At 39.7% G+C, this 50,977-nt stretch overlaps 2 protein-coding genes across 3 annotated transcripts; one reads left to right on the plus strand and one right to left on the minus strand.

Annotated features, from left to right (window-relative positions):
* Positions 1 to 1,600: 1,600 nt before the first annotated feature.
* On the minus strand, positions 1,601 to 25,239 carry NIPAL1 (NIPA like domain containing 1). 2 transcript variants are annotated; one of them, XR_010156318.1, is made up of 7 exons: positions 24,801 to 25,239; positions 16,363 to 16,629; positions 11,513 to 11,569; positions 8,601 to 8,691; positions 6,645 to 6,805; positions 4,341 to 6,121; positions 1,601 to 2,982 (listed from the first exon to the last, which is right to left on the minus strand). XR_010156318.1 is itself a non-coding variant. In XM_016951785.4 (6 exons), exons 1-6 carry the CDS (start codon positions 24,844 to 24,846, stop codon positions 5,511 to 5,513), a joined length of 1,233 nt encoding a protein of 410 aa, XP_016807274.1. In that variant the 5' UTR covers positions 24,847 to 24,937; the 3' UTR covers positions 1,601 to 5,510. The 2 variants fall into 2 exon arrangements, 1 of the variants encoding a protein (XP_016807274.1); XM_016951785.4 differs by having other exon boundaries at positions 1,601 to 6,121; positions 24,801 to 24,937.
* A 10,053-nt stretch (positions 25,240 to 35,292) lies between these two features.
* Positions 35,293 to 37,978, plus strand: LOC104006122 (nuclear distribution protein nudE-like 1). The gene has a single exon (XM_054683162.2). It carries the CDS (start codon positions 35,791 to 35,793, stop codon positions 36,826 to 36,828), a length of 1,038 nt encoding a protein of 345 aa, XP_054539137.1. The 5' UTR covers positions 35,293 to 35,790; the 3' UTR covers positions 36,829 to 37,978.
* The last annotated feature ends 12,999 nt before the right edge of the window (positions 37,979 to 50,977 follow it).

The following is a 50,977-nucleotide window of genomic DNA, read 5'->3' on the forward strand; positions in this document are numbered from 1 at the left end:
AATTAACTCAGGGAGGAGCCATATGTCATTACCCAGGACCCATTCTAGAGGTAATGTAGAGGTTTTCTCTCTCTCTCTCTTTTTTTTGGTTTGTTTTGTTTTTTGGAGAATGGAGTTTCACTCTTGTTGCCCAGGCTGGAGTACAATGGCACAATTTCGGCTCACCGCAACCACCGCTTCCCGGGTTCAAGCAATTCTCCTGCCTCAGCATCCCAAGTAGCTGGGATTACAGGCACGTGCCACCACACCCGGCTAATTTTTGTATTTTTAGTAGAGACAGGGTTTTGTCATCTTGGCCATGATGAAACCTCCAGGCTGGACGAAACTCACCTGAGCTCCTGACCTCAGGTGATCCGCCCACCTCATCCTCCCAAAGTGCTGGGATTATAGGTGTGAGCCTCTGGGCCCAGCCTCTTTTGCTTGATTTTTTAAAGACAGGATCTTGCCCAGGCTGGAGTGCAGTGGCATGATTATAGCTCACTGCAGCCTACAATTCCTGGACTCGAGGGAATCTCCTACTTCTGTTTCCTAAGTAGTTGGAACTACAGGGACATGCTACCACACTTGGCTAATGTTTTTAAAAATTTTTGTAGAGACGAGGTCTAGTTTTATGGCCCAGCCTCGCTCAAACTCCTGGCCTCTAGCTATCCTCCCACCTTGGCCTCCCAAAGTGCTGGGATTATAGGCTTGAGGCACTGCACCCAGCCCCTAGATAATTTTTCGAATTTTTATGAATTTAAAACAATTGAGGGTGTTGTTCTCAAACAGGAATTCAAACCAAAACAGAAAATTTATAACATGATGTGGCTAATCCATGAAGCAAAGCTGTAGTTCCACAGAGCTAGAAGAAAACTCACTGAGGGTTTATAAAGCATGGTACCAAATATATTTATACTAGTTATTGTTCTGAGGGGAGATTTTATTATTGACAGCTTTGAGCTTTTGTTCAATTTGAAGGATAAGAGTTTCTTCTGTTCAGGTGCTTTTGTTTAAGCTGTTACATGGGAGATGGTCTTGCAGAGAGCCTTCTAAAAACAAATTTCAATTTCAAGGGAAACGAAATAGCAACATTAACATCAGTGCAGTTTTTTTTTTTCTTTTTGAAACACTGAAACATTTTTTATTTTGTGAGATGAGTCAGAGTCTCCCTCTGTTGCCCAGGCTGGAGTGCAGTGGCATGATCTCAGCTCACTGCAACCTCTGCCTCCCAGGTTCAAGCAATTCTCCTGCCTCAGCCTCCCAAGTAGCTGGGATTACAGGCGCGTGCCACCATACCCAGCTAATTTTTTATATTTTTGGTAGAGACAGGGTTTCACCTTGTTGGCCAGGCTGGTCTCGAACTCCTGACCTCAAGTGATCTGCCCGCCTCGACCTCCCAAAGTGCTGAGATTACAGGCATGAGCCATCGGCCCAGCCTGAAACTTTCCTTTTAATCTCAAAACAAAATGGGAATAGTTTTGCCATTACATATGCTTAACATTTATAAACTAAAAACTGAACTCAAAAGCATAATTAAATAACATTTTATTGCAAATGAAAAATATACAAACATTTAAGATTTATAAACTTTCTAAAATCAACAGTAAAAACACTTGCAAAATATAAGGCTTCATGAACAGTTTATTCAAAATATTTGAGAACATTTTATATATTCATATATTTTTCCACAAAGCTTTGTTGGCGGGGCTAAATAGCATTTAGTTCAGTTTTTCTGGTTTTATTAAGAAAAATATTTTTATTGGAATAATTTTGTATTGGTGTTGAGATAGTATGATGAATTCACTTTCACTTGCATTATTTAAAATGAGATAATGTGACAAATTGAGAAAAGATGAATGTATAAAAATAGGCACTCAATGGTCCTTTTAAGTCTCTAGTGACAAGACTGTAAGAATTCAAATGTTGATTCAAAGAAAAGTACATTTTACTAAGTGCCTATTATCAGGCATAATGCCAGATGCTTTCCATGTATTTAATACTTTAAAATATGTGTTAATTTCATGTGCTAAATCCAAAGGGTCTTATGAAAATTGTGCAACCTGAACTTATAATAAATAACCATTGACCTAAGAATAAAATTGTAAGACAAAAGTATAATGAAACTTATCTTTACAGAAGTAGGAAAATCTTTCCATTTGTCCTGTGTGAGCACAACTTTGTAATCCTTAATAACACACATGCAGATATTCACATGATAAATCTTAAGATATGTACATGATGACAAAGTATTAAAATATATACATAAACTACCAGTTAAGACTAATAGTCTGAATATAGGGGTCCAGCATTTTATTCTTCCTTAGAAAATATCTTCCTATTTGGGAATTTTTTTTTTTTTTTTTGAGACGGAGTCTTGCTGTTACCCAGGCTGGAGTGCGGTGGCACAATCTTGGCTCACTGCAACCTGCCCCTCCTTGCTTCAAGCAATTCCCTGCCTCAGCCTCCGGGGTAGTTGGGATTATAGGCACCCGCAACCATGCCTGGCTAATTTTTGTATTTTTAGTAGAGACGGGGTTTCACCATGTTGGCCAGGCTGGTCTTGAACTCCTGTCCTTGTGATCTACCCGCCTCAGCCTCCCAAAGTGCTGGGATTACAGGTGTGAGCCACTGTACCCAGTCAAAAATTTTTTAGTGTTAGATTTGCAACAACATTTTTTTTTTAATGCATGTGCATCAGTAACTTTTACGTAGACAGTTTTCAAATATTTCATTGTTTCTCAGCATACTTCAACTCATTAAATCTTTCCCAGTCTTCCTCCTGGGCATGCATACATGTCAACATCAGTTCAATTTCCTGTCCAGGGTACACAATGAGCCTTGTGTTTGGGAACCTTTGACCTGGTCATAATGTACCAAGGGCAAACACCTTGTAAAAGGTGACACAAAGAAATGTCTGAAACTTAAATTCACCAGAACACAGAATCACCAGAGTCCCAGGTTGGATGTCAAGAAAAGTGCCATTAATTTCCTCACCAAGGTGTCCTAGAGAGATCAATAAAGTTCTTAATATTAAAAGAAAAAATATTAAAATTTCTGCAATTTTCAAATGCCACTTTATTAGAAGATACTTTTTTGGGTCAGGGTCTCACTCTTGTCACCCAGGCTGGAATGCAGTGGCACAATCGTAACTTACTGCAGCCTTGAACTCCTAAGCTCAAATGATCCTCCTGACTCAGCCTCTTGATGTTTTTTACATTTTTTAGAGACATGGGGTCTAGTTTATTGCCCAGGCTGGTCTCAAACTCCTGGGGACTAGAAATCCTCCCACCTGAGCCCCCCAAAGTGTTGGAATTACAGGTGTGAGCCATTGCCCAGACAGAAGACACTTTTACTACAAACTTGTGTTCATAGCTTATATATCTGATATACAAGTAAAGTGAAACAGCAATCAACAGAGTAAACACATTTTTGACCTGAGGTATCAACCCATGGACCTTCCATGGATTATCGATTTTCAAAAACGTAGAATGCATTAGAATTGCACTCAACACTAAACTATGCTGAAAAGACTATAATGTATAATGGAACATTAGGGCCTTGCAGCCATCTCAGGTAGGTTGTCATTGTGAACATCAGTCATTGTTTAGTAGAACTGTGGAAATGCTGAAGTTAGTTTAATCGAATTCTGAATAATAAAGTTTACCATTATTACCTCGGGTAGTCTTGAAGTAGCTTAGAAACAAAAACCAAACCTAATAACATTTAAGGTTAGAGCAGAAAAACATTCAGTCTACCTGAATTTTTTTTTTTTAATGACAACTTTTTGGTTAGGATTTTTGTTTTGAGAAAAATAAGATTAGTATAAAAATAAGATAGCCAATTTATTTTCCATAAAATCAATAAGTGACAGTAAATCTGTCCATCACATTAAAGACCACCAAAAATGTTATTCCTGCCATGCATTTGAAATGAGAGGGGAAAATTTTATAAACATTTTAATGTGCAAAAAAGGTATTTTCCTGCAGTAGCCCCTGAGATCTTAGTATTTTGTTTGCCAGGAAGTTAACTTTCTATCCTATTAGAATATATCTATTTTTAAAGGTTAGTAACTAATTATAATTTCCTTAATAAGGGTGAAAGTGCAAAATTTCAAGAGAGCCATTATGATAATTTGTTCAGATTTTTCACAAAGATTTTTCTAGTTGCTTCCAAACAGTCTGTGGAAAACTCATTCTTTAGGGATAAAACATTTGAGAGCAATTGAAATGTAGGATATAATCCTGAAATAATGTAGCAATCTTTTACAAAAATCTCTATATCAACAAGAAAAATAACCTTTAGGATAATAGTAAAAGAAAAGGAAAAAAAATGAACATAAGTGACTCCAAAGCTGAATTCACCTGGACTTCTTCAGAAACTCCATTTTGTCCTATGTCTTCCAGACCTGAGTTAATTAATGGAACCTGTGAAAACAATCACGTGTCTGTGTTTTTGTGAGAAGAAAACTTTTTCCTTTATCTGAAGTATTTTTCTCTTCCTCCGTTCTCCCTCTTTAACTGGTAGTAAATTCCTATGATAATGTCAATAAGTTACAATTCATAAACTCTTCATGGGTGGGTGTGTCTTGTGTATTCTAGCCCACTAACAAATAAAGCAGGCTTTTTTTTAAAATTTCTTTTTTCTTAAAATAACTAATTAGCTATCTAGTTTAAGAAGGAGGTGCAGAAGGAAGAACAAAGCACCCGTGATTTCACTTCTGTTTTAAAAAAAGTTTTTTAAAGCAAAAGCCCCTGGCCCTTTCTCTTCTTCTTTTTTGAGACAGGGCCTTGCTTTGTCACCCAGGCTGGAGCACAATGGCGCACTCTGGGCTCACGGCAGCCCCAACCTCGCAGAGTCAAGCAATCCTCCCACCTTAGGCTCCCAGGTGGCTGGAACTACAGGCGTGTGCCACCACGCCTGGCTAATTTTTGTATTTTTTGTAGAGACAGGGTCTCGCCTTGTGGCCCAGGGTGGTCTCGAACTCCTGAGCTCAAGTGATCTGTCTGCCTTGGCCTCCCAAACTGCTAGGATTACAGGTGTGAACCACCGTGCCTGGCCTCTCTTCTCAGTTTTAATATGAGAAATTACAGGATTATACCTTTCTGAAATCTTGTTGAGTTTGAAATTATGACTCAACGGAGAATATGACTGATACTGTGTCTATCAGAACACTGCTAACTGTATATTGGTGAATGACTGTAAGTCTAAAAATAGCCACCAAAGAAATGAAGAGCCACCTGGCAGAGACAAAGATATTGTGACCAGAAGAAGGAGATTATTCTGAGACACACATAGCTCTTTGACTTCTTTGATCCTTAGAGAGTATTTCAAAGTTTGTAGAAATTCTGGAGGATAATCAATTTGATTTTCAAATTCGATGGCCAAAAAAATGGCATTTTTACTTGGCCTCACGTCTAAATTAGTTAGAACTGCAAAAATGCTAACTTTCCTAGCAGTTCTTCCAAGAAGCAAGCATTCATTTTCCTCTTCGTGTGTCTCATATTGGTTAAAACTCAGTGTTTCTAGAGACTTCAGTCATCAGTTCTACTAAACAAGGTAACATCATCATTGTATCCCGGGGCTGAACACTCCAAGTTCTCTAGTAAAACATAATTGTTTTCATTGACATTCAGAGAGACGGCTTCTTTCTTAGCAGTGGATGTAAGCTCACTCCAAGTAATGTCAGTATTTTTAAAAGCATGTAGAAGGAAGATGCCAATGATAATAGTGAAGAATCCACTCAGGGTCCCAATGATATCTCCAGCTGTCATGCCATACCACTCTTGGAATAAGATGGCAGAGCAAGTCACTACCATGGATGTGAAGAATACATAATAAATGGGTGTCACAAGAGAGGTATTAAAGGTGTCCAGTGCCTTGTTGAGATAGTTAATCTGTGTAGTTACTGAAAGCACAAGTACAGCCAGCAAAACAAAGACCAGCGGATGTTTGTAAACTGGCTTCCATTCTATCAGCTCCTTAATGGCAATTCCCAGGCCTTTCACAGAAGAAACTGAAAACGCTCCAATCAAGGAACAGATTGAAATATAAACCAATATATTGGTCTGTCCTTTCTTGGGAGCCACAATCAAAATCAGCACCAAGGAGATCACAGTTATGATCACAGCAAAGGAAATAAACCCTGTTAGGAGGAGAAAAGAATTTGACTTTAGAAAATGCTCACAGGATTATACCTTTCTGAAATCTAACTGTTAGTCATGAGTTTAAGAGCATAGGTATTTTAGAAATAGAAGTGAGATCAAATTAAAAACAACATTCTATTGCATAGTTCTCAATATTTTACAAAGGATTTTCACAAACAAATCATTTAAATCTCACCAATACCACTATGAGCTAGGGCAAATATTATCAGATTAACTTTTTATTTTCAGAGGAAGAAAGTGGCAAAGATTTGATTTTGAATATATGTCTTTTGCCTCTACCATCCCCACCTCTCTCTTTCATTGTGTAACAGGGGAAGCATGAACACAAAAATAAGTTCTGCCATCTTTTCAGGAGAAATAATAATCAAACCTCACTGTGTCTCACAACCCACAATGCGGCCCACGATGTAGAAAGCTTATTACAATATTATTACAGATACTATTTGGTGAGGAGAGAAAGTGGAGCAGAATTTGAGTGGTTCTTTAGGTTGAATCACAGACCTGGGTCTCTCAATTTCATTTCCATTTCATGCAAAGATGTGACTTCCTCTTCTTGTGGGGCATGGATAACCATCACAGTTGACCCCAATATACTTAATATGCAGCCTATTTTCCCATGAATGTTCAAGTGCTCGTTTAAAAAGTAGGAAGATAATATTGCACTGTTGGGAGAGAAAAAATTAAAAATCACTATAGTTCAATTACCTTTTGATCCCATGGCAGCTCAGAAGTCACACTGTGGTACATGCCACCATGTATCCCAATGAGCTGACTGGAATATGCTATATGACACTGAAACCCTAGATTGGTTTGAAACTCAGAACTGATGGGCAATCAAATATGCTTCATTGTTTTTATATCTAAAGAGCTATAATATTCTATATCCCATAATCTTCCAGTGATCTTACAAGAGGTTCTACTCAAGTCATTTTCAATTTACCCATCTTTTCCTGTAAAGCCAAACAAAATAGAAAATCTTTTATATCTTACTGGCATGATACATTTAGAATATGTATGCCCATGGATGTTTCCAAGAAAGATACATTCCTAAAGAAAAATTACTCTGCTCAGGGCTAATAATCAGCTAGTTCACACCACTACAATCAAACGGACCAGGGGTATCCAATCTTTTGGCTTCCCTAGGCCACACTGGAAGAATTGTCTTGGGCAACACATAATATACAGTAACAGTAATGATAGCTAATGAGCTAAAGAAAAAAAATCACAAAAAAACTCATAATATTTTAAGACAGTTTACAAATTTATGTTGGGCCACATTCCAAGCCGTCCTGGGCCACATGCAGCCCATGGGCCATGGGTTGGAGAAGCTTGATACAGACTTTCAAAATATCAAAATACTTCCTTACCACCTGTTACTGCTCTGATACTTAGACCTATCCGGTACTGCTAATGCTTCAGTTGCTGTGGTTTCTGCAAGCCAGCCTCCTTCCTCTAATGCTCTGGCATCCCCATGAAGGCAATTAAGTACCCGTCTGTCCTCAAGATTATGATAAATTACCAGGTACTTTCCTAGAGTTGCCCTCATGTGGCCACTTTTAGGACTGCAGCCTTAGTGAAGATACTACTATTACTACTACTACTACTAGCTATTCATTGCATAGACAAGTGTTTGAAGTGCTTTATGTGTATTAACTCACTTAATTTTCATAACAATCCTATAAAGAAGCTAAAAAGAATTTAGTAGGCTCAATCATAAGTTTTATACTAGAGGTTGGTAATGAATAGAAAACAAAAAGACAAGAAAAGAACAGACAAAAATGTATATGCTTATCAAACACATTCATTTGGGATCATAATAAACTCAGAAAAATTAGATCCACATTCCATGAAATAGGAAAATTATTCCTGTTTCCACTATCAAAACTACAGGGTCTCCAAACAGAAGTATCCAGCAAACAATGCAAGAATTGTAGTGAGAGTTAAAATTTAACCAAAACACCATGCTTGCAAAAGTCCTCTGATAACTATGGTCATTAACCACTATGATGAGAAAAAGAATTGACAGGACTCTGGCAATTTGTTCTGATGAGAGATTTAAAAAATCTTCTATGCTTCATTGCAGTGTTACAAATGTAAAACACATTTATGTTAGTAGGAAATCCAACTCACTGTGTCTTAGGTTTTTAAAATAATAATGTGACAGTCTGTTTCCTATTTCTACTGTTATTTTATAGTCTTCTCAAGTTATTTTTGTGATTTCAGGCAAGAAAAAGTATTGTTCTCACTTTATGAATGAGTAAACTGAGCCTGAGTGACTTGACCAAAGCTTCCCAGGAGCCTCAGAAATAATTTGGGTTCATCTAGACTTTTAGAGCCCAGGTTGGTCTAGATTTGTGTGTTTGCTTTTAGATATCCACAGCCATATGTTTATTATGGTTTAAGTTTATCTTGGTCTTAAAATACCTACAGAAGCCAAGTTCCCTGTTGCTCACATACCTTATGAGAACACTCAAAGCACCCAGAGGGGTGACCAAGGTGGCAGGTGCAAAAGCATAAGCAGCAAAATTTGCAGCCTCTCCTGCTCCCACTAGAAAGCAAGCAGAGATATTGATATAAAAAATGGGCTTACTTGTCAGAAGAGAAAAACAAATGACTCATGCAAAGCAGTGGACTTTTAACCCAAATACATGGGAAGATCTAGCTAAAAAGAATGATGTAACATGTTTTATAGCAGGTAGGAGATAATTAATATTAAGAGATGCAGACAAACTGTAATACCAGGTGATACAAACTCAAAAGATGCAAAAAATGGTGATAGATGAGTACTCATTTTAAATGGCTTTCAATAGAAATTTTTAGCTACTTCAATATTGAAGACATATTTGGTGACTCTAATGAAATCTAGTAGAGGTAGCTTTGTAGTAAGCAGAGAATTATTTCACTTGCTCAAGAATACCTACAGCTTTGTAGGTTACCCACAGAAACCAAAACCAGCTTGGAAAATTAGAATGGTTAAATCTGGTGTGGAGGTAGGGAATAGCCAGAAATACCTGCCATAGGCCCATGAAGTTAGATATCCCTCTATTGTAAGTGATCTACAAGCAAGTAACAGTATCTCAGTAGCTTAACGAGATCCAGGCAGCTGTTTTAAAGTCATGATATGCTCCTGAATGTAATCTTTTTCTTATCTGAGGAACTCTAGACTTGCATGATATAGTGTGCTATAAATAACTTCTAGCGTGAGAGAAATCCCTTCAAGAGCTGGGCTCTGGTACTGGGGCCAAGTTATTCTCACAGAACACAGTGGGAAACTTGCCCACAGAATGTAGTATTTCATGCTGGCAACTACACCAGGCAAATGCTTATTGTAGAGAGAGAAAGGAACACCAGCATGATTTTTTTCTTTTTCCCTTTATCTGGCTGCTATGCTACATCCCCCCAAATCTATAGGAGTATTCACCATTAGGAAAACATCATTAAACAAATCTAAACTTACAGAACAGAATAATTAAGACATTGCTCTCATCGAAAGAATCACGGCAAGGCCGGGCATGGTGACTCATGCCTGTAATCCCAGCACTTTGGGAGGCAGAGGGGAGAAGATCACTTGAGGTCAGGCGTTCGAGATCAGCCTGGCCAACATGGTGAAACCCCATCTCTACTAAAAATACAAAAACTAACCGGGTGTGGTGGCAAGCGTTTTTAATCCCAGCTACTCTGGAGGCTGAGGCAGGAGAATCGTTTGAATCTGGGAGGCGGAGGTTGCAGTGAACCAAGATCATGCCACTGCACTCCAGCCTGGACGACAAGAGCGAGACTCTGTCTAAAAAAAACCGTGGCAGTTTTCTTGGAATATTAAGGTTTCCTTGGATACTTTATATTATTTATATTTTTATCTTTATAGATAGCTTTCCAGGAAAACATCAACTTCATGATTAAAGTACTGTATATATATCACTTACTTAATCTCTAATGTATGCTTTTCTCTCTTCAATACTGACATAAACTTTTTTACATGGTGAAAACAAAATTGCAAATGTAGTCACATAATACTCTCCTCATATTTTCATTATAAAGTATGGGTAGAGGGTGGGGAGATGCAAGTAAGACAGAAAAAGAGAAAGATCCAAATACCTATCTGGAATCTTCCCAGACAGCCCTTGTCAATTTTTATTCAAATAAAGAAAATGGATGTAAAAGCACCCTAAAAACTGAAAGGGTGGCCGGGCGTGGTGGCTCACGCCTGTAATCACAGCACTTCTGAAGGCCGAGGTGGGTGACCTGAGGTCAGGAGTTCGAGACCAGCCTGGCCAACATGGTGAGAACTTGTCTCTACTAAAAATACAAAAATTAGCTGGGTGTGGTGGTGTGTGCCTGTAATCCCAGGTACTCGGGAGGCTGAGGCAGGAGAATCGCTTGAACCTGGGATGCAGAGGCTGCAGTGGGCCGAGATCCTGCCAGTGCACTCCAGCCTGGGCCACAGAGCAGGACTCCATCTCAAAAAAAACGAAACAAAAAACAAAAAAACCCCCAAAAAATCCACAATAAACAAAAACTGAAGGGGCTATACATATTTAAATTCTCTTTATTAATCATCCTTTTAGATTCCACCATTTATTAAAGAAAAGGTACCCAGTTCCTTCTCATAACAGGATCTTACAAATACTGAAATGTGTTGCTTGGTTTGGGGAAATTCAGGGAAGCTTTAAGACTCCTGGCTACAGAGGGAATTTATGATGCCCTTTTTGAGGGGAGCCTCCGCTTTGGGATTTAAGAAATTTCACTTAGTGGGGAGACTGAAGTCAGCAAAAATGGCTGAGGGAGATGAACACTGCCTTCTATTTGGACATCACATTAGCATTTAGAAAGTGCTTTCAGATCCTTAAAGTCTAGTTTAATCCTCACAGCAGGTCTGGGAGGAAGGAGAGTGCTGACACCCCTCATTTCTTCTCCATTTGTTCAGTACCAAGCAGCCACAGAAGCCTTTCACTTACCCGTGTTGTCCTGGCAAGGAAACTGTACTCTTTCTTGAGAAAATATGCAGCTACAATAGTCACAGGTTCAAATTAGGAGGTGGGAAAATATGAAAGAAAAGTACTTTTCTCTATTGTTATGGTGAAGAAAATACAAGAAGTCTGTGGTTAAAATGTAATATTTCAAAGGTCAACTTTTTCCCTTGCATTCCAGGACAGTACTGAGAGCACAGGGGGTGGGAAATAAGAGTAAAAATTAATTTATTTATATATAATAGTATATATAGGACAATATATTGACTAACACAAAAATGTTTAGACTTAAATTCCATCCTTGTTCCATTCTTGACAGGAAGATTAACCAATTATGAAAAATTTCATGTAATCTATTTACTATCTTACAAATAAACAGTATTCTCAGTATTAAAAACTTACTTGACAGCAATCCTACCCACCAGAGCCATTCCTTCAGGTAAGAATGTCCACCTTGTCCTAAAATACAAAAAGTAAAAATTAACAAAAAATGGGTTCTACACTGGAGGAAGGTTTGAAGAATTGACTTCTAGGAAGCATACTGGATTATGGTTAGAAAAGTTAAGTCAGTAAATCTAAAGTCTCTTAGCTTATTTACTTGGTCATTTCCAAAGCTCTTCTAAAGCTTTTTTCCCCCCAATTTACAATGATTTAACAAATCCCCTAATGGATTAATTGCATTTAGATTTTTTTCCATGTTTCTGTTATAAATATAATGCTCTCACGAACCTCCCTACGCATTTACCTTTGCAACACTGGAATGATTATTTCTTCACGATAAATTCCTAAAAGTGTAATTGTTGGGTAGGAGGGAATGCATTTTTTAAAGAACTTTACATGTATTACCAAATTGCCCTCCAGAAAAGTTATGTCAATTTTTTTAAAAACTTTGCAAATTTGAGTCTTAAAATGGTATGTCATTTCAATCTGCATTTTTCTGTTTGTCACCCATTTTATTCTTTTATGAATCAGGAGTTCATTTTTGTTTTATTTTTCCTGATTTTTAAAATAGATTCAGGGGTACAAGTGTAGTTGTGTTACATAAATCTACTGTAAAGTCTGGCCTTTAGTGTATCTATCACCTGAATAGTGAACATTGAACCCAACAGGTAGTATTTCATCCCTCACCTGCTTCTACCCTTTTACCCTCCCACCTTTTGGAATCTCTAATGCCCATTATTCCACTTTGAATGTGCATGTGTACCCATGGTTTAGCTCCCACTTATAAGTGAGAACATGCAGCTTTTGATTTTCTGTTTCTGAGTCACTGCACTTAGGATAATGGCCTCCAGTTCCGTCCATGTTGCTGCAAAAGATATGATTTCATTTCTCTAACAGCTAAGTAGTATTCTATGGTGTGTGTATATAATTATACCACATTTTCTTTATCCAGTCCTCTGTCGATGGGCACTTAGGTGGATTTCATGACTTTGGTGTTGTGAATAGTGGTGTGATCAACATTTGAGTGCAAGTGTCTTTTCATAAAATGATTTCTTTTCCTTAAAGTAGATACCCAGTAGTGGGACTGCTGCATTAAAGGGCAGTTCTACTTTTAGTTCTCTGAGAGATCTCCATATTGTTTTCTGTAGTGGTTGTACTAATTTACATCCCCACCAACAGAGTATAAGCATTCCCTTTTCTCTGCATTCTTGTCAACATCTGTTGTTTTTTGACTTGTTAATAATAGCCATTCTGACTAGTGTAAGATGGTATCTCATTGTGGTTTTAATTTGCATTTCTCTGGTGATTAGTTACACTGAGGATTTTTTCATATATATGTTGGTCGCTTGCATGTCTTTTGAAAAATGTATGTTCATATCCTTTACCCACTTTTTCATGGGTTTGTTTTTTTCTTGTTGAGTTGTCTGAGTTCCTTGTAGATTCTGGGTATTAGACCTTTGTCAGATGCTTAGTTTGCAAGTATTTTCTCCTATTCTGCAGGCTGTCTTTTCACCCTGTTGATTATTTTTCTTGCTCTGCAGAAGCTTTTTACTTTAGGTCACATATGTCTATTTTTGTTTTTGTTGCATTTCCTTTTGAGGACTTAGTCACAAATTCTTTGCCTAGGCCAATGTCCAGAAAAGTTTTTCCTAGTTTTTCTTCTAGGGCTTTTATAGTTTCAGGTTTTACATTTAAGTTTTTAATCCATCTTGAGTAGGTTTTTGTATATGGTCAGATATAAGGTCCAGTTTCGTTCTTCTATATATGGTTCTACAATTTTCCTTGCACCATTTGTTGAATAGGGTAGCCGTTCCCTAGCGTATATTATTTTCAACTTTGTCAAAGATCAGTTGGTTGTAGGTATGTGGCTTTATTTCTGGGTTCTCTATTCTGTTCCACTGATCTATGTGTGTATTTTTATACCAGTACCATGCTGTTTTGGTTATCATAGCCTTATAGTATAATTTGAAGGTACTGTGATACCTCCAGCTTTGTTCTTTTTGCTTAGGATTGCTTAAAACTTTCTGTATGATGTTTCCATGTCATCCCTTTGTTTTTCCACAAATCATAAGTTTTTCTTAATTTGTAGGAAATTTTATTTAATCACCAGATTCACCGTATTTATGTCAGTCAGAGGTGTGGACATAAATACTTCATTTCAGCTATGGTTAAAATTAAAAACAGAAAACATAAATAGTAAATTACATTGGTAGTAATGAGGACTGTAAAGGGAAGAAGATGGTTGACATAAGAGCTTTTGAGAGTTTGGATTAGTCAATGAGAGAATAACAAGCATTGGGCAGATGCACTCTGCTTAACCTCTACCTTGTCATGCTGAAATCAAGTTTCTGTTTTGTCTACTGAAAAGGACAAAATGTTTTTAAGGTATTCAAAAGGTTATCTTCCTACTACTCTAATCTGTGACTTTGTCATTATATTTACTATAGAAAATGGAGTTTTCTTATCAATTTTAATATACTTAGCCCTCTGCATTTGACCTAATTGATTTTGTTATAATTAAACAGGATATATAAGCTATGAAGACTATTTTGCAAAGTAGTTAACTGTGCTTATTTAGGACTTTCTTCTTAAGAAATTGGCAAATTACTAACTTGGAATTATATTACAACCCTGGACCTGACTATTGTCTAGTTGGTATCTTTGGGTACTAGTGAAACAATATTTATTTATGTATGTTTATTGGTCATTACATTTACAAATAACTAAGTTGGAATTATGTTACCACACTGAACCTGACTATTGTCTAGTTGGTATCTCTTTGGGTACTAGTGAAACAATATTTACTTACGTATGTTTATTGGTCATTTGCATTTCTTATTTTGTTTGTTTCTTGTTTATATGCCATGTCTATTTTCTGTTAGGGTACTAACATTTTTACTTATTGACTGCAGTCACTTTTTATATATTATGAAATTATACTTTGTCACATATTTCATCATATTCCCCCCAATATATCATTTGCTTTTTAGTTTCAGTTAAAGTGTTTCCATACAGGATTTTTTTTGTCAATCTAGATAATCTCTTCCTTTATATAAAATAAATTATTTATCTTTATGCTTAGAAAAGCCTTCTTTTTTTAAAAAATTATTTCATTTTTTGGCCAGGCGCAGTGGCTCACACCTGTAATCCCAGCACTTTGGGAGGCCGAGGCGGGCGGATCATCTGAGGTCAGGAGTTTGAGACCAGCCTGTCCAACATGGTGAAACCCCGTCTCTACTAAAAATACAAAATTAGCTGGGCGTGATGGTGCATGCCTGTAATCCCAGCTACTTGGGAAGCTGAGGCAGGAGAATCGCTTGAACCTGGGAGGTGGAGGTTGCAGTGAGCCGAGATCATGCCACTGCACTCCAGCCTGGCCGACAGAGCAAAGCCCCATCTCAAAAAAAAAAAAAAAATTATTTTATTTTTAAATTAAATTCTAACCTATCTAGAATGTATTTTGCTGAATGGTGTGAAGCAGAACTTTCATGTTTTTCTCCTCTAATTTTTTCCAATTGTCTCAATACTTTGAATGATTTGTCCTTTCTCCACAGTTTCGAAATGTCACTTTTTAAAATAACAAATTCAATTGTTATATATACTTGGGTCCACTTATAAGTTTTAAATTATCTGTTATGATTTTGTCGCTTTAATGCCAGTATCAAATTGTTTTAATACAGCATATGTTTTCTTTTCTGATAGTACAAATCTCCTCTCAATAGTACTCTTTTATAAACTTGCTTGTGTAATTTATAATCATTGATTTTTTTCCATATGGATGTTAGAAAAATGCTTAGATCTTATAGTACACTTGATGAAAATGAATAGAAAACTCATGGTTAATGAAGGGATAGTCAGGTAGACCTACTTAGCATCTTAAGTGTCACTATAAATAGCAGCCTAATTCTATTGTTGTCCATTTATTAATTTAATAAATATCTATTAGGTGCCAAACACTGCTAGGGAAGGTTCCTGTTCTTGAGAATCTACTATCAATAAGCAAGTAAACCTGCCAGCAACAATAAAGAATACATGTACAACTAAAAATTATCCTAGGTATGGTGAGGGAAACTATTAGTGCAATGACAGAGAATAACGGGGGTGGGGTGGGGAGACCTGCTGTGAGAGGATGGTCAAGGAAGGCCTTTCTGAGGTGATGCTACTCACACTGAAGTCTGAAGGATGAGTGAGCTGAATGAAGGGCAGGGAGAAGAGTTCCACGCAATGGGAAGAGACCTGGGGGTGGGACAGAACCAGACGTATTCCAGGAACAAGAGAAAAGTAGGTGATGGGGAGAAAAGCAAGAGGAAGTTGGAGAGGTGGCAGAGATCAGAGACTGGGAGACACAGCTGACTCCATCAAGAAGATAGAGACTAAGATAAACCGAGCCAGTGAGTTATTATTACTGTAGCCTAGGATAATTCTTAGTTGTACATGTGTTCTTTTTTATTGCTGACAGGTTTACTTGCTTATTCATAGCAGATTCTCAAGAACAGGAACCTTCCCTAGCAGTGTTTGGCACCTAATAGATATTTATTAAATCAATAAATGGATAGCAATGGAATTAGGCTGCTATTTATAGTGACACTTAAGATGTTGAGTAGGTCTGCCTGACTATCCCTTCATTAACCATGAGTTTTCCATTCATTTTAATCAAAGACCTAAGTATTTTTCTAACATCCATATGGAAAAAAAATCAATAACTATAATTACACAAGCAAGTTTATAAGAGTATTGTTGAGATGTGGCCTTACAACAGGATCATTTCTGCAGTTAGAAACTTAAATTCATTAGTTGCATGTGTTTCTTACCAGCTCTAGTAAAGCCCTTGCTGGCCAGTTGCAAGAGGCCCTTCTTTTTCAGTATGAAGCTGGAGCCAATAAAAATACTTGAGCTTACTGCCAGTACCAAGCCCACATAAAGACTGTATTTGTTTTCTACATTTGCTGAAATGCTCAAGTTGTTTATGCTGTAATTCAGGTCCGTGTAGAGCACAGGAGAAGCCAGCAGCTGTGACACATTTGTGATCTCACACCAAGCCTGGGAGGAGTTTGGACAGACCAGAGACAGCACATATCCTGGAAAAAAGGAAAGAAGAGAATGTCAGGAATGAAAGGGAGAGGTATTAATGCTTACTGGCTTTCTGCAGGAAACAGAGCCTTGAGTGGATGGTACTGAAACATTTTACTACATGTAGGGAAGTCCCTAACAGTGGCCCACAGACCTATAGACACTGTCAATTTGGCTTGCACAGATATTTAAAAATGATTTTTAAGTGTTTAGCTGTCATCATTTAAAAATGAGCTATTTCACATGAAAGCCTGGATTCCCCCTATAAATTCGATCTGGGAACACTTATGTCTTTGTTCTGGTGAATCAGCAACTTGATGGAGCAGCGAATAGCTGTTCAGACCGGCTTGTGCTCAACAGTTCAACACAGCCCATCACATCCACTTCACTCTGCATTACCAGCCTGGCTACTGGAAAGCAGGGCTTGTGGGGCCTGAATGTAGGGAGAAAGCATAGCAACCTCAGTCTAGAAATCACATTGCAAGAAATCTGTTCGCTGGGCATGGTAACTCACACCTGTAATCCCAGCATTTTGGGAGGCCAAGGTGGGATGATTGCTTGATCCCAGGAGTTTGAGACCAGCCTGGGCAACATAGTGAAACCCCATCTGCATAAAAAAAATTGAAAAATTAACCGGGCGTGGTGGTGCACGTCTGTGGTCCAAGCTACTCGGGAGGCTGAGGTGGGAGGATCGCTTGAGCCCAGGAGGATGAAGCTGCAGCAAGCTGCGATCACACCACTGCACTCCAGCCTAGGTAACAGCAAGACCCTGTCTCGAAAAAGAAAAAAAGAAAAAAGAAATTGGCTGAGCATTATGGCTGTAATCCCAGCACTTTGGGTGGCCAAGGTGGGTGGATCACTTGAGATCAGGAGTTCAAGACCAGCCTGGCCAACATGGTGAAACCCCATCTCTACTAAAAATACAAAAATTAGCGGGGCATGGGCATGGTGGTGCATGCCTATAGTCCCAGCTACTCTGGAGGTGGAGGCAGGAGAATCACTTGAACCCAGGAGGCGGCTGCAGTGAGCTGAGATCGCGCCACTGCACTCCAGCCTGGGTGACAGAACGAGACTATCTCCAAAAAAAAAAAAAAAAGAAGAAATCTGTCTAACTCATTTGGTGGGGTATGAGTCATTTGGTGGGCATGAAGAGTTATATATTTCAAAAAACGTTTTAAAAATGGGTTTAGTTTTCTAGTTTAGTTGATTTTTCAGGTCTATTAATCCACTTTCTCCTAAAGAAAATAGAATCTAATAAAAAGAATTTAAATATCATTAGGCTTTTTAAAAAATGAGATTCAAAGAAGCATGTAAATCCCCTGAACCAAGTCCACTATTATAAATGTCTTGGAATTTTGAGGCTAAACACTAAAATACAAAATGAAAACGTTTTACACTATGTAAGAAACTTTTTATAATCTGTTCTCCACTTGAAAAGACACCAACAAGGTGACATTGTGACAAGATGTTCTGTCTTCCCATCTTTCCTTTAAAAATGGCAAATTCTCCCATTATGAATTACCCTAAACAAAAGAGGGTAAAGGAAAATTAATCAGAAACAATTTTGTAATTCAATTTTTAGAAAAGTTTTACATTTCAAAAATCTTAAGAAGGCATATAAGCAACAAGAGGCAGTTTGATCAAATGATGTCTTAGCAACAAGACTTGCATAAGTGGACCTATGTACCTCTGGCAAAGCTTCATGAAGCCACCTGAATTTTACCACATGCAAAGTTAAGAAACACCCATGAAGTTCAGGTCTGGAAAATAATAAAATAATGGAATTCAAGGTTTTCATGACTATTATTTCATTTATCTCTGTAATTTGAAAATGATCCAACTTTGTTTCAGAAATCCAGAATAGTTGGACATGGTGGCTCACCCTTGTAATCCCAGCACTTAGGGAGGCAGAGGCTGGAGGTTTGCTTGAGCCCCGGAATTCAAGACCAGCCTGGGCAATATAGCGAGATCTCCACAAAAACAAAAACAAAAAAAACAAAACAAAGAAATAGAAATCCAGAATAAACTCAAAGTCAAAACTAAATAACCTAACTGCTGCAAATTTTCATTTCTTTTTTTTCTGAGACAGGGTCTCACTCTGTCACCCAGGCTGTAGTGCAGTGGTGTCATCACGGCTCACTGCAACCTTGACCTCCCGGGTTTAAATGATCCTCCCATCTCAGCCTCCCAAGTAGCTGGAACCACAGGCATGCACCACCATGCCCAGCTAATTTTTTTAGTTTTTTTTGTAGAGATGGGCTCTCACTACGTTGGCCAGGCTGATGCTGCAAATTTTCAAGCAAGCTAGCCCTTAGCAATCTTGTTCCACACGATGTTTATCTCATCTAAGCCCCAAGAAGGGAAAGTGATTAAGTATATTTTTGTAAGAATTTTGATTACATTCATTCCTAAGAAAACATCGGACCTGACTTACCAGTGAATTCCATGTCTGCATTCATGTCATTTACTATGCAGTTAACATAACCACTCCAAAACTTTGTCTCTGAAATCAGTGTGGGTGGATCTCATTCCAGTGAAACAATATTCCTTCTAAGCTGTTGATACAGCAAAATGTTTCTGACATTGTAGGGGGTGTGGGAGCAGAGGGTCATAAGGGAGATCAAATGATCACTGTTGCATTTTGCAAGTTCTCATTGCAAATGGCAGGCATGAATGCTCCAAGTTTTATGGCAGGAAAAATAATAAAAATCTTGTCTGGTTACTGACCTTAGGACTTAAATTGTTTTATGCTTTGGGAACATGTTAGGGAGAGAGCCTACAGCAGATATGAGTGAAAGAGGAAAGAAAGGATGGGTTAGTGGATGTGGAGTGGCCTACGGGAGAAGGGAAGAGATGGGTAATGGATGGTGTGTGGGCAGGGAATTTGGAGTGTTTTAAAGGAATCAAAGACATCTCAAGTCACAATTGGCTTATCAAGATTTAAGTAAGCACAGTAATTTTCCAGGAGTTTAATCCAGACTTTATTCCACAGAAAGAGAACATCTACTCCATTCATTATGCTTCATTTTTAACAGACACTATCAATAGTCCTCTAAAGTGACTGTACCAAAGTACACTCGCTAGCCACGAACATGTACTTCTTCTTTGATGTTATTTTTCTAAATAGAGAATAATGAATATTTAGGAAATATATATTATAAATATATATATATATACACACCAATGTATCAACCAGCCAGTTTAAGAAATAAAGCATCAACCCTCAGAGTTAGTAACTATCCTGATTTTCTCTTTAACATTCTTTTGCTTAAAAAAAGATTTTCTCCATATATCTTGAAAATGCTTTTGCCTCTTTTTGCACCTATGAAAGTGTAATGATAAAGAATTTGTTCTTAGGTGACTTGTTTTTGAGATTCATCAAAACATGATGCATGAGGCTGCAGGATTTGTTTTTTCCCCACTGTTCTAGAGAATTCCACTGTATAACTATCACACAACTAATTTTTCTGTTTTATAGTTGATTGATATTTAAGTAATTTACAGGTCCTACAAACAGTACTTCTAATGTTCTTATATTATGTTGAACTATATGAAATTGATGATAACTGAACAATTTGAACCCTATGACAAGTAGTTTCATATGTTTCAACCTAATATTTATCTTCTATGTACAGGTGTAATAGTTTACATACACACACCTTTAACATTTAAAAATGAAGATCTACTATCTATAATCATGGGCAAGTTGAGTAATGGCTCTTGGTTTCAGTTTCCGCATCTGTAAAATGAGGGACTTTGACTCAATGATTCTAAAGTTTGATCATAACCTATGTTTGTTCTCAGAATTACTTACAATACTGGTGCCTCATAAATGTTGCTGATGGACCAGTTCTAAACTCATAGGCACTGATAGAGGAGAGATATTTTAAAGAAACTGATGCCAATATATTAAGTGACACTGGCCAAAGTTATGTAACTGCTAAAACCAGGGCCAAGTAACCCAATTCCCAGCCAGCATTCTATTTCAGAAAAATAAAAACATAAAGTACAAGAAAAAGCCAGTTGAAATTTATTATTCATGTTTATATAAGGATGAAATGCTTTAAATAATTTGTCAAATATTTGCCTATAGAGAATAATAATATAAATTTAAATAATAATTTAAATTATCCAGTTTATTACATGGAATAGAAATCTGGTTTTAAGAAAGTCAATAATTGTATAAAACTACCTTTTTAATCACCGCAAGATATTTCCAGTTGGGGGTCTCACCATTTATTCTACTGTGATAGTTTGGATTATTATTCATTCAATATTCAGCCCCTTACCTTTCCCAATGTGGGCAAAGGTGCTTCACCTGATGTTGGGCTGGAAGTAAGTTGGTGGCCAATGGGAAGTCAGCAGAAGTGATATGAAGCTAGATTTCAAAGATGCTTATGTGGTTGGGTTTACTCATTTGCATCTCTGTAATTCCCTGAGGAGCTGCTGTCCCTTCAGCCTCTGCACCCAAATGAAGACACATGGAGCAGATCTGAGCTCATCCCACATGAAGGAGCCAAACCCAGGTGGACATTAGCCTGAAGCAGAGACATATAGGTGAGCCCCATCTAGATCAGTCAACCTTCAGCTGACCTAGAAACCTAAGCAAGAATATGTGATATACCTGCCTATTCATATTAGCATAGGAATGACTGAATGAAATCTCTTTATATCTGTTACAATTTATTCTCCAAACGCTAACCAGTGGGAAGTAGGTTATATCACTCCCTGGCTTAATACTCCCTGTCCCCTGTCATGGTTTTTCATCTCAACTTACAACAAAATCTCAACTCCTCACTAACTTTGAACTTTAAAGCTTCTCATGCTCTGAAACTGGCTCGTCTCTGACATCATATTGCATTACTCTCCCTCTCACCCCTCTCTGAAACACTAATCTTCTTTTCCTTCATTCAACAAATATGTATGGTGTACTACCTGTTGGGCATTTTCTAGAATCTGGAGATAGAAAAATGAATACAGCAATGGTCCCGCTCTCTTATATTCCAGTGGGGGCAGATAGGATTAACAAACAAATAACTATACGTATGTTAAGAGTGCCATAGCAAGTAGTAAAAGCAGCATCAAGGAATATATTTTTTAAAACAGGATTAAACAAAAGAGCCTCTCTGCTAAGTCTAAAAGCAGAAACCCTGAGGGGTTGAAGAAACTGCAGTCAGCCAGGTTGCCTGGGGTGACAGAAAGGGAGATGGTATGAGATGTGGCTAAAGAGTAGGTGGGAGAAGGATCAGGTGAAATGAACCTTTAGACAAGTAGGTCTGATCTTGTCATTCCTCCTTCCAAAACTCCACAAGGGCTTCCCTTCTCATTCCGAAAAAAATCCAAAATTCCCACTATAGCCTATAAGGCCCTGTGGAATCCTGTCTCCAGCTGCCTAACCTCATTCCCTACTATTGCCTTTTCTTCTGTTCCTTTCATAGAATAAGTTCCTTCTCACCTTAAGCTTTTTAAAAAGCAGCTGTTCCTGAGCCTGTTACAGAGTGCTGGCTGGCATAGCTAGCTTCTTCTGAGTGAGAGGACTAAGCAACTCAGAGAGGCCTTTCCTGCCTTCCCAATCTAAAGGAACCTCTCAGGCACTTTCCATCATATGTTCCCAATCAAATAGACTTCCTCATATGGCTTAATTACAGCTTTATAACAACCTTCATACATATTTGAATTTGTTTCTTTTAAAGATAATTTTGGATTAGAGACTCTTTTGAAGCATCTATAGCTTTAAAAGTCAAAACCAATGTGGGGTGGGGGATGGCTCATGCCTGTAAACCCAGCACTTTGGGATGCCAAGGTAGGAGTATCACTTGAAGTCAGGAGTTCAAGACCAGCCTGGTCAACACAGTGAAACCCGTATTAAAAATACAAAAATTAGCTGGGCATGGTGGCATGTGCCTGTATTCCCAGCTACTTGAGAGGCTGAGGCAGGAGAATTGCTTGAACCCAGGTGGAAGTTGCAGTGAGCTGAAATTGCACCACTGCATGCCATCCTGGGTGACGGAGTGGCACTCTGCCTCAAAAAAACAAAAAAAAGTCAAAACCAAAGTATGAAATTAACTTTTTCTTCATGGAAGTTCAACTGGAATGTTCTATCTTCAGATCTCATGACTGACCCCTTGTCATTTGGGTCTCAGCTTGAATATCACTTTCGTAAGGGGCTTTCATTGAATACCCAATCTAAACATCCCAACACTCTTGATACATTACTGCTATTATAATGATCTTTTAAATTACTTTGTTTCTTGCATAGTAGCTGCCATCTGAACAGTAAGGTGCCTGAGAGCAGGAACCTAGTCCTAGAGTCTGGGACCAGACTGTCTTGCAGATCCCTCTATCCTAGCACCTATGCCAGTGCTTGGCACATGGGACTCTTGTTATTTGAATGAACAAGTGAAAAATTGAGTCTTTGTTTACTCCATGTCAAGCTCTGAGTGGTGTAGTTCATATGTAATCCCACCTGCACCTACTCTTCAGAACTGTAAACTGGAGGGATGACCCCCAATTTATAGACAGGAAAATGCTCAAGGAAGCTAAGTTACAGCTCAGACTGTCTGATGCCAAAGCCTAATCTCTTCCCACTACTAATAACGTGCATTCAGATTTCTAAGTCTTTCTCACCAGCTTTTCACACAATTAATTACCATGGTTAATCACAGGTATTAAGCCTGGAGCTTAAATGTTTCTTGTTGGAACTCAATGCATAAGCAAAGCAGGAAAAACATCCAGAAGCTCAAACAAGTGGGTGTAATTCATATACCTTCCTTACTTACAGATCCTTGGGTAAACAAGTGTGGGTGTGTTAGTAACCGTCAGATTTGCTGGGTTAGAAATTATTTAGAAAAAGGGCACACAACCTGACTCTCTAGGAAATAATTCTAGATTCAGCTGCCTTAAAATTTTTGTTTTTTAATAGTTTGTGAGTTGTTCAGGCGTTATTGCTCTTTTTCAGAAAAAAAGACTAGAAAATAATTCTAGATCCAGCGGCCTTAAAAAAAATTTTTTTTAATAGCTTGTGAATTGTTCAGGCATTTTTCTCCTTTTTTTGGTGTCCCTTCTCTTCCTTGCTGGCATGGTTTGGACGAGCTCACTTGTTAAAAAGGAATAAGCTGGAAGAGTCAAGAGGAGAGGAAACTAGGGAAGTTGCGAGCACCTTTGCAAAGGTGTATATGTATATACATATATATATATGTGTGTAAGGGAACTATATATATGTGTGTATATATATAGTAGTTCTTACCATGCCTTTCACTGCCTCCCTTCCCCTTTACTGCATTATCAGGTAAATTAAAAAGCTGCTTTCCCCTTGGTACGGCGAAAACCATCATTTCAATGTATCTACATCCTTCCAGTCGCTCCCCCTACCCGCTTCCCTACTTTTATCGGGGCCTTCTGTATGGAGACTGCAGAAAACCCGCCAGTGTTGCGAACACTTGGCGAAGGGCAAGGAGCCTCGCCCAGAGATTTCACGGAGCTCAGGTGAGAAGCAGTAAGAAGAGCCTGCAAACGAGTGCTCCCGGTTCCAGGTTTCCTCTCCAGTACGGCTCTCGCCTTAAGCAGCCAAAGAGTGACTGCACAGCGAGTCAGACAGGCTCATGGGTTTGGAGACCTTTTCATTTCCAAGGAAGAGGAGAGACGTGGGCGGCCCAGACTTGCCCAACGCCCACCCCCGCGGCCCCGGGCGCCCAACCTCTCGCGGTGCTCGATCCCCGGGAGCCAGCGCAGGGCGCAGCGCAGAACTCCCACGGGCCCCCCAGGCAGACACGCCCTCTGCCCACCGGGTGACGTCGGCCGCAGACTCTGGAAGGGAGCCTGAGTCAGAGGAAACGTCCTTCTCAGAGGGACTCGGGATTCTTCCCATAGCATCCTGAATTTCCCCGTCCCACACGCAGCACGCGGTAATTTACACGGGTCGGCCTCGCGAATCGAGTGGGAGTCCCACCTGCCTTATTCCACTGAGGTTTTCCAGCACAGCCCGAATCGCCTAGGCACCCATAAATAAGTGTTGAACGCCTGGCTGGACGGCCGACTGACTGAATGAATGAATGAGTGAACGACTACGTTTAGAGTCGGTACAGCCCCCCTTTCCAGTCTCCGCAAGTATCCGGGGACCGCCCACCCGGTCTCTTCGCCACCCAGCTGCCAGGTCCCTCGGCTCAGGGCAGACACAAACCTTCTCGGCAGGGCTCTCCGGGCGGCAGCCTCACCTGTGCCCCCATGGCCCCGGGAGCGGGCTTCCGGAACGCGGGCGCTTGCTCCTCACCTGGGCCTCTCCACACGCACCCGCGGCGGGCGGGGCAGCGGGGTCTGGGAATGGGGCGCCCTGACCCCGCCCCCGGGGCAGCCTCCGCCAATGGGCATGGCCAGGCGGGGCCTCAGCGCCAGCCGAGCCCTGCTGCCCGGGGCTTGTTGCGAATTATCAGGGCCCCCGCAGGCCTGGGAGCGGCCTGTGATAACTGGTGTATCTGGCAGGAGTAGCAGCTGCCCCTTGGCGCGACTGCTGGAGCCGCGAACTAGAGAAACACAGACACGCCTCATAGAGCAACGGCGTCTCTCGGAGCGTGGAGCCCGCCAAGGCAACTCCGGGAATTGAGTGGAGTGGAGGCTGCACTGAGGCCCCCTTCTGGCTCCTCTCTGGTCGAAAAGGCTCCCCCGCTAGAGAGAGCCCTGCTGCTTTTGGAAGACTTCAGGTGTTAGTTGCTTTGCACCGAAGCTGCTGACTGCTGGGGTTCTGCGCCGATTGCCAGGCTCAAGTTTATTTTGGGGGCTGCTGAGCAGACTTTGCCCTTCTGTGCTGTTATCAGCTTCTGTCGCTGTCCGTCCACGCCCGCTATATCCATCCACTCCCCGTTCTGTCTCCAGCAGGCAACTCCCCCTACCCTGCCCCATTTTCTGGGTCATAGGGATATTTGAAATAAACCTTTAAGGGAAAAGCAATGCCAAAACTGGAAAGACCTATTCCCACAAATTATTAATAACTAATGTTTATGATATCCTTGTTACACCATACATATGCAGGCACATTATGTATTAATTAAATCTCACAGCAGTCTATTAACGCTCAGTTTACAGATGAGGGATTAGAGGCAAAGAGTGAGGTTAAGTAACCAAACCAAGGTTGGAAGACCTGATAGCAGGTATTTACAAAACAAGGAGTGGGCAGGGCTGGCGGGTGGCTCACCCCTGTAATCACAGCACTTTGGGAGGTTGAGGCGAGTGGCTCTCTTGAGTCCACAAGTTCGAGACTAGCCTGGGCATCATGGTGAAACCCTGTCTCTACAAAAATTAGCCAGGTGTGGTGGTGTACTCCTGTAGTCTCAGCTACTCAGGAGGCTGAGGTGGGAGGACGGATGACTTGAGCCCAGGAGGTGGAGGCTACAGTGAGAGATGATCGAACCACTGCACTCTAGTCCAGGCAACAGAGTGAGACCCTGTCTCAAGAAAAAAAAGGTGAGGGGTGGGGCAGTGAACAATTCGGGCTCAAACCCTCACCAGGGAGAACTGGGGTGCCTTTGTGCTCTGGCATTTTAACACTGAGGAAAATATTCTCATGTACTCAGGTAGCCTTTGTTCTAAGTAGGCATGAACAGTGCTATTAATTTTATTACCTAAGAGTTTCATAGCAGAGGCCTCAATCTTGTTTTTCTTGTTCTTAGGCGGATGAGAGAAGAGCTAAGAACAAATTAGTCAACATACCAGTCCAAGGCACCTACTTTTATAATACATATGGATGACTTTGCAGAGAAGGAACACCACGGAGAGTGGAATAGGTGAAAGTTGAAAGCGAGGGAGATTTATGCCAATTTTCCATAACAAGCCTTAAAACTTAGACTTCATTTTGTTTGTTTGTTTGTTTGGCTTGGTTTGGTTTTTTTTGAGACGGAGTCTCGCTCTGTCGCCCAGGCTGGAGTGCAGTGGCGCGATCTCGGCTCACTGCAAGGTCCGCCTCCTGGGTTCACGCCATTCTCCTGCCTCAACCTCCCGAGTAGCTGGGACTACAGGCGCCCGCCACCACGCCCGGCTAATTTTTTGTATTTTTTTTTTTAGTAGAGACGGGGTTTCACCGTGTTAACCAGCATGCTCTCAATCTCCTGACCTCGTGATCCGCCTACCTCGGCCTCCCAAAGTGCTGGGATTACAGGCGTGAGCCACCGCGCCCGGCCCAAAACTTAGACTTCTATTTAAACGTTTTCTTTGGATTTCCAACTTAAAATTTTGTCTTTATCAAAAATTAGTAATGATGGTAAACGTGATCTATGGTGCTTATTTTTTATTTAACAAACACTTGGATAGCATTTACTATGTGGCAAGCACTATTCTAATCTCTTTGTAAATATTTGCTTTATAAATCTTCATGAAAATCCTGTAAGGTAGATACTATTACCCCCACTTTACAGCTGAGGAAATGGAGGCACACAAAGATTGAGTAACTGGCCCATGCACACATAACCAGTAAGTGTGGAACCAAGATGCTAACCAAGAAAGTCGGGCTTCAAGTATGTGCTCTTAACCCATTTGGTAATTGGACATTAAAAAACAAAACAGACTTTAAAAAATGTATCTTTATTGAATTTCAGTTGCATATTAAGTTCTACTTTAGGTAAGAGGCATTTTGTTGTAGTTCTTGCTTTTCAATTCTGAAAATAAAGAGAAAAAATTCAGAAAAAAAAATATTTAAACTCATTTAAGACCACTGCTTTTCCAGTTTAAATGTTGCCTAGCAGAAATTTATAATATGTATTTTCCTTCATTGATAATTTCTAGATGACTTTGGGGAATACCGTTATAGTACCACACACTGTCTTTAATGACATAAAGTTGGGGGATATTTATTCCCCCGCAAAATCATGTTGTTTGTTTAACTAAAAGAAGAGCATTAAAAAAATCTCCAACTAGCCCATTCTTTGATTCTAGGAAAATTACTCTTCTGACTCAAAAATTAGAATGCGATAATAACTGAGACCCTCTAAAATGCCAACTTCTGTTTTATTGGTCTTTGTGCTAGGACACTTAGACCCAGGGGTGATGGTCAAAATAAATAATGATTAGTAGAGCCTTAGGGCCTCAAGGGACAAGGCCACAGGTCTTTCGAGCTTGGGGAGGTCTGGGAGGGTTCCTGGTGTGTCAAGGTTAACCCCTGAGTTGCTACATTGTAGGGAGGTCTGTGGTTTCTGGGGCAAGGAATAAGATGACTAGACAAGAGGGGTGGTAGCTGGGGAGTAGAAACCACCTTTGCAAAAATTATATCACTGAGAAAATTTTAACAGTAAGCTGAGCTAATTCATCCTCCATCTTGCCTTTCCCTTAATTATTCCTGGGTTATTGAGTTGTGAAAGAAAATCAATAGTGGAGCCCCCAAATCACTAAGCTAAAGGGAAAAGTGAAGCTTGGAACTGCTTAGGGCCAACCTGCCTCCCATTCTATTCAAACTCACACCTCTGCTCACTGACATATCTGATCGCCTCCTTTGGAGAGGCTAGTCAGAAACTCAAAATAATGCAACCATTTGTCTCTTATCTACCTATGACCTGGAAAGCCCCGTCCCTGGTTCCAGTATTCCTGCCTTTGCTTTGAGTTGTCCCGTCTTTCCAGACAGAACCAATGTTCATCTTGCATATGTTGATTGATGTCTCATGTGTCCCTAGAATGTATAAAACCCAACTGTGCTCTGACCACCTTGGGCACATGTCATCAGGACCTCCTGAGGCTGTGTCATGGGGTTGTGTTATCAACCTTGGCAAAATAAACTGTAAATTCACTGAGACCTGTCTCAAATTTTTGGGGTTCACATTTTGGTAACCACAGAGGGATTCTGAGTGGAGATGCCCCTGACCTTTGGCAAACCTCTTATCAGTGCTTGGTACCAGCATGAGCTAATTTTACAGCTCAAACCAATAGGACAATTTGCTGAGGTCTGAGAGCACCCCCTCCAGAGAATCCCTGATTTCCCCAAATTTGGTCAAGATCTAAAGTTTATTTTGCTGTACAACTTCTCTTTTTTGGAGTTTTACTTGCTTCTATCAAGAAAGACAAATTTCCTGTTTCCATGACGTTGGCGTTTGGCTCACTTCCAACAGGGAAAAGGAGTGTTTTTTGTTTTGTTTTGTTTTGTTTTTCCTGCTTCTTGAATGGTAGAGAGCAGTCTATAGCCCGAGACTCGTCCCTAGGTAAGTAACTGAATTGGGGTTTGTCTTGGTTAAAGTTAAGATTAATGACCAACTGGTCTTAATTTCTCCTTACCATTAGAGCACTCAGTTATCATATAAATTGTGCCATTGTTTGTTTTGCCTGTTTTTTGTTGTTGTTGTCTGTTTTTTATTGTTGTTTTGGTCCTTTTCCCATTGGGTTTGATCAACTCTATCCAACTTGATCAAATCCAAAGGAAAGTTCCAAATTATGGGGAAGAAGGCCTGAGAAGTGGCTAAATTCTAAAAAAAAAAAAAAAAAAAAAAAAAAAAAAAAAAAAAAAGATGGTGTGGTGGGGAGGAAAATGGCCAGCAAAAGGAAAAAGAGGAAGGATTTTTGATTTTGACTACTAAAGGGGCTTTATTTACATAACACCACCCTTTTTGTTAGGCCAGACTAAAAGCAATGGCTGTCCTCCCACACTGCTAAGGTCCCACCCGATAGCTAAGGTTGTGCCTTTGTTTTTTTTCCTACCAAAACAGCCCTGGGTTTGGTTCCTAAATCAAGCCCTTTCTGGTTTGATACTTGGTACTTCTGAAATAGCAGCAATTTGTCCTAGCTGAAATATAGTAAGGACTAAACTGATTTTTTTATCTTGCCCAAATTCCTATCTAAGGTGTCTGGGGAGTCATGCCCTACAAATCATAAATTCTCATCAGAAGGGTTTTATTTAAGCCAATATATCATGAGTTATTTTCCAACTTGACTCTGACATAGCATTACGAGACAAGGAAGAAAAGCAAAATTATTTTACCCTAAAACATGTTTCTTTGCCATATCTTGAAGTGGCCCTGCAAAGCTGTTCTTTGTAGGGGAGAATTTGCATCTTTAAAGAATCCGTGTTAACATAGCTAGATCTTTTTCTTCCAGATCCTCCCAATCCTAAAGCGATTAACTAAGATCTGAATAGGAAACATTTTCATCTATTGTCTTTAAGGGACGCCACTATTAAGACTTCAAAAGAACTTTGGTCTCCACAATCTTTATCTTAATCCGAACATTCCCTTTCTATGAATCCCATGTCTTTAGGCAAACTCAACCAATTGTCAACCAGAAAATGTTTAAATTCACCTACAGCCTGGAAGCCCCCCACACCCACCTGGTTTTAAATTGTCCCACCTTTCTGGACCAAACCAATATATTTCTTAAATGTATTTAATTGATGTCTTGTGCCTCTCTAAAACGTGTAAAACCAAGCCTCACCCTGACCACCTTGGGCACACGTTCTCAGGACCTCCTGAGGGCTGTGTCATGCGCCATGATCAGTCATATTTGGCTCAGAATAAAGCTCTTCAAATATTTTAGAGTTCAACTCTTTTCACTGACAATAGTAATGAGATTTTAAAAGATTTTTTTAAAAAAGGAACTCAATGGTTAAAAGTCAGCTTAATTAAAAGCTAACATCCAAGATGTGTGTGTGTGTGTATGTGTGCATGTGTGTGCATGTGTGCATGTGTGTATTTAAAAGACCTTCATGTTTTGTTTTGTTTTTTTTCTCTCCCAGGACCTTGTCTTTTTTTTTTTTGAGTAATTTTTTTTTCATCTTAGTTGACTGAATTCTGTGTTCTTCATTAATATCTATTGCAACTGAGAGACACGACTAGCTGGATTTCCTAGGCCGACTAAGGAATCCCCAAGCCTAGCTGGGAAAGTGACCGCTTCCACCTTTAAACATGGGACTTGCAACTTAGCTCACACCCGACCAATCAGATAGTAAGGAGAGCTCACTAAAATGCTAATTAGGCAAAAACAGGAGGTAAAGAAATAGCCAATCATCTGTTGCCTGAGAGCACAGCAGGAGGGACAATGATCGGGATATAAACCCAGGCATTCGAGCCAGCAATGGCAACCCCCTTTGGGTCCCCTCCCTTTGTACAGGAGCTCTGTTTTCACTGTGTTTCACTCTATTAAATCTTGCAACTGCACTCTTCGGGTCCGTGTTTGTTACAGCTCGAGCTGAGCTTTCGCTTGCCGTCCACCACTGCCCACCACTGTTGTTTGCTGCCGTCGCAGACCTGCTGCTGACTTCCATCCCTCTGGATCTGGCAAGGTGTGTGCTGTGCTCCTGATCCAGCAAGGTGCCCATTGCCACTCCCGATTGGGCTAAAGGCTTGCCATTGTTCCTGCACGGCTAAGTGCCTGGGTTCATCCTAATCGAGCTGAACACTAGTCACTGGGTTCTATGGTTCTCTTCCATGACCCACGGCTTCTAATAGAGCTATAACACTCACCACATGGCCTAAGATTCCATTCCTTGGAATCCGTGAGGCCAAGAACCCCAGGTCAGAGAACACGAGGCTTGCCACCATCTTGGAAGCGACCCACCACCATCTTGGAAGTGGCTCGCCACCATCTTGGGAGCTCTGTGAGCAAGGACCCCTGGTAACACAACCGAGGCTTCTCTGGGGTTTTTAAGGAAGAGTATAGTTTAGGCACTTAGAAATGTCTTTGTTTTTAAAGTGCACTGTAAAAGCATCATGTGGTCTAACCTTAAAATAATTCTCTTTTTGAAGACCCAGGATTCAGTGTGGGCTCTGCCCAGAGCTTAGAGATCCAGTTAAAAAATAAATAGTCCCTATCTAAATAAAATTGGTCTCCTTATACAATCCTATGATAGATTTCTATAATTTTATGTTTGATTTGGCATTCATCATCAATCTCCCTCTAGCAGCACCAGACTTTTTCTTTATATACCTTATGATGTAAATTTTGCTATTTGATTTTCACCTGTGTTGTTTCATTTAATATCTAAATTTATGGTTATTTAGCTGACAACTGCCTAGTGTTGTGAAACAGGTTATCAAATATCTGAAAGTCTAAGATAGAAAAAAAAAGGTCTTTATGAATCTATAAGATGTACTTCTATCGGCATGCCTAATATGTCTATGTATTTGTGTGTTGAGTACATAATGTTTCACTACTGAAAATATATAAAAGAGCTCTAATTAATTGGCTTAAAGAAAAATAGAAGCACTTAAATCAAATACCTTCTTAAAAAAAAGGGAAGACTAGTCGAATGCTTTTTCTTTTTCTTTTTTTGAGATGGAGTTTCGCTCCTGTCGCCCAGGCTGGAGTGCAATGGCATGATCTTGGCTCAATACAACCTCTGTCTCTTGGGTTTAAGCAATTCTCCTGCCTCAGCCTCCCATGTAGTTGGCATTACAGGCATGCACCACCACACATGGCTAATTTTTGTATTTTTAGTAGAGATGGGGTTTTGCCGTGTTGGTCAGGGTGGTCTTGAACTCCTGACCTCAGGTGATCTGCCCACCTTGGCCTCCCAAAGTGCTGAGACTATAGCATGAGCCACTGTGCGTGGCTGTCCAATGCTTTTTCAAGTTTACATGATTTAAATAAAGTCCTTTTTTTTTTTTTTTTTTGAGACGGAGTCTGGCTCTGTTGCCCAGGCTGGAGTGCCGTGGTATGATATCAGCTCACTGCAACCTCTGCTTCCCGGGTTCAAGTGATTCTCCTGCCTCAGCTTCGGAGTAGCTGGGATTACAGGTGCACAGCACCAATCTCGGCTAATTTTTCGTATTTTTGGTAGAGATGGGGTTTCACCATGTTAGCCAGGCTGGTCTCGATCTCCTGACCTCATGATCCACCCACCTAGGCCTCCCAAAGTGCTGGGATTACAGGTGTGAGCCACCGTGCCCAGCTGTAAAATCTTTACTAAATAAGCTAGCTTTAAAATTATTGATAAAGTAATATTAGAAATGTCTTAAGCATTGCCAGCATACATTTTTGTTTGCATTTATTAATCAATTTCATACTTATCCCTGCCAAATACTATAAGGTGTCAAAATTTGGCATAGGGGTTACAAACCTATAAACCCAGCCCAAGATTGCTTTCATAATCTTTAATAAATAAGACATTGCTATTGGTTTAATGAAAATAGCTATATTTTGAATTATTTAGTAAAATTACCATAACTTCTGATATTGTGGCATTAGGCAGTCTAATCCACAGGCAGCAAGGAAGTTTGTTTGGGGGAAAGGACTATTACTGTCTTTGTTTCAAAGCTAAAATATAAATTAAATTCCTTCTAAAGTTTGGGAATAAGCAAGGACAGCTTGGAGGTTAGAAGCAAGATGGAGTCAGTTAGGTCCTGTCTTTTTCACTGTCTCAGAATTTTGCAAAGGTGAGTTTCATAACTTTAATTGATGACTATCACAGTTTTCATAAATAATGTAGGTAAATGAATAAAATAAAATAGACAGATGTAATGGGATAAATACTTGTAGGCAAACTTGTCATAATTTAGAATCTAAAGTTATACTAAAATATTTCATTATTTAGTATTTTCCGATAAAAATATATTGTAGGAAAACATTCTTTCTAGAAAAAAGTGTCCTTTTAAAAAAGGTGGACAATTTTTTTCTAATTCAAAGCTTAAAGGTTGTGTACAAAACAAGGTAAGAGGAGCCAGGAAATAAGAGAGATGTAAAGAAACTTATAGAAATAAAGAGGTATATTTTGGTAAGAAAGCTTAAAGAGAAATAATTTTATATGAGAAAGAATATTACATGGTAAATTTAGACCTAGAATAAAATGACTGGTTGTTTAAGAAAGAGGGATGTTCAGGACAAACCAGAAAGTCCAAGCATGTCATGAATGGTCTGGGTAAGTCACAATGAAAGAATTTATTTTTAAAAAACCCCAAAACTTTTATATGATCAAGTTGTCTGTAGTTAAAGGGAAATTATAATGGTCTTTCCAGAGACTTGGTTTGATGTAAAAAAACCCAAAAACATTTATATAGTAAAGAATTGATTAGAACAATAAAAGTTCCTTAGGGTATTGATTTACTCTTAATAAATTATAAGAGATTTTATTTATATCTTAACCCAAAGTTAAACTTCTATTGCATCTTGCTGTTTTTGGTTTTCTCTCCCCTTTTAAAAGGAGTGAAATAATAATGCTCTCCTTCAACTCATATAAGTTTTTGTTTCCTCAACTTCTGTTTGTTGTGGCCTGATGCTAACAATATTTTCTTAAAGATCTGAAGGAAATGTTTTCTTCCAACATAATGTTCTGTACACTGCAGAAGGGTTTTTCTTTTGCCTTTTGGTAACTGGCCTAACAGATTTTAGGTTTTATAAAAATAATTCCTATGCCATTATTATTAAGTTTTGATTTGCTTAGGAAAAAAACTGAGATTAAATTTTTTTTTAAGTTAAGGTTATTACATCCATGTATCTTTCTGTATGTGGTTTTAAAGTACTTGTGACATTAAGTTACAGGGCTTTGACTCCTGGATCTAAAAAGGACACCAAGTCCTGCTAAGTCTTAAAACACCGACAGCAATTAAAACCTCATCTTCAGGCCCTCTTGATTGGCATCAGAATATGCCAATCAAAATAAACTGCATTCCTGAGACACAAGGTCAGAAGTTAAAGCCATTCAACGCCTCAAATTCCAGGGACTATTGTGGAAGCGGTGGGCATGTGGGATTGTAAGGGCTGATTTTAAAAGATAAAATAAGTTCAATTTCTCTATAAATTAACCAGTAATGTCAAAGACACTCTTATTCAAGACCAGCATATGGACCCCTGTGTCAGATTAACAAGATTTTCTTGAAGCATTAACCAACTCCTTAATAAAGGTTATAAAGGTTATAAAAGGCTTATGGAAGTTAAATTTTATGATCAATATTAAGATTTTATAGATTATTTATAAAATTTTGAAAAACAAATTTATTTGGCTTCATGCTGTTTTTATTAGAGCTAATTGTTTAGAAAATTAAGTGTCCTCTCTTAAAGAATTAAGGTTTTCACTTTTTTTTTTCCAAACCCTTGAGTTATCACTCTGGTTAAATGAATGACTTATTTTACAATAACCTGTAATCCTATTTTATGATATCAAGTGTAAACCTTTGATATTTGACAAACTTTCCAAAATCAAAATTATAAATTATGTCTTTTTTTTGGCTGGGCACACACCTGTAATTCAAGCATTTTGGGAGGCCAAGGAGGGAGGATCATTTGAGGTCAAGAGTTTGAGACCAGCCTGGCCAACATGGTGAAACTCTGTCTCTACCAAAAAATACAAAAATTAGCTGGGCATGGTGGCACACACCTGTAATCACAACTACTGGGGAGGCTGAGGCAGGAGAATCACTTGAACCCAGGAGATGGAGGTTGCAGTGAGCTGAGATCATGCCACTGCACTCCAGCCTGGGTGACAGAGCAAGGCTCTGTCTCAAAAAAAAATTATGTCTTTTTTTGAACTAATTAATCCTTTAAGATATTATTAATAGGTTCCCTAATGTCAAAAAATGACATATTTGGTTATTTGGTATAAAAATTATACAGGAAACACCGTCAAATAAGAAATGGTGTTGAAGGGGCTGTGCTGGGCCGGCGGCGCCGAGGCCTGCCCTTGGGGAGCCTTCCCGGCCCGGGGCCGTGTCTGAGGCTCCGCCGGGGCAGGCCGGGCCGGGTTCTGGGGCGGCCAGCCTGGGGGCAACTGTTCCAACCGCTCTAACTGTCCCCTCCCTTCCCTGGTCCGATGTGTGGCCCCCCAGGGGCGCCTGCAAGGGAACGATTCCGGTGGCCTCCGGAGGATGTGCCCCGTTCCGGGTAGGGTGAGGGCTGGCGGTGACGGAGGCCGGGACGTGGCACCGTGGGCTGGGGCGCTGGCGGCGCAAGGAGTGGCCCAGTCGGAGGTGGCAGTGGCGCGCCCAGCCCGCCTCCTCCTACCCCCTCTCCGAAATTCCTTCATTTGCGAGGGTGGCTTGGAGCGGGGTTGCATTTTGATCTCTCAGTGCCTCTCTCCCATGGGGGGCGAGAGCGCGAGCAGCCCACGTTGGGCTCGGATTGGCATTCTCCTGACTCCCGCCCGGAACTGCTAATCATCCTCCCCGTGGAGTTCGGCAAAGTGTCACCAACGGGCTCGGGTTACTTGTGCTCGACTCTTTTCTTGCTGTAAGCCATGAGATGACCCTTTAAGTTTTGCAAAGGAGGCTTTCTTGATCATGGATGGTGAAGATATACCAGATTTTTCAAGTTTAAAGGAGGAAACTGCTTATTGGAAGGAACTTTCCTTGAAGTATAAGCAAAGCTTCCAGGAAGCTCGGGATGAGCTAGTTGAATTCCAGGAAGGAAGCAGAGAATTAGAAGCAGAGTTGGAGGCACAATTAGTACAGGCTGAACAAAGAAATAGAGACTTGCAGGCTGATAACCAAAGACTGAAATATGAAGTGGAGGCATTAAAGGAGAAGCTAGAGCATCAATATGCACAGAGCTATAAGCAGGTCTCAGTGTTAGAAGATGATTTAAGTCAGACTCGGGCCATTAAGGAGCAGTTGCATAAGTATGTGAGAGAGCTGGAGCAGGCCAACGACGACCTGGAGCGAGCCAAAAGGGCAACAATAGTTTCACTGGAAGACTTTGAACAAAGGCTAAATCAGGCCATTGAACGAAATGCATTTTTAGAAAGTGAACTTGATGAAAAGGAATCTTTGTTGGTCTCTGTACAGAGGTTAAAGGATGAAGCAAGAGATTTAAGGCAAGAACTAGCAGTTCGGGAAAGACAACAGGAAGTAACTAGAAAGTCGGCTCCTAGCTCTCCAACTCTAGACTGTGAAAAGATGGACTCCGCCGTCCAAGCATCACTTTCTTTGCCAGCTACCCCTGTTGGCAAAGGAACGGAGAACACTTTTCCTTCACCGAAAGCTATACCAAATGGTTTTGGTACCAGTCCACTAACTCCCTCTGCTAGGATATCAGCACTAAACATCGTGGGGGATCTCTTACAGAAAGTAGGGGCTTTAGAATCCAAATTAGCAGCTTGCAGGAATTTTGCAAAGGACCAAGCATCACGAAAATCCTATATTTCAGGGAATGTTAACTGTGGGGTGCTGAATGGCAATGGCACAAAGTTCTCTCGATCAGGGCATACATCTTTCTTCGACAAAGGGGCAGTAAACGGCTTTGACCCCACTCCTCCTTCTCCTGGTCTGGGCTCCTCGCATCCATCGTCAGCGCCGGGTATGCTGCCTCTCAGTGTGTGAGTGCCCAGCCTCCAGGTGGGGGCTCCTGCCCTCCTCCAACAACCCAGGACACCCACGCCTCACCCCTCGGTGCCTGGGCCCAGCCCCGTGCCCCTCCGTCTGCCTCCGCACAGCTGGCAGAGGGCAGGCTGCATGCAGTGGCGGCTACTGGGCCCTGCCCAGCCCCGGAACTCTGCGCGATATCAATACTGGCTATTTTCTCTTCTCGCCGTAGTGCCGTTGGTTTCACATGATTGCACTTTTGTGGGTCGCAAGGTGATACATACGTGTATTACTTGGTCACTGGATGCAGAAGTACCCATTCATCACACCTGCCTCATAGACCCCACTCTGCTGTACTGATAGGATTTAGTTGTGTTTAGGACATTGCAAATCTTCTAGAAGTTCTCCCCCAAATCAGGTCAATGTGTGCCCTCCTGAGCTCCCTCCCACCCAGGCATCTCCAGTGCTCATGATCATGTGTCCCCCAACTCCACCCCTCACAGTTTGGGCCTGTTTCTGGCAAAGAGTCAGGAAGGTTACTGAATTAGGGAACATTTTCTGCACCTTCTGATTTTACTTAAGCAGCTACCATTCCATGGACTTGCCTCCCAGAGCAGCACAATGCCCGTCTGAGCCCCACGTGGCAGGAGCCTCTGGGACGGGGCACACACAGGCCCAGCCTCTGTGCTGTCTCCTCCTCCGTGCGCCTCAGACTCGGGGTGAGGGAGGCGGGCAGCCTCTCGCCAGCCTTCCCGTCCTTCAGTTCAACGACATCTTTGGAGTGTTTTTGTTTTCTCTTCCAAGGGCCATCCCGTTGTGTTAGGAAGGGTGAGTGGCTGGTTCCAGGGTGGGCCGGTGCCAGCTCCGGGGTGGACTGAACAGCGGCGGCTGTCCCTGTGCATCCTTTGATTACTCTCATGCTGCATTTACTGTTTACATTTGTTTTATTGTACATAGGTTTGTAAACATTATTGCCTGAGATATTTGTATATAACTTGGGCTTTGTAGCTTTTATTTATTCAGAACGCATATGGCATGTTAATGACTCTGATGGTGTCCTCCTCTGGGCAGCTGTATAGGATCATCATGTGGTTACAAAAAATACTTCCCTCAAAAAAAGTCTTTTAATGTGGAAACAATAAATTTCACAGAAAAAAAAAAAAAGAAATGGTGTTTGGTTTTCTTTGGGCTGTATTTGTATAAAAATGTTATTGGTATGTATTCTAAAATTATGGGAAACTTCTATAATTCTGATATGACTTAGTGTACATTATCAGTAATAATTATAATTGTTATGTTAAATTATTGCGTGCAACAGAGGTAATAAATTTCCTCATCAATTGTGTCTTTGACTATGGCTGCCCTAAAACTTTTTGTCATCCATGGACAATTATTGTCTTTTTTTGGTTCTCTTTAGAAGGTAGTTTTATAAAACTCTAACAGGTGCTCTTGAACACAGGTTTCTGATAACATTGGAGATTGTGACATCAGAATAGATGAAAAACTTTCAGGACTCATGGAGAGATAAAATATTCATGAATATCAAGCAGAATAGGAATTAACTTCATGGATTAAACTAATAGAAGTCTGAAGTAATCTGTTTAACTTTTTGCCTAAAATGGTGCTGATCCTTTTGTTTTTCAAAGTCAAGAAAATGTTTAAGCTATTTACAGCTTCTAACAATTGAGTAAGTATACTCCTATGAATAAAATTTGGAGCATATTTCTTTCTCTGTACCTGATTTCTACAGAATTTGGAAACTATTTCTGAGTATTCTTAACTTACGACAATACAGTTATTTGCATAAATGCAATAAGAATCTGTTTTCATTTGTAACAGGACACAATTGGAGAAACTAGTTACTTTACCGAGGCTCTTTACTGGGATGGTGTGCTTTGCTTTAAGGAATCAAACTTGGCTTATGGAATCAATACAAGCCCCTTGGGAAAACTGGCCTCATACTTTTGTCTATACAGTCCCTGTACAGGGTTCCTGACCTGTGGTAAGTAAAGAATGTCACTTTCTGACAGGTCCAGGAGCCCCAGGTTTATCTTGGAACCTCAACAGGAAAGGAATTTACCCAACTCATAGGTATTTGATGGTACAAATCCATGGCTGGGTTTGACTTTTAAAAAGCCTTATTTGAGATTTCTTCCATGGAATAAAGTACCATCAAAGCCAATTTAAAATCCTATGTAAAAAAATTATTTTTGTTGCACTGTAAACAAATAATCAGGCCAAGTATAATAAAGCAAGTCAGGGCTGGGCGTGGTGGCTCACACCTGTAATCCCAGCACTTTGGAAGGCCAAGGTGGATGGATCATGAGTTCAGGAGTTCGAGACCAGCCTGGCCAAGATGGAGAAACCCCATCTCTACTAAAAATACAAAAATTAGCCAGGCGTGGTGGCACATGCCTGTAATCCCAGGTACTCAGGAGGCCGAGGCAGGATAATTGCTTGAACCTCGGAGGCAGAGGTTGCAGTGAGCTGAGATCACACCTCTGCACTCCATCCTGGCAACAAAAGCAAGACTTCATCTCAAATAAATAAATAAATAAATAATAAAAAAGCAAATCAGTCCAACCACGATTTGTCTTTAGTAAAAATGGGAAACTGGAGAGGAAAAATTATGTTTCAAAAACTATAGTACACCTGTTCTTAGATTCCAGTCTTGCCTAATGTTTTTCAACTTTTATTATTTTCTACAGTTTGGACTGAATTCTAATTTTTCTTGGCTATAAGCCTTCAAAATATTGCTTTCAGTTTCTTTTCCTTCTTTACCCCCACCCCCACCCCCCCCCATTTATCCTAATTTGGAGTCACTGAAAACTAAGCTGTGCATTCATAAAGCCCTGTGAACAGAAGCTAGACAACTTAAACTTCAGAAGAAAATAACAACAACCTATTTACATACATAAGCCACTTACTGCCTGTCTATTGATATGTGGACTTCAGAGTAATGTGGCCTATATGCATTTTCCAGGATTGTTCCTTTGTTTGTTCTTGTTTTTCTCCCTTCCTCCTATTTTCTCTTTATAGGACATGAGACTTTACAGCCTGCTAAAAGTGAGCCTTCCTAAATAACTTGGGACCTACCCATCTAGGAATAAACCATCCTAGCCATGAGAGATCAGACAAAACCTCAGACCAGAGACGCATTTTCTTCTAAAATGCTTTCTCCAAAAGATTTTTTAAAAGAAAAGTGTAGGGTCCAGCCCCACAGGGTTGGTGGGTTTTCTCCTCGTGTGCAGAGATGAGAGAGTGTAGAAATAAAGGCACAAGACAAAGAGATAAAAAAAAAAAAACAGCTGGGCCTGGGGGACCACTACCACAAAGACGCAGAGACCGGTAGTGGCCCTGAATGCCAGGCTGCGCTGATATTTATTGGATACAAGACAAAGGGGCAGGGTAAGGAGTGTGAGCCATCTCCAATGATAGGTAAGGCCACATGGGTCACGTGTCCACTGGACAGGGGGCCCTTTCCTGCCTGGCAGCTGAGGCAGAGAGAGAGAGGAGAAAGAGAGAAACAGCTTACATTATTATTTCTGCTTCTCAGAGACTTTTAGTACTTTCACTAATTTGCTACTGCTAACTAAATGGCAGAGCCAGGTGTACAAGATGGAACATGAAGGTGGACTAGAAGCATGACCACTGAAGCACAGCATTACAGAGAGATGGTTAGGCCTCTGGATAACTGCGGGCGGGCCTGACTAATGTCAGGCCTTCCACAAGAGGTGGAGGATAGAGTCTTCTCTAAACTCCCCTGGGGAAAGGGAGACTCCCTTTCCTGGTCTGCTAAGTAGCAGGTGTTTTTCCTTGACACTAATGCTACCACTAGACCACGGTCCACTTGGCAAAGGGCATCTTCCCAGATGCTGGCATTACTGCTAGACCAAGGAGCCCTCTGTGGCCCTGTCTGGGCATAACAGAAGGCTCACACTCTTGTCTTCTGGTCACTTCTCCCAATGTCTCCTCAGCTCCTATCTCTGTATGGCCTGGTTTTTCCTAGGTTATGATTATAGAGCGAGGGTTGTTATAATATTGGAATAAAGAGTAATTGCTACAAACTAATGATTAATAATATTCATATATAATCATATCTAAGATCTATATCTGGTATAACTATTCTTATTTTATATTTTATTATACTGGAACAGCTCGTGTCCTTGGTCTCTTGCCTCGGCACCTGGGTGACTTGCTGCCCACAGAAAAGGGGGGAAAATGTGAAAGGAAAATATATCTTGGGGCTCCTAAGTCACTAAGCTAAAGAAAAAAGTTAAGTTGGTAACTGCTTAGGGCCAAACTGCCTCTCATTCTATTCCAAGTCAGCCCTCTGCTCACTGGGATAAATGCATATCTGATTGCCTCCTTTGGAGAGGTTAATCAGAAACTCAAAATAATGCAACTATTTGTCTCTTATCTACCTATGACCTGAAAGCCCCCTCCCTGCTTCCAATCTTCCTGCTTTTGCTTTGAGTTGTCCTGCCTTTCCAGACAGAACCAGTGTTCACCTTACATATGTTGATTGATGTCTCATGTGTCCCTAGAATGTATAAAACCCAACGGTGCTCTGACCACCTTGGGCACATGTCGTCAGGACCTCCTGAGGCTGTGTCATGGGGTTGTGTTCTCAACCTTGGCAAAATAAATTTTGTAAATTAACTGAGACATGTCTCAGATTTTCAGGGTTCACAGGACCAAGCTAACTTTGAAAGATATTTAGGCTATGGTTTAAATGATAATAAGTCTTATCCTAAAACTCATTCACTTTTATAAAGCTAATGGGAGGCCATCAGGCTGTGGGGAGGAGGGGAGCCTGAGTCCTGCTAAGGTGCAGACATAAACCATTGCCAGCCATTATTCCGGAGGTTATAAGATATGAGCTTCCCCAATTACTCCTGCAAATAACATCAATATTGTAGAACCTAACACTGGCCTTTTGAGATATCTTTTCAGGGTTTTTTGTTTTTGTTTTTGTTTTTTGTTTTTTTTTGCATGTCTGACACCCACGGCTCCACCTGGACCAGCCAACCCAGCTCCTATGGTCCCACCCAGAAGCAATTCAGCCCACAGAAGGGCAGCTTTGACTCCTTACTATTTCATTTCCACCCCAGTCAATCAACAGCAAGCACCTATTACCTGGCCACCCCCTCCCTTCCCCCAAACTGCCTTTGAAAAACCCCTGACCTAAGACCTTTGGAGGAGATCATTTGAGTACAAACTCCATTTCCCATGTGGCATGACTAGTCTTGTATCTATTAAACTTTCTCTACTACAGTGTTGTGGTCTGTCTTTACAGAGTGGGGCTTGAGGCTTTTTGCAAAACTGTTGCTGTCCAGCCTAGTATTGTACCTAGCTTATACTTGGTAATCTTTTTCTCAATCAGTCTAGTTAGGAGGTTTTCAATTTTATGAATCTTTATAAGAACTAGCTCTTACCTTTATTGATTTTCTTTACCTATTTTTAAATTTTAATTGATATCTACTCTTATTTTTATTACCTCCTTCCTTCTACTTGGAGTTTAATTTGCTATCCTTTTTCCAGTTTCTAAGGTGAAAGTTTAGACTTTGATTTTAAACCTTTATTCTCTTTCACTACAAATGTTTAAAGCTAACATTTGCCTCCAAATACTGCTTTAGCTCCATCCCACAAATTTTGATATATTGTGTTTTTATTATCATTTAGTTCAAAATATTTTAAAGTTTTCTTTGCAATTTCTTCTTTGACCCATGGGTTATGAAGGAATGTGTTCCTTGATTTCCAGATAACTGCAGCTTTTCCAGATATCCTTCTGTTATTGGTTATCAGTTTAATCCTCTTTTGGACACAGAGCATATTCTGAACAATAATAGTTCTTTGAAATGTGTTGAGATTTGGTTTATGGCCCAGCATATGATCTGTCTTGGTGGATGTTCCAAGTTAAATAGAAAAGAATGTGTATTCTGCAGTTGCTGGGTGCAGTGTTTTAGAAATGTCAATTGGGTTAAGTTGCTTGCTCTAAATGTAGTTTATTGCCAATTTTTAAATTTGTTTAACTTGGTCATTAGATACAAACACAAGTAGGATTATTATGTCTCCTTAATTAATTGACAATTTTATCATTATTAAATGTCCCTGTTTATTCTGGTAATACTTTCTGATTTGGAATTTACTTTGTCTGATATTAATATAGCTAAATCAGCTGTGTTATTAGCATTTTTTTAAACAGAGTCTTGCTCTGTCACCCAGGCTGGAGTGCAGTGGTGCAATTTTGGCTCACTGCAACCTCCACCTCCCAGATTCAAGTGATTCTCTTACCTCAGCCTCCCAAGTAGCTGGGATTACAGGTGCATGCCACCACACCTGGCTAATTTTTGTATGTTTAGTAGAGATGGGGTTTCAACATGTTGGTGAACAGGCTGGTCTCGAACTCCTGACCTCAAGAGATCCACCTGCTTTGGCCTTTCAAAGTGCTGGGATTACAGGCCTGAGCCACCGTGCCCAGCCTATTAACATTTATTATTATGACATGCCTTTTTTCCCCCTTTACATCTAACCTATCTGTGTCTTTTTATTTAAAGCTTATTTCTCATAAATGACATTTAGTTGCATTTTACTTTTGTAACCAATCTGAAAATCTTTGCTTTTAATTAGCCTTTTAGTCTGAGTACATATTTTATAAAAATTGATGTGGTTAGATTCAAGGCTAAAGATTGGTACCATTGATATTTCTTATAATGTAGATTTGCTGGCAATAAGTTCTCCCAGTTTTTGTTTGTTTGAAAAAGATGTATTTTGCCTTTATTTTCAGAAGTTATTTTCCCTAGGTACAAAAGTATAAATTAACAGTATTTCTTTACTTTCAGCACATTAAAAATACTACTTTGTTATATTCTAAGCTTACATTGTTTCTCATTTACAAGTCTGTGATTATCCTTCCCAACCCCCCCTCCCCCACTGTATGTAATGTGCCTACTTTCTCCCTCTGGCTGTTTAATTTTTTTAAAAAATCACTTATTGTTGCTGGGCACGGTGGCTCACACCTGTATTCACAGCACTTTGGGAGGCTGAGGTGGGCAGATCACCTGAGGTCGGGAGTTCAAGACCAGCCTGACCAATCTGGAGAAGCCCTGTATCTACTAAAAATACAAAATTAGCTGGGGTGGTGGCACATGCCTGTAATCCCACCTACTTGGGAGGCTGAGGCATGAGAATCACTTGAACCTGGGAGGCGGAGGTTGCGGTGAGCCGAGATCATGCCATTGCACTCCAGCCTGGGCAACAAGAGCGAAACTCTGTCTCAAAAAACAAAACAAAACAAAACAAAAACACTTATTGTTAGTAATTGGGCTTTTATTTGCTTTGAAGTGATTTTATTTGTTTTTATTCTGCTTGGGGTTCATTGAAATTCTTGAATATGTAATTTTATACTTTTCATCAAATTTGGAAAATTATTGGACATTATTTCTTCAAATATTTGTTTTTACCTCCTTGCTTCTAGGGTACCAATTACACATGTTGATCTAATTAATATGGTTCCATGAGTTACTAAGATTCCAATGTTTTATCTCTTTTTGCTTTATTTTGGCAGCTTCAATTGCTATGTCTTCACATTCACTGATTTTATCATCTACATTTTCTATTCTACTGAACAGACATCTAATAAAATTTTAATTTCAGATATTTTAATTTCTAGAAGTTCTGTTATTTTTTCCTGTGTTTTAAATTTGTTTGTTGATTATATAAATGATTTATTTTGAATTCTTGAGCATATTTGTAATACATATTTTAATGTCCTTGTTTGCTAATCCATTATTATTATTATTAGTTTTGAAATGAAATCTCTCTCTGTCACCAGGCTGGAGAGTGCAGGAGCATGATCTTGGCTCACTACAACCTCTGCCTCCTGGGTTCAAGTGATTCTCCTACCTCAGCCTCCTGGGTAGCTGGGACTACAGGCGAGTGCCACCACACCTGGCTAATTTTTGAAGTTTTAGTAGAGACAGGATTTCACCATTTCGGCCAGGCTGGTTTCAAACTCCTGACCTCAGGTGATTCACCTGCCTCGGCCTCCCAAAGTGCTGTGATTACAGGTGTGAGCTACTGTTCCCAGACATATGCCATGATTTCTGTCACTTCTGGGTATGCAGCTATTGACTGATTTTTTTCCTGATTATGGGTCACATTTTCCTGCTTCTTTATGTGTCTAGTAATTTCTGATTGTATGCCAGACATTATTAGTCCATATTGTGAAGTGTTTGGATTTTATTGCCTCCTTAAAAGAGGGGAAGGAATTTGAATTATTTGCAAATTAGTTTGATCCTTTATGAGCTTCTTTTAAGACTTATATGGCAGATTGAGAGTATCATAGTTCTCTTTTATCTGCAGGGAATATGTTTCAAGACCCCCAGGGGGTGCCTGAAACCATGGACAGTACCAAATTTTATATACACTATGTATTTTTGCCTATGATAAAATTCAATTTATAAATTAGGCATGGAAAGAGATTAACACCTGATAATAAAATTGAACAATTATAACAATATACTTTAAGAAAAGTTATGTGAATGTGGTCTCTCTCTCTTTCTCTCAAAATATCTTATACTATATTCCCCTTTTTTGTGATGATATGAGATGATACAATGCCTATGTGATGAGACGAAGGAGGTGAATGACTTGGCATTGTGAAATAGCATCAGGCTACTATTGAACTTCTGATAATATGTCAAACTTATGAATTGTTTATTTTTGGAATTTTGCATTAAATATTTTAAGACCATGCTCAACCACAAGTAAATAAAGTTGTTGAAAGTAAAACCACAAATAAGGGGGTACTGTATCCTTTAACCTAGAGTTAGGTTAGCCCTGCTATTGAAGTGTGGCTTTTCATGTGAGCATTTATATTTTTTATTTATTTATTTATTTTTGAGATAGAGTCTCGCTCTGTTGCCCAACTGGAGTGCAGCAGTGTGATCTCTGCTCACTGCAACTTCCACCTCTGAGGTTCAAGCGATTCTCTTGCCTCAGCCTCCTGAGTAGCTGGGACTGCAGGCATGTGCCACCTTGCCCAGCTAATTTTTTTTGTATTTTTAGTAGAGACGGGTTTTCACCATGTTGGTCAGGCTGGTCTCGAACTCTTGACCTCAAATGATCTGCCCACCTCAGCCTACCAAAGTGCTGGGATTAAAGGCATGAGCCACTGTGCCAAGTCCATGTAAGCATTATTAATGCCTGAGGTCTTCACTGAATCTCTCCAGTCTACAGGTAGTAACTTGAATATCTCCAAGGTCTGTGTGAGTTTTGGGATTATTATTTTTTTATTTTTTTATTTTTTTTTATTGTTCATTCTTGGGTTTTTTTTATTGTTCGAGTTTTGGGATTATTTAACTGTTAATACCTTGGAAGTTATTCTTTGTCCAGTCTGTGGAATTTTCATTTATGCATGTCCAGATTAGCATTCCACAAAGACTGGAAAAGACCTCTCTGCAGATTTCTGGTTCTTTCTCTACATTGCTTCCTCTTCTCTAATACTTTGCTCTGAAAATTCTGGCTACTTCAGTCTCCAAGGTCATATTTCTGACTCCTTAGCTAAACAAGACTGCTGGGCTGTGCTTGGTTTATTTTTCTCATGTCACAGATTAAAAATGGTCTTTGGACAGGGTTCAACTCATTTTTCCCCCATTTCTCTAATGCCATACTTCTGTTGTTGTTTTGTGCATTTTGTCCAGTTTGAAGTCAAGCTACTTTTTCATGAGCAAAAACTTAGACTACAGTATACAGATGTTCCTTTACTTATGATGGTTCATCTTATGATTTTTCTACTTTATGGTGGATGTATTGGGGTATTAAATGCCTTTTCAACTTATGATATTTTCAATTTATGATAGGTTTATTGGGACATAATCACATTTTAAGTCAAGAAGCATCTATTGTTGATTTGTGGGAGCCCACTGCAATGTTTGAATATAATATTTAAAATTCATGATTTATTTGTGAAGCTGTCTCATTTTATAAATTGTGTTGAGACAATGCAAAGTTTGTGCAAGTAGGAATTGATAAAAATTACTACAATCTATAATGACTCAAAGTGTTGTGAAACAGCACTACCACCAAATAATGTAAAATCTTGATTATCACAATATATTTAGTATTTTTCTGAGAAGGCAGAAAAGTAAATTATATATAATACATAATAACTTACATTTATGTATATCTCTATTTTATTACTAATATGAATACCCCTGACCCATCAACAGACCTAACCAGACATGTACAATAATAATTAAATCCAGTTGTCTTTGACATTTTGCTAGGTTTTAATCATATTAAAATCATTGCTTTATAGATTTTTAATATTTTGGTTATGAAGGTTTGTTTTTCAAGGTGAGGACAAAAATTCATTTTAACAGCTCATTAGTTTGATTTTAAATATTTAGTAATGTAGTACATAGGTATCCATTTGTTTTCTTGCCCCAGTTCTGTTAATGTTAGGGGTAGGCCTGTGGAAGAAGTGGCAGCAGCAACAAAAGTTAGGAGGCTTATATCACATAGATAATTTGTCATGTCTGAGAAAGCTAAATTGAAAGCCAGTTTTGGGGAAGGGTAATAAGCAACAATATTTCCACTATGGACTCTGCAAAAGTCTTCAGGTATATTTAAGGCACAACATTATATAGGTTAGCATGATTTCATATTTACCTAAGTTTTTGTTTTTTTTTCAGACAGAGTCTCACTCTGTTGCCCAGGCTGGAGTCCAGTGGCACAATCTTGGCTCACTGCAACCTCCACCTCCTGGGTTCAAGTGATTCTCCTGCCTCAGCCTCCTGAGTAGCTGGGGGACTACAGATGTGTGCCAAGCCCAGCTAATTTTTTAAATTTTCGTAGGGATGCAGGTTTCACCATGTTGGCCAGGCTGATCTCAAACTCCTGACCTCAGGTGATCCACTCACCTCGGCCTCCCAAAGTGCTAGGATTACAGGCATGAGTCACTGTGCCCAGCCCCTAAGAGACTTAAAATCTTAAAATTTTCAGGTACAACCATACTCTCTTCCCCAATAATTTTTTTTCCTTACTCTGGATTTCTTTGAGCCCTTTGTATTTGATTATGTTATTTAACCAGAAACTTAATACAATTACAATGAATTATTTAATAATAAGCTCCAGGAACTATCTCACAGGAAAATAATAATAATCTTAATATTTACTGTAATTAAGGACTCAATTTGTGCCAGGCCTGGTGTGAAGAGTTTTATGTCAATCATTTCTATTTACCATACCTTGATTAGAAGAATCTATTCCCATTATGCTAATAAAAAATGGCAACAACAAGGTTCAGGGCAGTTAAATAATTTTCCCAAGGCTACAGTGCTGTCAGAAATTAGCAAACCAGGATGCAAATCTAAATTAGCAAACCAGGATGCAAAATCTAAACCAGGATGCAAATCTCAAGTCCACTAAATTTCCAATATTCCAAGGAGCTATCAACATCAGTTGCAAGTCTCTGAGGCCACCCCAATCATGCTGAGGGCTGGAGGACTTACTCCCTAAGAGGAGGGATCATGGTGGATGGGAGGCAGGACTAGATTGCAGCTCTGACTCAGATAGACAGAGCAGTGTGTGGAGGCTCGTGTCATGAATTTTTGCACCAGAATGACTGTAGGAATAAATCAGGAAACCTGGGAGTACCCAGAGACCTCTCTGAAGGAAGTGGATTGCTCCTGCAGGACCCAGGAAACACTCCAAATACTGTACTGGTATCCCCAGATGAGAGACCCACAGATGGTTTATGTAACAGGACTCTGTGCAGACAACCCCTAGTACCAGCCCAGAGCCTGGTAGACTTGCTGGGTGGCTAGATCCAGAAGAGAGATAATAATCACTACAGCTTGGCTCTCAGGAAGCTACATCCATAGGAAAAGGGTGAGAGTACTACATCAAGGGAACACCCTGTGGGGCAAAAGAATCTGAACAACAGCCTTCAGCTCTAGACCTTTCCTTTGATAGAGCCAACCCAAATGAGAAGGAACCAGAAAACCAACTCTGGTAATATAACAAAACAATGTTCTTTAACACCCCCCAAAAATCACACTAGCTCACCAGCAATGGATCCAAGCTGAGAAGAAACCCCAAAAATGAATTCAGGGGGTTAGTTATTAAGCTAATCAGGGAGGCACCACAGAAAGCTGAAGCCCAATTTAAGGAAATAAAAAAATGATACAAGAAGTGAAGGGAGAAATAATGAAATAGATAGCAAGAATAAAAAGCAATCAAAACTTCAGGAAACAATGGACACACTTAGAGCAATGCAAAATGCTCTGGAAAATCTCAGCAACATAATCAAACAAGTAGAAGAAAGAAATTTAGAGCTTGAAGACAGAGTCTTTGCATTAATCCAATCCAACAAAGACAAAAAAGAATAAGAAAATATGAACAAAGCCTCCAACAAGTCTGGCATTATGTTAACCAACCAAATCTAAGAATTCTAAAAGTTTGGAAAACATATTTGGGAGAATAATCTAGGAAAATTTCCATGGCCTTGCTAGAGACCTAGACATCCAAATACAAGAAGCACAAAGAACACCTAGGAAATTCATCACAAAAAGATCATCACCTAGGCACATTGTCATCAGGTTATCTAAAATTAAGACAAAGGAAAGAATCTTAAGAGCTGTGAGACAAAAGCACCAGGTAGCCTATAAAGGAAAGCCTATCAGATTAATAGCAGATTTCTCAGCAGAAACTGTACAAGCTAGAAGGGATTCTATCTATCTTCAGCCTCCTCAAACAAAACAATTATCAGCCAACAATTGTGTATCCAGTGAAGCCAAGCTTCATATATGAAGGAAAGATACAGTCTTTTTCAGATAAACAAAAGCTGAAATAATTCACCACTACCAAGTCACCACTACAAGAACTGCTAAAAAGAGCTCTAAATATTGAAACAAATCCTGGGAACACATCAAACAGAACCTCTTTAAAGCATATATTTCACAGAACCTATAAAACAGAAATACAATTTAAAAAACAAAAAACCAAAGTATATGGGCAACAAGTAGTACAATGAATGGAATGACACCTCACATCTCAATACTAACATTGAATGTAAATGGCCAAAATGCTCCACTTAAAAGATAAAAGAATTACCGAATGGATAAGAATTCACCAACCAACTGTCTGCTGCCTTCAGGAGACTCACCTGACACGTAAGGACTCACATAAACTTAAGATAAAGGGGTGGAAAAAGACATTTCATGCAAAATGACACCAAAAGCAGGCAGGATTCTTACATCAGATAAAACAAACTTTAAAGCAACAGCAGTTAAAAAGACAAAGAGGAACATTATATAATGATAAAAGGCCTTGTCCAACAGGAAACTATCACAATCCTAAACATATATGCGCCTAACACTGGAGCTCCCAAATTTATAAAGCAATTACTAATAGACTTAAGAAATGAGATAGACAGCAACACCATAGTAGTGGGAGACTTCAGTACTCCACTGACAGCACTAGACAGGTCATCAAGACAGAAAGTCAACAAAGAAACAATGGATTTAAACTATACCCTGGCACAAATGGACTTAACAGATATATACAGAACATTCCTTCCAACAACTGCAGAATATACATTCTATTTGACAGTGCTTGGAACTTTCTCCAAGATAGACAATATGATAGGCCACAAAATGAGCCTCAATAAATTTAAGAAAATTGAAATCATATCAGGCACTCTCAGACCACAGTGAAACAAAACTGGAAATCAACTCCAAAAGAAACCTTCAAAACCATGCAAATCATGGAAATTAAATAACCTGCTCCTGAATGATCACTGGGTCAAAAGTGAAATCAAGATGGAAATTTGAAAATTCTTTGAACTGAACGACAATAGTGACACAATCTATCAAAACATCTGGGATACAGCAAAGGTGGTGCTAAGAGGAAATTCAAAGCCCCAAACACATCAGAAAGTCTGAAAGAGCACAAACAGACAATCTAAGGTCACACCTCAAGGAACTAGAGAAACAAGAAAAAAACCAAACCCAAAACCAGCAGAAGTAAGGAAATAAGCAAGATCAGAGCATAAATAAATGAAATTGAACCCCCAATACAAAAGATAAATGAAACAAAAAACTGATTCTTTGAAAAAATAAATAAAATTGATAGACCATGAGCAAGATTAACCAAGAAA

Source organism: Pan troglodytes, chromosome 3 (genome assembly GCF_028858775.2).
Source record: "Pan troglodytes isolate AG18354 chromosome 3, NHGRI_mPanTro3-v2.0_pri, whole genome shotgun sequence".
Classification (NCBI taxonomy): domain Eukaryota; kingdom Metazoa; phylum Chordata; class Mammalia; order Primates; family Hominidae; genus Pan; species Pan troglodytes.

Bases quoted from the DNA above. Each gene is read 5' to 3' on its own strand.
- LOC104006122 (XM_054683162.2), top strand. From the start codon at position 35,791: ATGGATGGTGAAGATATACCAGATTTTTCAAGTTTAAAGGAGGAAACT.
- NIPAL1 (XM_016951785.4), bottom strand. From the start codon at position 24,846: ATGGGGGCACAGGTGAGGCTGCCGCCCGGAGAGCCCTGCCGAGAAG. The intron at 11,570-16,362 runs GTAAGAAACACA...TTTGTATTTTAG, and splicing joins CAAGGGCTTTACTAGAGCTG to GACAAGGTGGACATTCTTAC. The intron at 6,806-8,600 runs GTATGTGAGCAA...CTCTCCCAACAG, and splicing joins GCTTTGAGTGTTCTCATAAG to TGCAATATTATCTTCCTACT.